The sequence below is a fragment of the Diadema antillarum genome, unplaced genomic scaffold (assembly GCF_040938485.1).
Source record: "Diadema antillarum isolate AM-2024a unplaced genomic scaffold, OU_Dant_1.0 seq00001153_RagTag, whole genome shotgun sequence".
NCBI lineage: Eukaryota > Metazoa > Echinodermata > Echinoidea > Diadematoida > Diadematidae > Diadema > Diadema antillarum.
Genome location: NW_027271964.1, coordinates 639864 through 711952, shown reverse-complemented (window position 1 = coordinate 711952; position 72089 = coordinate 639864). Strand labels below are relative to the sequence as shown.

Here is a 72089-nt window from a genome sequence, read left to right as displayed (position 1 = left end):
TTGTGTTCTTTTTTTGGCTGTAATGTCCTCAAGATTTTCTGCATCCTCTCGTTGAAGATTACACAGGCATGTATATCCCTGTTGTTAGAGTAAAATGAAATGTATCCACAAATTCATGGATGCACTGTACATAACATGTTTGACCATGTCATACTAGTAATGATAAGCCTTCATCTATTTCATTGTTTTTTTTTTTTTTTTGCAAGAGCTGTGTATTGTCCAATTGTATTTGATTTTTCTCCTCAAGAAAGTTGAAATATTTAAGAAATGATTGATCTTGCCATGTAGCTTAAGAGGAAATATGTGTCTAAGGAATGCGTATCTATTTTTTTCCCCATGTTTGCCGCATGTGGTATAAATGTGCTATTACGAAAATAATTGACATTTCCGTGTTCATTGCGAGTGTAGACTTATTTAAATCAAAAGTAGAAATTAGATTGTATTAGCTTCGAATCAGGTTGGAGTGAGAGCGAAATGAGATGTTATCTAAACTTGATCAACTGAAATATGCTGGTTTAGGGAACTTTGAAAAGTATCGTGTGGAAATCAAAGAAGGTGCAGAGGTGAAAAGCGCGGTAGTGGACGGTCTGTCGCAGAAATTTGTGTCGTATGTCTGGCAGGGCTTTCCAAAGGGGCGGCCGTCTTTGTAGCTGCATCCTCCGTTTGTCTATTTTCGCGGCCCGTACTCTGGGCTGTACGTTATTCTGTCAAGCGGTCATGGCTATCGTAAAATACATCAGTGTGTGCGGTGGAGAGGTAATGGAATTATCATGGGTCGGGGGGGGGGGGGGCGTTGTCAGTCACACTGTGAGATGAGAAAGAAAGAGAGGGAGAGATTAAAATGATATAAGAGGTGGATAAGATAAGTAAACACCACAAGTAGGGTACAAGAGAAATATAGAGAAGTTCGGATAAAAGGATATGTGACTGTCATACTTTGACAGTGTCCTATTGTCTTACAGATTTTTGTCACTAACAAAGAGAAGGTGAACATTCATTACCATACATTAGGTCAATGGGTGTGGTTAGGTTTTCTTTTTCTTCATTGGAGCACCAGCGCTGTTGTGTAAGGATGGAGGCGAAACAAGTTAAAGAATTGTACATGCATGCTTTTTCTTAAAGTTGATGACATATTCAGACACCGTATTACACATAGTATGCCATTTATCCAACACTGGACGTTTTTTAAAGTCGATGCGAACTGTACGCATGCATGCCTACTTGGTGAAAATGCTATTGTTGATGCCTGTTTTCTTTGTGATCACTTCTGTTCTGAGTTTTATGACTCGTGTATTTCTTTTTCCTATATTTCGTGAAGCAAATGTGAGAGATGGGTTTGTTTGCTAAGATGAAAGAAGAAGCATTATTTCATTCTTAAAAAGGTGGCAGATTGAGATGCCAAATCAATTTGTAATCCAATCATCACCAAATACATCGCTATGGCAGGGAACTTTCGTGTTGAGCCAGATTACTACTGGGGTGATAATGATAGAACACAAATCCTTGTGCATTTGTTGTGGAGCAATGATGAACAATTACAGGAATGAATGAAACCAGCCAATTCTGCTCCTCCCCCCCCCCCCCCAATTCAGCTTGATTGCAGTGTTCATTTTTCTCGCTCCCGTGAAATCAATGTTAGACGATTTGTTCAGATTGAAATAGGCAGACTTGGTACTTTGCTCGTGTACTGGTACCACTGTTGATACAGAGGGTGTTATTTTGATGAAGTGCTTATTTTGAATGATTATGTTTTCTTTTACGTGCAATGCCTAAGGTGAAGAGTATATATATTTTTGAGAGATCAAATGTTTTGTAAAGGGATATATTTGAAAGAGTGACTGATACAAGAGAGAAAATGGCAATTATTTATCATTTTTTTTTGTGATGTCAGCTAGTGAAAGTCTTTGATTTGTTGCACTTCATGTGGTCTGCGTAAAAAACTGACTATCATTTCAATCGTTGCCTAATTAAAAAACAAAAGCAAACATATTTAAATATCTGCTGTCTTGATGAAGTCAAAGCATTTATGTAATCTTTTCAAATCACAGACCCTTTAATAGCAAAATGTATCGTTCAAGTTGCTTTGCATGGAGTCATTTTGCATTCTCCACTGCTGTTGGCATCTGTTCATGTCTCTATTAGATGTTGGTGTACACATGATTGCAAGCAAGGGAAAGTTTTCGGTGACATCTCATATTATGCGCAACTTTTTCATCTACACAATATTTGCCGTCATTCATGGATTATCGAGTCAAAGAAGATGTATGTCGCTTTGTGTGGGGTTGGATTCTTTTTATTTTTTTTTTCTTTGTGTGTGTGTGTGTGTGTTTTCTAACTTTGTTTTCCCAACCCACCGGAAAGATTTCCTCGTGTGAGGAGAGAGAGTGAAAAAAAGAAGAAGAGAAAAACGATTAGCCGTCTGTTCCTTTCATTCGAGTCATCTTCCATACAGTGTCATGAAATGTGTGTAGCTTTAATCCACTGAGACTGCCCGAGATGGGGTCTCGTGTAAGTACGTTATCTTCAGCTACAATGTACTGTACAGTTTTTACACAAGAATTTTAATATGGGATATTAAAATTCATCATATTATACTACATTTTGTTGTGTGATGCCTCCATGATATTATGTCTTGCTCACTGATTTTCCCAGTCCTGTCTGCTACAGGTGGTGTGTCGACGTGTTTGTCAATAGTGATGGTGATGGCAGTGAGTGATGATGATGGTGATATTCTCAGTTGCTGATGTTGATAATGGCAATAATGTTGTATGCTGATGCTGATGATAATGATGATGATGATGATGATATATATATATTGTGTGTGTATATATATATATATGATCAGACGTGTTTTCATGTCTGTTTCAGAAACAGGTTTGATTAAGATCTTTTGTCACACCATGGGCACTGATGAAGAGTGTGACCTTGCCTTTCAGTATTTGAGAGCTATGCTCCGTTTTTAAGATCTTCAAGATATAGGATTTATTTATTTATTTATTTTTTTATTATTTTTATATATTTTTTTTTACGGCGTTCTTCTACTGATTCGTTAACTATATATATATATATATATATATATATATATATATTAGATAGGACCTTTTTTTAAAGGATGATGAGGATGATAGTGACAGCAATTATGTAGATGATAGTGACAGCAATTATGTAAAGAGGCAGTAAAATGCCGATGGCTTATTGGAGAGATGATGCGAGTTTACCAAACTGAAACATGGTGGACATATGGTGTTGGTAGAGGTGGTAGTGCTGGAGAGAAAGACAGTTACAAATGTATTGAATTACATGTGTGTGTGTGTGTGTGTGTGTGTGTGCGTGTGTGTGTGTGTATCTGGTTTATTGATTTATTATTCATATTTTTGTCGAGCCCACCAGAGGTGAGGGGAGACTAAGGGATCGCCTGCGGCGTCCGTCGTCTGTCCGTAACGCTATAAAAACTTGAATAACTCTACTCTGGGCTTCAATTTGAATCAAACTTGGAGGGAAGAGTGGTCATACAAAGTTTTACCTTTTACCAAGTATGAAGGTCACCTCAAGGTTAAAGGTCACAGGCAGAGGTCAATGAACTTTTAGGGCCCAATGTTAAGTTTTGGGGGCGCGTTTCAATTATGGGCCATAACTTTTGATCCATAAGTCCGTTTGTGACCAAACTTGGGTGGTAGATGTCCCTCGGGGAGTTGATGGTCACCACAAGGTCAAAGGTCACAGACCGGGGTCAATGAACTTTTAGAGCCCAATGTTAAGTTTTTAGGGCACGTTTCGATTATGGGTCATAACTTTTGATTCATAAGTCCGTTTGTGACTAAACTTGGATGGTAGATGTACCTTGGGGAGTTGATGGTCACTACAAGGTCAAAGGTCACAGGCAGGGGTCCAAGAGTGGTCATACAAAGTTTTACCTTTTACCAAGTATGAAGGTCACCTCAAGGTTAAAGGTCACAGGCAGGGGTCAATGAACTTTTAGGGCCCAATGTTAAGTTTTAAGGGCGCTTTTCGATTATGGACCATAACTTTTGATCCGTAAGTCTATTTGTGACCAAACTTGTATGGTAGATGTACCTTGGGGAATTTATGGTCACCACAAGGTCAAAGGTCACAGACCGGAGTCAATGAACTTTTAGGGCCCAATGTTAATTTTTTAGGGCACGTTTCGATTATGGGTCATAACTTTTGATCCATAAGTCCGTTTGTGACTAAACTTGGATGGTAGATGTCCCTCGGGGAGTTGATGGTCATTACAAGGTCAAAGGTCACAGGCAGGGTCAATGAACTTTTAGGGCCCAATGTTAAGTTTTTAGGGCGCATTTTGATTATGGACCATAACTTTTGATCCGTAAGTCTATTTGTGACAAAACGTGGATGGTAGATGTACCTTGGGGAGTTGATGGTCACCACAAGGTCAAAGGTCACAGACATGGTCAATGAACTTTTAGGGCCCAATGTTAAGTTTTTCGGGCACGTTTTGATTATGGGTCATAACTGTTGATCCGTAAGTCTATTTGTGACCAAACTTGGATGGTAGATGTACCTTGGGGAGTTGATGGTTACCACAAGGTCAAAGGTCACAGGCAGGGGTCAATGAACTTTTAGGGCCCAATGTACTGTGCATTTAATTATGACTCCTAACTTTTGATCCATAGGTCCATTTGTGAACAAAATGAAAAAAAAGAAGGTGTTGTACGTTTGTGGGCGAGACACATACGGCACTTGCCTTGTTATATTATACATACACATTCACACACATACTTTTATATACTTTTTAAGCCAATAGGACGGTTGTTAGGCGATAGCATTGTCACTTCATCTGATTTGCCAATGTTGGGACGAATTAATATCAGTTATGCGCAGGGTAATGAACGCTTTTACGACATCGTACAGGAAGTTATGGCATTGCTCACTATAACGCCAGTGATTTTCCCCACCAAACTGCACAGTTATCCCTGTTAAAAGAAACACACTATATATCAAACTTCATACCAAACGATTACACCTGAACAAGCCAAGTTTTCTGCGTCGACGATTAACAATGATAACCCCCCCCCCCCCGAAAAAAAAAGAAGAAAAATAATCCCAGAAAGTACAGGTATAGTGAGAAGTGCAAATATGCTTGTGAATTTTGATATAGAGCAGACCGTTCATAGTCCTCGTTAAAGCCTCTTGGAAATCTTTATGTGTGTTTTTCTAGCATAAATCACAAATACCCTACTAAGTACAGGCGAATATGCTTTTTTCCCCTCATGTTTACCTTGGTTAAACTGCTTGAATACACAGGTCTTTGGAAGACCACTATTTGGCTTGAGGAAGAGTGAAATAAAAGAACACTGTCTTTGATATGATTGAAAGCTTGTAGTTTTCCCCCTTTGTATCCCTTAAAAAATATAGTCATACAAAGATAGGGGTGGGGTTGCCCAACCATGCAGTTGCAATTGATTCAGAAGAATGCAAGTAGCGCAAAGAGGAAACAATTATAAACTACGTAATAGATACACATATATTGTAGTAGAAGTAATGAAGGAGGGAAAATCTGAATATGTTGAAAACCTGTGAAAAAGATGTAATATTTCGTGAAGAAGAAAGACTCGTTATGTGTGTACGTGTAATTCTCAGGTACCTTGTGTGAACTGCTATCTCGAGACGCGCCGAGACAAGCAGTTTAAAACATTCTTGCAACAAAATGACTGGTAGTTTCTTTCCTTTTATTCCTTCCTTCTTAACTTTGAGTCTGTCTGTCCGTCCGTCTGTCTGTCTGTCTGTCTGTCTGTCTGTCTGTCTGTCTGACTGGCTGGCTATCTTTCTTTCTTTCATAGGTGTTCACAAATGATTACACTGATATGAAAATCTAGACTTTATCCAGTGTGTATTATAGTTGTTTGTTTCTTTGTTTCCTTTTTTCTTTGTTTGGTTGTTTTTATTGTTTTTATTTATGTTAACTATCTTGCCTTTTGACTATCACTGGCTTGAAAGGCTGAACAGAATTCGATAACTGTGTCGACAGCAGGTGTTCGTACTAAACTTCTCCCTGCGAAGCTAGCGGTTTAACTCTGTCCCTGCCTGACTGAGGGATTTTACGTCGGCGTCCGATGCCCTCCTGCACCTATTCAACAACCGTGGATCCATCACAGAAACCCGGTTTGTGTGCGGTTTAAGAACAGGTGTGTATCCATTATGGTATAATAGTATTCAAGGCAAAGAGGTTAACATAATGAGGTTAGAACGAAGAGATACCTCTCTATAAAATTCAAAAGGAAGAACCTCACTGCATTCTTCTTTCATCTCCGTCTAATTGGTTGTCTATACGTAATAGGTAATAGGTAATACGTAATAGGTAATAGGTAATACGTAATAGGTAAGGTTGTCTATACGTCTCACTTAGACAACCTTTTTCTTCCCTTTGGCTGTTTATTTCGTGATCTTTTGCTCCGACGTGTCAGAGCATAAAGTGAAAATGTTGGACGCCCGTAGACAAAATAATTGTCAAGTTGATAACTATTATGCAAGCAACGTAAAGTAGAATTTACACATTCTTCAGGCCGATTAAATAAGAGCCCTTTATTCAGTGGAAAAAATGCATTAGGCTTACCTGCTGAAAAATAATAAATAAGTAACATAAATTTGCAGACTTGGAGAATCAGATACAATTTGTGTTTTTTTTTCTTCTAAAATACTTATTATAATACTTACTATAATCGTATACATTGTAAAAGGCCTACATGTGTGTGTGTGTGTGTGTGTGTGTGTGTGTGCGCGCGCATACATAGTAACAGTGAAAGGCAGTGAAATTTTTGAAAAAAAAAGCAAATGTGTGCAGTAAAGTCGAATCATTTTCAAACGTTCTATTTTTATACCAAGCTGACATCGATAACAAGGTCTGTTATGTATCGGAAATGAGACAAAGAGAGTGTGAAACCGGCTTTCCTTATCAATGTAGCCGTCGAGTTTTGATTTTGCTGAACATTAATGTTTTCGGTCATGTCTCATTCACTCCAAGATTGGCTACACGCCATCTTTTGAAAAACAAACACAGAGTCAACGTGGTAATGGATGCGATAACAATCAGAGTGACAACTCATTCGCACGGAAGTCGCGAGGACGTCGCCGCGACGGCTCCGAGACGCCTTCTCAGTGATGGAGACGTCCCCGAGACGTCTCCACATCGTCGCCGGTAGGTCGCAATGGGTCTCCGTAAGGTCGCGGGGACGTCGCGGACCAAACATTGTCTCCGAGACGTGGTAGTCGCGGAGACGTCGCGGAGTATCTCGGGCGTTCGTATATAGGCAAGCTTCTTGGTGTCAGGAACAAACAAACAGACAACTGATATGATTATGTTCCTCACAAAAGTACAAAATGTTTCAGCGAATGAAACAAACGAATGCAGAATATGCCCTGTGTGTTGTGGTTTGATAAGCAGGGGCGGATGCAAAATAGGGGAAAAAACACCCGCAATACAATCGGCTGCCAAGGATGGCTTCTTGAAAAAAAAGAAAGAAATGATAATAATAAGGGGGGGGGGGCACGCGCCCCTTTTAAATTCTTTTTTATTTCTTGTAATAAAAAATAAAAATAGTAATGATAAATGACAATAATAAAAAATTACAGGGGGGGGGTCCATGAATATACAACTTGAATGTTATTTCTTTATCATTTGTTCTTCCTATTTATTCAAATTGTGAAGCAATTAATCTCTTGCAAGTGGCATATGGTCGACAAAATATTATAGAAGAATATTCCAGAATTGATATTGAGGGAATTGATGACATACTCAGTGCTCAGGTGCTTGGCAGTCCTCCAAGTGCAATGTGTAGATATTTGAAAAAAAAAATCAAATCAAAGTGTAGTGATTTGTCAAAATGTTTCATTGTACAATAGCTGTCAATCTTCCTAGCTCATTCTTTCCAGATATCCACGCCCCCTTCGGATTATATCGACGCCTAGCACGTGTTTTCACAAGGATTCATAAACACAATCATTCTCGATACCACCCACTTTCATATGCGATTGAGCACAGTAATCTGAGCAGCAAAGTTTGGCAGCAATTGAATTTGAAGAATAAAGGAAAAGAAAGGGGAAAAGGATGCCAACTGCAGTGAGGGAAAGGACGATTGTGATATAAGACAAAAAGCGCGAAAGGAGCGCTGTATAATAGGTATACTTTGTGACCTTCGCTTAATTTTCCTACTCCAATATCTCGCTGTGTTGACTCTTAACACCTAAACCAAGAGCCGATCTGTTTTCACAAGAAAACGAAAACAAGAAAAACTTAACAATTCCACGCACAGTAAAAAGAGAGAGAGAATAAATACGATTGTCGAATCGCAGATGAATTGCTCTCACTGTTTATCTTTATTTCTTTTCTTTTTTGTCAAAATGCTTATATAAGCATTTTTCGGAGCAAATTGTTTAAAGAGTCTCGCTGTTCGGCAAAATAGCAAACTCACAGGTCTAGCGTGCAAGCGCCGTTTGAGTCCACCAAGTAAAAGAAAATCCAAAATAGTTGAAGTTTCTTCGATCTCCATCCCCTTGGCTCAGTTTGACAGGAGTTTTCATGGTTTAAACACCATTTGCTCATTATTCCATACCTGCTTTTTACTGTTCGTATCCCGACGTTTTGGAAGTGGATGTTACAATGGCTACTGTGATCAATTCGTTCGGTCAGGTAAGCGTCACAATATCAGACATTTTTAATAAAAAGATTATCATGTTTTTATCTTTCGGTGTTAAAATCGACTGCTCTATACACTTTATGAAAATCATCAACTCTGTCAATACTGTCGGAAAGTCAGAGAATAAGAAAGGGTATGGTGTATCTCCATAGATGGGTATCAAATAAGTTTTTTGTTTTGTTTTTTGATTAATTGGAAGATATCACTTCTGACTGACAAAATAGATCGATGATATAGAATAATCAAAACAGGTAAAATGGAAAGGGAAGATTCAAGTTAAAAGCATTGTCAAACATTGATCACATCGTCATCTTAGAATAATGACAAAACAGTGTATATGATATCTACGAAATATCATGGAATGAGATAAACTCCCCGAACATTTGAAATAAATGTAAGGGGAGTTGAAAGAAATGTTTCATCTTGCAGTGGTGATTACGAGGTTTATAAAGTTGAAGCTGACTCGCGATCCTACCTAATCTCGGTTAGTTTGTTTCATTTTTTTTTTCCATTTCCTATGGTTGTTGGGAAAACTCCTATCAAAATTAAGTAATAAACGGCCTATGATGGAAGAGTATTTCAGGTTGAGGTAGATTTCTTCATCATTTTATTGTGTGAGGCCATGAAGCAAACGATTGTGAGAATATACAAGCACCCAACCACTTACATTAAGATGTCCGCCTCTATTTTAGTACTTGACAATGAAGATAAAGTGTATTGCCAAGGGTGGAGCGCTACCACTGCTGCCATGGGTTTCGAACCCCGGGACTCAAGACCGAGAGTCCGCGGTTTAATCCACTGAGCCACAACGGCTTCACAAGTATCAACAACCGTATTGGGGGGGGGGGGGGGGGAGAAACTGTGGTATACTAGTGAATATAAGACTCCTGGCTTTCAAACTGCTCAGGTCCGAGCTCAAGTCCTGCCTCTAATTATGTCCCTGGACAACCTATTTTTACCCACCATGTCTCCACAAACTCAATTGTAAAAATGGGTGCCTGGTTAGCTGAGGTAATACAAGGCCCCGAAGAGAGGTTCTTACACTGAAGAGGCTACCCTGTTGAGTAGATAAGACCATGCGATTATTAGGGTGATGTTCGTTATACCGAAGGTTCGAGATGGTCCCAACATGATACACAGCCTGTTAATTCGAAAAAAAGGATGATTCCTAACGAACTTATGCAATTACAAACCTCATATCTCACCTTCGGAATAAAGAACCTTTAATCGTTTTCACATATATCTACGGAATGACGAACATTACTTCGAGGGGATGATCGTGCCTTCTCGCACGATCACGAACTTCAGGACAAACTTGAAACTGTTGTAAAGTGTGAGGTGAGCTCGTGTTTCTCGTGCGCGTAACGCTATTTCGCGAAATTCTTTCTTTTTTTTTTTTCTTTCTTTTTTTGCCTACGTAGCCTCTCCCACATTGGGAGTTTGTTTAGCCAGAAACAAGAGATCGGGATTTCTTGTCTCTGAGGCTACACCCTGTTGCGCCCACGTTCAAATCTGAAAGGGGGAAAAGGTGTTTGGGGCACAGTAACACGGCACTTTTCTACGGACGCTTCTCGTGTTCCGTACGTGAGTTCGCCTCGTCCGAGAGTTGACGTGACAATCGGTGTAACACCAGCAACGGCTCTTGTACTATCAAACAATGCCATTGCGCACGACGGAGTATGGCTTCGCGAGCCAAAGAGGGCATTTACAATATAGGGCTACATATAATATACGGAAAAAAACTGCCTCAGACGCCACATATTTATAGCGGCCAGCACCCTTTTCGTCTCCCTTGGGTAGCCGCTGATCAGCAGGTTTGACTGTGTATATATAAATATCATGAAAAAAAATCAACAACAACAAAATGGTTTAGAGATCGGCAAAATCGAACTCAATATAAAGTGAACGGAATAAAAAGTTTAAAATGATCTAAAACCTAGGACGCATATAATAGAAGGGAGGTTTCTTCTTTTGTTTTAGGGGCACGTCCGCATGAATGTTGTGCAGTGCACTTCCCCAGATCACGCCATAATGTTAGGCTAATTATACTAAGTAGGCCTAGTTTAAGATAACCTGACTTTCAAACTCCGCATTGATAGGCCCACATAAAATGTATAATAAAAGGAAATAAGAGAGGACTGAAAGTTTGCTCCTTAATTTTGTTCCATATACCCTACCTTGTCTTCTTCGAGCAATCACCGATAACACCAGCACTGGCATAAATGCAAACTTTGAACGAAAGAAAACATGCCCTCAAAAGAGAAGACAACTTTGTACTAAGAAGAAGGAGAAGAAGAAGCAGAGGAAGAAGCAAAAGAAGAAGGAGGAGCAGGAGAAGAAGAAGAGGAGGAGGAGGAAAAGGGGGAACAAAAATAGGAGAAGGAAAGATGTGGAAAAGACAAACGGAGGGGAGGAAGAGACCATAAAGCAAGAGTAGACTGATGAGGATGAAAAGAAATATTTCTTGTGGGGTTGGCTATATAGGAGCTTTGTGGGGTGAGCTTGGAGCTGTTATTCTCAGCGTCGGAAGGAAATTCATTATAGCGAATGCTCTCCCCTCCCGGTTACGTAATAGGCTTGAATAATATCGCCGCCAAGCTGTTACAAAACATTACGCATGTGCTTTCACCGGACTGGTCTAGCCTCTTCAAACAGGACCAAGACATTATACACACACAAAGCGATTTCGAACGTTCATAACTCTACGACAGCGTCCTGCGTATGAACGCGCCGTCGATTTATTCCGTCTTTCAGACACATTACATTCCAGCTTGCGTGATTTATCTTTTTTTTTTCCCCATAAAAGGAAGGTCACTTATGAAAGGTAAGTTTCATTGATATAGTCTCGTGTCGGCCTAACCCGCAGATTATTTTATGTTCACCTAGCTGGGACGTACCATCAGTGAGTCATGTGATTATGCGTGTGTGAATTTCTGTGTAGATACGCATGATTTTCTCAAGCTAAAAAGTTTGTATATTCATCTCATGCTATCTCAACTTTCTCTTTGTTATTTTCACAACAGCTCCATTATCATCATCACAAAAATGTGTCAGATGTCATATCTTTTAATACCCGCTGAGGGAAATATTAAGCAAAGGGAAGGAAACATACAGTATTTCGTGAAATGTTGCAATCCAATTGTCATATCCGTACACCCCAAATGTTGTCGAAATTATATGAATAGCGTGTAGATGATGACCAATAAAATACATTGTACCAAAAAGTCTTATCTGCATATGAATGTAAAAGTGCTATGACGCCAATGACCCAGCATTATTTTGTTTTTAGCGACTTGTTTCGGCGTGTTGACCGTTGTGTAAATAGGGGGTTACGAAACTCGCTGTCCATTTAAACCCACCAGTTGTCTGGTGCGGAGTGACGCCCTAGTGCCACACACACACACACGTATCACCCTGTATATGGAGTTACTTGTGTAGCGCTTGACTAACACCAATGTAAGATATGCTTGATTTCGGGAAGGATGCTCGGTGTTTTTATTTTGAGATCTTGTTCTGACAAGCTATCGTACTCGCTGCATGCATGCATGCTATGCCGCATACACAATTCTAAACGAAAGGAGTCATGTATGATGTGGACAACATTCAGACGTGCCGATCGAAATTTGTGCGTTTTTGCGAATGGATAGTCTGAAAAATAACAAAAGGACCCAGGTGAGAAAAGATGAGAGATTAATGTTTCTCATGCACTGAATCATTCATTGCAATTGCGAGCAGTCACGTAGCAGCGTCATGACCCATGTCGCATGTCGTATACGGGAGTCAATTTCCCCTTCTAGTGGTCCCATCCCTTGAATATGATGTGGGATGATAAGCTCGCTCGTCGACTGTTTGTATATCTGTCGTGTAAATTTATAAGTTATTTTACTGTAGATATGCAGGTCGGACTCGATCGTGTCGTAAACCAGTCAATCACCTGAATCCTGTCCCCAATACCTCTTTGTGAAATTTGAGTCTATTAGTGAATTCAAGTGAAAACCTTTTGGGGCTTTGGCTGGCTGGTAGTGGTGGAGAGCATGAGTAGCCTAGATCTACAGACCCACTGCACTAGCACTGAGAAAACCTGGCTCTATTTCACTGTTAAAGGGATGGTACAGTATTGGTGGAGATGAGAATTGGGCTTTTAACTTTTTGCGAGATACCAAGAAAACACTTAGTTATACCATTTTAAGAGGAATTCAAAGTTTATTTGATGAAAATCGGGATCGGGTTTGGAATGACTGAAACATCCAAATACGAAGTAAAATATTTCAAAACAAAGCGATCGTGTGGGTCCCACACTTTATTAGAATCGCTCTGTTTTTTATATCTCAGCCATTTCATAACCAATTTTCATCAAATAAACATTTAATTCCTCATGGAATTACATGCTCTTTCATATTTCATAAGAGGCTTCTCATTATCTTACCAAAAAATGTGAGAAACCTGAAATTAGGTCTCAGCCAAAACTATATAATCCCTTTAATGTTACATTTTAGCTACATGTGCATCACCAGATCATGATTTATCATTATTTACATGTATGATTAAAGAATCTACTAGCAATCTAACTACAGAGCTACATGTCAATGATGTAGGCAGAGAATTCTCGCTATCGCCAATGGCAATGACATAAAAAGTACCCAGATGTTGATTTTTAAGCGTCATTTACAGTGCATTATGGGATAGTCCGGTAGCAAAGTCACTTCCGTTCGTACGCGCGTGATACGTGACTAGAGTAAAATATCCCTTTTGCGGCATTGTTAAGGGTTTTTCCAGCTTGTAAACAAAACAGGCAAATTATTTTCAACCATTTCATATATCATAGACAAGATTATTCATTAACGCAATTGTTTTCATAAAAGAAATTTACCATTGACCAACGCAGTTTTCATGATTTACCAGGGCAAAACCCGGCACAATTTTTGCCGATAAGGGCGATATGTGACGTAGTATTTCTGCTTGCGGCACGATGTACAATCCCTATGCAATACGCGCGCGCTCCGCGATCTTTAGCTGAACGCCTTCACATGTCTCGCGAACATCGCGTGAGCGCCAATTCCCATTGCGAAAGCACGTGAAAATAGCGGGCGCACATGCATTGGCCGCAAACAAGATCGCAATTCTGGCGGTGTTGTTGATGTCTTTTTCGTGTTTTTCTGAATTTTTTCGATGGTAACATCCACTTTCCGAACAAAAATGGCGGCCCACATCGGCTCGCGAAAGTTCTATTTTATGTGAGGATATGTTTTCAAAATCCATGAGCATCGGGAAAACGACGAAAAATCAAGTTTCTGGGACCATTATTTCTTGATTGTTATGTTAAGAAGTACCGAAAATTTTATTTTGGATGCAATATGTTGTCATTTAGGTGAGAAAATTTCACTTTCGTCAGAGATCGTGCCCATTTTATCGGTTGGTTTTTGTTGATTGCTAGTGTGTTAGTATATGTGTAGTGTGCATGTAACAGTGCAATGCTGTGTTTAGCGGTATATTACCGTGTATGTTGTACCTGCCGCGAACGGCTGCACGGCCGCTTACTGCCGCATTTACTCTAATGCTATTTACACACACAACCGACTGTATTCTACGTGTACTTCCGGTTTTCTCGACTTGAATTACAGCTTTAATATGATTTGAAATTTCTCCATTCTTAAGAAATTGCTGTTAATATGACTATTGGTTGCTGCTGCGAAGCTGCCATGTGTTGTTCGCACGACAATAAATGAAAAAAAATCTGCAGAAATAGGACCCTTACTGGCATGCGAGACGTGACGAGGCCGCATGGGTGAAGTTTGCGGGTGACAACCACAGCGCAGTACGTGCACGCACAACTTACTAGTAGTGGTAGTAGCACTAGGTACAAGTTGTTGTAGTAGGCCTAGTGCCTACGTACATTTGTACATTGTACGTACTTACTTGGAAGAAGTTGCTTCGGAGACAGGATAAATTTGAGGTCACTGTTCGTTCCCGATTGTGTTCGCGACATTTCGACAGAGAACAAATTAAAAATAGATGGGCATTCTATGACGATATACTGTATTATCCAGGTGGGTGAATATTTTCCAGCATATTTTCAGCGTATGCAGAGATGACTGATCTGTGATGTGCACATCGATCGCATGATCAAGCAGTACGCTGTACCGGTATGTGTTAGCTTATGCGCTGCGTGCAGTAGTGGTGCATGCTAATGCAAGCCCGGCCGCCGGCGTGGACTACAGTGTACGAGTATGACAGGCCTGGCCACTCGCTGGCTCGGGCGGTACAGCGGCCTACTGTACTAGTACCCGTGGTTGGCGCGGCGCTATAGGTAAGGTACACGCACGCGCACGCTAGCGTTGTGCAAATTATGCCCCGCGCCGGAAGTGCCCTTGCTACCAAGTGCACTAAATCTTGACGAAAAAGCCACATCCGGGTACTTTTTACGTCATTGGCGATAGCGAGAATTCACTTTGCTTTCAATGGTTTTGACTTGTGCGCCGATTATTCCATGTAGTACCAATGTGCTGTAGCACTATCAGCAAAATACTTCCAGACCTTATCAAGGGAATAGAAATAGCGCATGGCATGATGTGTGGTATTGTAACTTGTACTATAAAGTGCAGTGAACATGAGGTTTCTTTAGATCAGTGATGCCTCTGCGTATGAGCTGCTACTGAGCATATGCTGCACTTACAAATGTACATTGTTGCACAATGGGACACAAGTGCACTATTGTGAGCTTTGATGAATAACAAATAAAAAGAAATGGCACTCTAATGTTAAATCAAATACACGATGAATGATAGACAAACTTCAATGCAATACCATGAGAGTGTTATATCACTTTTGTGCTACATTCTGTCTTATTTCAACAGGGTAGCCCCCATCAGGCAGGTACAAGTGTACTGTTCTTCCTGGGGGCCCTGCACAAGCATAACAGACGACAAAACAATGACATTTACATTGTACACTAAATACAGCATACTGTACGTGGACAGGTACTGTTCTTCCACTGAATTCCATACATACAATCACGCTATAACTATACACTGACATTTATACACATACTAATCAGTTACAGTTTGCATGGAGTAAGACAGCTGTTGGCACTCTGTGGCTGATGCAGTGAATCTTGCAATTCCATGAGTTGCAGCAGCTGATACAAGGAATATATTGACGAGGGAGTAATGGGGTTTACTGGTTTGGCCTTTCCTCCTGGTCTTGAATAATCACTTTCACAGGTCACAGACAGTCGAACAAAATCCCAGAAGATGTCATCCAATCACTGACACTCCTCGCATTATTGAATAAGAAACTGCCCAATTTGGGTTACTAATGGGCTACAAATCCGAATCCCCCTAAAATAACCCTGCCACACTTTGCAATCCCAAAAAGCTATTAGATATTATATACTTGGCTTCAGCCCGCTTCACCAATGATTGTCAGCATTACCAACAATGGTCTATTGAGGGCCCTTTCTTCTAAAATAAGGCTGGAGTGTGTGAGGATAATACAAAGAAGGCAAGGAAACATGGTGCGTCACCACGTTACTCGTATACATGTATACAAGTATGTTTCCTTGCCTTCTTTATATTATCCTCATCCACTACATGCATAGTCGGAAATCATAGAAGGAAGAAAGTGCGCGTAAGGCAATATAACCTTAACAGCTGTCTGACTTTGAATTTCTTCTTTGATATTATCCTTGTAATGAGGTAAGTTAATAGCAACCGCAGTGATATCAATTTAAAGCTTAGTGTCCGGTGAATTCATATCTTCTGTAGTACAAATTGTACCTCTGTCTTTCTTCTCCTCCTCCCTTAATTCCTCTCAAGTCCATATCCTGGTTAAATATGATGTGTTTATAGTGGAAATGTTTTTTTTTTTATTTTATAATTATTTTTCCGTATTGTTATATGTATTATATGTTATCGTAACATCATGCAATTCAGTCGCCTAGATTGCAATATGATTGAAATAAAACCATTATTGAATTGAATTGAATCTGCCCAGAGGCAAAGTAAGATTTTCCTGACATTACATGGCTTTTGTAATGACGCATCACATATTTCATTGCACCAAAAATCATTGTCCACAGCAAGACCCCAGTTTGATTATGGCTCTCTAGTGATCATGAATATACGGTCCACAACTGATTTCTCCTCGTTCAATTTTTGATTTTCTCTTATAGTTTTGCCAATTTGTTGTCCTTTGGTAACATGGTGGTACTGTTTTTGCAATTTCCTCCCTGGTTAAATCAATGTGCAGTAGATGTACAATGTACAAATGTATGTCTTATAGTCTGGCATTTTGAGTGGCAACAGGCTATCGGAAATTAATATTTTGTATTGTGGGACCACTGTTTGTATTAGTGATTGATATGTACTGTAAGTAAACTTTATTATTATTGTCATTTTTGCAGAGATATTACTGTAATTATTGTGATGATGATGGTGGTGATTATCACGATGATGAGAATTATTATTATCATCATCATCATCATCATCATCATCATCTTTATCATCATCATTCTCAACATACGTCTTACGATGATAATGCATTTGATTTACCAAGGAAGTATTACTCTTTAATCATCTTCTTACATGGGTCTTTACTCATTCTTTGTGCGGTTCTTGTAGCTAATGATTATTGTTGGGAGATGGGAGTCTTGGGTAGAATTTTCTCAGCTGAATGATCATTCTAAATGTGGCGGCCTCTCCAGTTGTTTTCACCCATCATTTTAATCTCGCTCTCTTGACAGCTTGTTATTGGGACTGTCGATCCAAGGAGCAAGCGATCCAAAGGAGAGATGCCGTCCCTGAATCCAAGCGGTGGAGGAGATGGCAGAGATGTGATGTGGATGGGAAACCATCACCATGGTATCCCTGATGGAGAGGAGGAGGAGGAGGATCACAACATGCTGTCGTCTCAGGAGCACATCATCCCCTCATCCCAGGTGTCCATGATGTCTGTCGACATGGTGCCCGACTCCCAGCTGAGCAGGCATGAGGAGAAGCCAGAGGAGGAGGGGAAAGCTGGAGAGAATGATTATGATGATGATGATGAGGAGGAGGAGGAGGAGGATGAGGAAGAAGCTGAAGAGGAGGCGGAAAGGTATCAAAGTAACGAGTTGCAAGTTGCCGGTAGTGGCGACAGTCATGACACTTGGGGCATTAAAGTTGGCCAGTCTGATGCAGTGTTGGCATGTAACCATGACGACGAGGAAGGGGAGGATGGAGTGTCAAGCACGTCAAAGGCCACGCCCACCCTGAAAGCATTTGACTCTTCCTTGACAGTTCTCCTTGATGATGACGACGATGAAGACGAGGCTGAAAATGGATCTGAGGCTGACATGCATCACTCGTCCACACGATCTATGCAGAGCATCCAGTCCGGTGTTTTTGCCGGCGTCCCGTCCACAACCAAAGCCGGAGGGTCACGGCACAGCCAGAGCCGTAGCATCGGGAACCATCTGCATCACAACTCCACCAACAGTGCAGGAGCAAGGACCAAAGGGGTGGGTACCAGAGGTCCCACAAACGACAAACTCGAGCCCATTCTCACAGAGAATCCACATCGCTTTGTCCTCTTCCCAATCAAGTACCCAGACGTATGGAAATTCTACAAACGTGCCCAAGGTGAGACATGAAATTTACGGTATTTAACGTGAGAAATAGAAAATTCATTTTGATTTTTTTCCCCCATATGGTATCATGCAAATTTGTTTTATTTTGTTTTGTTTCGTAAAATCATAATATTTGAAGAATGAGGGGTACACTTCTGAAAACCAGGGCAATATGGAAAGGTAACCATCATAATTTTTCAATAGCACATATTGAGACCCACCACAGAGCCCTCACAATGCTCCGTTCAGTACCCCGTTGAATTACAATTTCTTTTTTCTCATCTGTGTGCCATCACAGCATGAGCAGACAGCATGTGAGCTGCTAGTCTTGATTTTCAGACACCACGATCATCAGGATGCACACACACTGCATGCTCATATTCTTTCCAGATACACACACAAAAATAAGACTTGGATTGCTCAAGTAGTATAGTTCCTTATGCTTCAAATAAATATCTCTAGAAATTTTAATGTATACATTATGATAGTTTTTAGTGCATACATGAAATAACAATTGTGATAAATGTACAGGGGTCTACATACAGTTGATGTACATGTACAATGTGGATCAAAACTTATTATGACAGAACTTGTGTCAAATTTGTGGTGTGAAAAAAGGGACTACATGTGGAGTATAACCTTGAGTGTAGTACCACATGTTGCATAGCAATTGTGAGAATGAGGTAGAGAAGTGCACCAGCAGACAGAACATTGTGCACAAGGTATACCCAAAGTCTGGTGTCCAGACCTTTCTTTGAATAGCAACCAAAGATGTGTTTTCATATTGCTATACATTACATACGGTACGTACAAGTGTACGTAAGATTTTCAGGAAGGATCCTTGAATTATGTATACATTTTTGTAGGACTCTGCAATATCAGACTCATGTCTTCAGATGTTGAGGCCAGTGTGAGGAGACTCGCGACTCTTCACATTGTCACAATATATTCACAATTCAAATCTTGGAGATATAGTTACGAATGTAATAGTAGTACATTGTATACATATGTATGCTCACCTTGTCATGATTGTTGATTGAATTGACCACAGATACAAGCAGGTACAAAATATCTTGTAAGTGCTGTCTTGTCAATTAAACTGAACTAAGAGCAAATAGTGCACTGTGTTTTTCACTTCTTTAAAAATTTGTCACATAGATGTCCATGCATGATCTTCTCTGTGTAGACGATTTAGTATTCTCATGCATTTTGTGTTTCCTCATATCATCATCTGCAGCCTCATTCTGGACTTGTGAAGAGGTCGACCTTGGAGAGGACTGGAAAGACTGGAGGACTCTGAAAGTAAGCCGTCACCCCTGTTCCTGACCTTTGACCTCAGAATCAGTCTAATCAAAGCTCAAATGCAGTGCAGGAAGCACTCTCAAACAAACCAGTGTATATGCAGTGCATTGATGGATAGAGTTGATGCAAAATGTATAAAACTTTGTGCTATGTGTGTGTGTATGTGTGTGGGATACAAAGTGCCCTTCCTCTTAAATTTTGTAATGCCCCAAATTTTCCCAGTTGATTAGCAAGCACACATTAAAATGCATGTATGGGACCGAGTGGAAAATAACATCAAGATGCAGACATCCTTTATTGAATACAGTTTTTTTCCTCCTTTAAATTATATGTTAAACTGATGTACTCTTGTTACCAAAGATATGATTGCCACCAGTCACTGCAAGGCTCATTGAGACACCTATGTGTAACTTCAAAATGAAATAGAATCGTCTTTTATTGTCCTCTTCATCACTCTTCTGTGTGTTCATCTCTTCTTTTACATTCTCTTCTCCTCCTTTCTCTCTCTCTCTCTCTCTCTCTCTCTCTCTCTTTCACTCTCACAGCCTCAAGAGCAACATTTCATCACCCACGTGCTCGCTTTCTTCGCCGCCAGCGACGGCATCGTCAACGAGAACTTGGTGGAGCGATTCAGCCAGGAGGTTCAGATACCGGAGGCAAAATGTTTCTACGGCTTCCAGATTATGATGGAGGTAACTATACCCTGATAATGTCATTGTCAAACTGGGGAGATAGAGCTGGCTTCTTTCCACCTCCATGGTCCTGTTGACATGCATATATTAAAGGCACATAGACCCGGTGGTTTAGTTGAATGCGTACACGGGCGCACAGCGCAAGATTCCTATTGAGACCTATGCTATCCACTCTTCTTTAGCGCTTACGCTTTGACCCATTTCCATGAGTCCGAAGAAGTCCGATCCACTGTAGTCAGTGGTCTGATCACAGTTCGGCTCATGATTCAGCTGACGATGACAGCTTTAGCAAACTTCTTCTGTGACGCCGTACTAAGAAGCACGCACCCTGGCATCACTACAGACTGCGTGATGCGCAGAGAAGACAACGAAGGCAACGTTACCTAGCAACACCTACGCGCTTTTCTCTTGATGACAGCTCAACTTCGGCAATCTTGCAACTACTGGGTTTATGCACCTTTAAAGAAAGAAATATCTCCCTTATTGCTCTCGGGAACATTCCACTAATGATTGTTCATGTGGGAGTGTATGGGCCAGGCCAGCCCTGATGTTGTGAAGCATTCTAATGTCGTTCCTCTCCTTCTTTGTCCCAGAATGTCCATTCTGAGATGTACAGTCTTCTGATCGATGCCTACGTGAAGGACCCGGGAGAGAAGCACAGACTCTTCAATGCCATTCAGACAAGTATGTACACATGCATTGCACACAGTTGTATCGCTGGCTTATTTGTGTTGATTTGTGTATTTATCACCCAGACGTTCATTTTTATTCTTTCTTTTTTGCTGCATGTGCTCAAAAGAAACAACAAAAGGGAAGAAAAAAAAATCTAGAGATCACATTTCACTTTTGTTTAGGTGGGGGAAAGAGAATAGTTGCTAGATCTCATATATGGATCTTCAGCTGTGATTTTTCTGTGAATTGGAAGGAGACAGATGCCTATTCCTCTGTTACTTTTATGACTTTTCTCCTCTTTGTACGTTTTTTCCACATCTACCATGTGATTGGTTTTACCCTGCATGTGTCCAATAACCTCCTTTTGATGAATTTCGTTTCTTTCCTTTCTGTTTCCATTCTGATAATAAAAGTGATCCATTTTCAATGATGGTATGAGGTTACAACATATTCATGTGGTATTATCGATACTTCTGCCTTGTGAAATGTAAAAAACTGCAAGAGAAACATAGCATCTGGAGTTTAATATGCATCACCAATATTCTCCTCTGTGTCCAGTGCCCTTTGTGAAGAAGAAGGCAGACTGGGCGTTGAAGTGGATTGCCTCACAGGAGTCTCCGTTCTGCGAGAGACTCGTGGCGTTTGCCGCCGTGGAGGGCATCTTCTTCTCGGGCTCGTTTGCTGCCATATTCTGGCTCAAGAAGCGGTGAGGAACTGACACGTTCAAGGACATTAATGATGGTGGTGACGGTGGTGGTGGTGATGGTGGTGTTGGTGATGGTGAAGGTGGTGGTGATGGTGGTGATGGTGGTGTTGGTGATGGTGAAGGTGGTGGTGATGGTGGTGATGATGGTGATGGTGGTGGTGGTGATGGTGGTGGTGATGGTGGTGTTGGTGGTGGTGGTGGTGGTGATAGTGGTGATGGTGGTTATGGTGATGGTGGTGGTGATGGTGGTGGTAGTGATGGTGGTGGTGATGGTGGTGATGGTGGTGGTGATGGTGGTGGTGGTGGTAGTGGTGGTGGTAGTGGTGGTGGTGGTGGTGGTGATAGTGGTGATGGTGGTTATGGTGATGGTGGTGGTGGTGGTAATGGTGGTGATGGTGATGGTGGTGGTGGTGGTGGTGATGGTGGTGATGATGGTGATGGTGGTGGTGGTGATGGTGGTGGTGATGGTGGTGTTGGTGGTGGTGGTGGTGATAGTGGTGATGGTGGTTATGGTGATGGTGGTGGTGATGGTGGTGGTAGTGATGGTGGTGATGGTGGTGGTAGTGATGGTGGTGGTGATGGTGGTGGTGATGGTGGTGGTGATGGTGGTGTTGGTGATGGTGAAGGTGGTGGTGATGGTGGTGATGATGGTGATGGTGGTGGTGGTGATGGTGGTAGTGGTGGTAGTGGTGGTGGTAGTGGTGGTGGTGATGGTGATGGTGGTGATGGTGGTTATGGTGATGGTGGTGGTGGTGGTAATGGTGGTGATGGTGATGGTGGTGGTGGTGATGGTGGTGGTGATAGTGGTAGTGGTGGTGGTGGTGGTGGTGACAATGCTAGTGAAAGTCTGTGAAAGTGTGGATGATATCAAGATATGATATGGTGTTAGAGGTGTTGTCCTTATGGATGGAGGTTATGATTATGCTGATGATAAGTATGGCAATTGCAATATGAGGATTAGTGTTATGACTGTTATGAGTATGATGGTTAAATAATGGTGTTCATGATTAAAGCCCAAACAAAGTTCTGGTACGCCTGCAAAAGTTGTCAAATTTCGCTCCCAAATGTGAACGTATGCTTAGGAAATGTGCAGGATAACGATGTTATTACAAGATATTCGATGGGTAACGACGAAAATGCGAAATATTAACCAAAAAGGTTCAGTCTCAGTACTTACCGGAACAGGGTCAGGCTAAATTCGGACTCGGAGATAACTCGGCTTCGCTTTGACGGTGGGATGAGTTGTAATGGTTGCCCCTCTGATTGTACAGTTGTCCTATGGGAGCGGACTGTATAAACTAGCGCTTTGTGTTCTGGCTACTCGCAGTAATGGTTCGAGTTGTTACAACGCGCGCATCAAAAACCTCTTTTGCGCGCATGCAAAATTAATGTGCGCCTATCAAGCACCTCTAAAACAATCAAAGGCGCTTGATAAACAACAACAAAAACTCCAATGACCGCGCGTCTCATCAACTGAGGACTGCGCGCTGTCAGTTTTGTTTTCTTTTGTACAGGATTACGTTAGCATGCACTTTCCTCTCCATTTCCTTTCCTGTCCATTCAGTTAGGCCTCACTTGGTATTATGCAGTGGCCAGTAGAATGTGGCGATCACTTACTGCGCGTGAATTGTCTGAAGTAGGGTCGAATTTTCCCCGAGACCGAGTTAGTCTGGAGCCTTCTGGAATAAAAGTCGGTTTTCCTACTATTATTATTTTTCTAAAAATACTCCAAAACGATTCATCATTCCGGCAAACTGCGTCAGCCAGGTAAGTTTCTAAGTGGACTCTTTCGATATATTGCAAGCAAAAATGAAATGGTGCTAGACGGGTTCTCAAGCAATTACCGAAACTTAGTTTTCACTTTAACTGATGGCAATGAGAATATAGTAAGTACATAAGTACCCAAAGTCATGTTAAATCTACAGTCATATTGATTTAGTGAACAGCCTCACTAGTAGCCACTGAGAACTTCTCAAGAATTGGTGATGCTTGAAGTAGACCAAAATGAAAGAAATCATTATGATGATGTTGATAGTGAGTTTCATATTTTCGCTATGACAGAGAATTAAAACAATGGTACATGTATGTGTGACTTCAATCTGGTAATACACTAAGGTTTGAATATTTGGGCATGTTTCCTCTGCAGTGGACTGATGCCTGGTCTGACGTTCTCCAACGAGCTCATCAGTCGGGATGAGGGTCTCCACTGTGATTTCGCCTGTCTCCTCTTTTCCCATCTCATCCACCACCCCTCCCAGGCGCGCGTCCTGGAAATCGTCGGGCAGGCAGTCACGCTGGAGAAGGAGTTCCTCTTGGATGCTCTACCCGTTGCCCTCATCGGGATGAATTCGAAACTGATGTGCCAGTACATTGAGTTCGTCGCAGATCGCCTTCTGGCAGAATTGGACTGCCCAAAGGTAGTGTATTTGAAGAGAAATGAAAAAGAGCATCTTTTGTTTTTGTTTTGAGCTTTTTAAAGGGCTTTTGTAGGTAATTGGCTGTTGATTATAGAAAAATTTGCTCCAAATATTCTGCAGATAGTCTTTAAAAAAAGTAATTAATTTTACCAAAAGCTTAGTTATAAATTTTGTCAATCTCTTTTGCAGGAAGAGTAAAATGCCTACACAAAGAAATCAATCCTCTGATAAACAGTGGAAAAGGCCCCACTCCCCTCATTCCACCATCAAATCCCCCTTAAAACCACAACCACCACCACCACCACCACCACCACCACCACAACAACAACAACAACAATAACAACAACAACAACAATAACAACAACAATAATAACAACAACAACAATAACAACAACAACAATAACAAATCCAAAGCAAAACATCAAGAGATTTTAAGAAAAATATGGACATAGCTTGGATGTGATAATGAGCAAACTTTATTGTACAACATGCAATGCTTGGATTAAGTTTTGAGATCTGTGCAATCACACAACACAAGCTTTTGATATCATCATGCGGTTAAATGGATATCACCACAAAGACGTGGCTTGTCACTGTGCCACACAAGCTTCCCCTTAGAGCATGAATTAGTTTCATAGTACCCATTGAAATGTTTGTTAGTCATGATAGCCAGTGTGGAGATTTTACTCTTTTTTTTTTTGGGGGGGGGGGGGAATGAGTTCTGAAGAGAACTGGGCACAGTGCTCGGGAAGGAACGTCATCCTTGGAAAGAGCAACCAAGCAGTTCAGACAAGAACTAGTACCATACATTGTGCTCCATGAAATTGCTATCTGCAATTAATGTACACCCTGTTGTCATGCACGTTCCAACCTTCAAACAGCATTTGAAATACCATACATAATTATTTATGTCACCCTTTACATTCATGTATCTGAGTGCTATCTAATTCCTATCTCTTATCTTTGTTGTTGACCTTACCCCAGATCTACGGTGTTGAGAACCCGTTTGATTTCATGGAGAACATCTCTCTGGAGGGGAAGTCCAACTTCTTTGAGAAGCAGGTCGGTGAATACCAGAGGATGAACGTCATGGCTCCAGATGAGGTTCGTCACACCTTCACACTGGATGCAGACTTTTGAGGGGGGGTATTCTCCCCCCCCCCCCCCCCCCCCCTCCATGACACATCCAACAATGGTAAGGGATACCTAACTTCTAGTAATTGAATCAGCAAATTTGAAAGCAGTGGTTCCCTCTTGCATCAAACTGTCATGGCTGTCGTGAGTGGGAATCGGCTCATCGCAACTTGAAGTTGACTGCATCACTCTTTTCTCGACTTCAAGTGTGACACTTATGGAGATCCTCAGAGTGGAATTATAGAGTGAAACGTTGAGGATGTATCACAAGTGTCAACCCATCTTCCTTGCCAGACTTCAAGTCCTTCTTAGGAGTCTCGTCTTCAAGTTGTTTTCTTCTTATCTTCAGATGCAAAGCCAGGCATTGACTGCTTGATGAAAGAGGTCTGTAATCAGTGCTTGTATCTTATTGAGGAAAGCAAAGTTTCCGATCTCCAAATCTCACCAATTCATGGTGGGGGAAATGAGGTAGCGAGATGTATGAGATCATGGGAGATCTAGCATCTTATTCACCTCCATCAGAAGACATCTTCCTACATTGCTGAGTAGGAGAGGGAAAGCAGGGCAGACATGTGAGAGAGGGAGCTGTGCCAGTAAAGACGTAGTCCTTGATAATCACTCAATGATTAGAAGGACTCCAATGGAAAGGGGTCTGCAGGGTAGTTGATGGTGCTTCAGCCTATCTTATCTTAGAAACCACACTTCTGTGCATTTGTAATTGTATCTTTTTGATAGTAATTGCTAGCACTCATTGCCAGTCTTTCATGCAGTAGAATCTAAACTTCCTTTTTCCATTAGAGCCATGTATACTGTTATTCTGCTCACATGCCATCTCCATTCTTGGTTGCATAAGTTTCAGGGGGGAGAGGGGGGAATTTATAACCCAATCTTCCAGCAATGCATTTAAGAAGATTACAGTCTAGCTGTCTCAAATTGACACATTTTCTTTCATGTTTGTCTGATTTTGTGCAGATTTAATCAGTTTAACAAGTTCCATCTATTTTTTTTTTTTCCAGTATGAGATAAACAGTAAAATTCAGTGTTGCCATTCTGTGGCAAAATTATTCCAAGACTGGAAAGGTAACAAAAAAGAAAGAGAAGAAACAAAAATGAAACAAAAAAGATATATAATATATCTGCAGCAGTTCATCTATTGTATAGAGGTGATCTATTGTACACTGTAAAGGGTATGCAATGCAAGAGAAGGAGCTGCAACTGTTATTTCTGCTGATCTTACTGTGGGACATATTATGCAAATCTCTTTCAAACTATGTGAGTGTTGTAATGTTTATTGAGCCAGTCTCTTGGACACTTTGTCGCGTGTGGTAAAGTTTAAGGAAGGATTTAGCTTTCTAGAAGTTAAGCTGAAATTATTGAATACCAGTGAGATGCAATCTAGCTATTGGGGATCTGTATTTATCTTTGATACTTGAATTTGCTGATTTCTAGATTACTATAAAAAGAAAGAGGATGGTGGAGGATTCAGACATGTATTCAGCAATGGATAGAAAAATGATTTGCACAGCTCTTTGGCAGCTGTGTAAATTCTTCAGGATAATTGAAAGCACCAAATCAGTGGTTGCTGGCAGAAAGATGTTTTGTATCAAAGTAATTTAATGTATTTGTAGAGTGTCATAAAATACTTCTAAAACTTCTTAAAAAATTAAATGTTAGATCTCCACAGAATGAGAATTAAGGATCCATTAGAAATAATTATTCCTTTTGCAGAAGGATTAAATACCTGATGTTCTGTACAATGCTGCCAGTCACTGTTAACTCTAATGTAAGATGACCAACAAAAAAAAAAAAAAAGAAGAAGAAGAAAGAAACCCAACTCTTTCTAGTATTGTATATCATAGTAATTCTGTTTTTTCTCCATTATATACATTTTTCTGGTTTAGAGTATACATGCCCATGTTACCCCCCATGGTGGTGGTAACATTCTTCCCAAAGAGGCTAGAGATGAAGATGATAATTTCATTTATAATTTGGTAGAATAAACCCTGGCATAGTGGATAAGACTTCGGACTTAAAGTCAGAGATCACAAGTCGGAATCCCAGCCAATGCCTATGTCCTTGGACAAGATGTTTTTGTCCAACATGTCTCTCTTGACCCAGACGTATAAATGGGCATTCCAATAAAGCAGTGGCAACACTAAAGAGCCTACTCTGGATAAAAAAAGACCATTTTATTATTGCTATATTACTATATTCTCACCCCACACCCCTCCATCTTTAGTGGCTGAACTGAAATAGTAGAGGTAGGTAAGCTGAAATTGCAGGGGAGCTGAGCCAGTCCTTACTTCTAAATCCGGCTGAGGGGATGGGGAAAGTTTCCCGGTTGTGAAAGTAAATCCTTGTTAAGTGTTCACAATTTGTATGTATTCAATAGTGAGGTAAGGAAATTCTATTAGGCTTGTGCTTTGCTGTTCAAGCCATCAGCAGTTTATTCTAAGTCAAATGCATACCATTCGGATTCCACCATGGCTGCTCATTTAATAGACAAAATTTTGTTGGATCGGGTCTTGTGCGAGAGAGCTGCTTCATTTGATGGGGCGGACCAGTATGGACCGACGTACCTTTATCTCTCGTCATGCAGCCAGCTTCTGTTGTAGAATCATGGTGTACTTGCTTTTAATAGCGTAGTAGTAATGCGTATGTCACATTTTTGCCATGTTTTTTTGGTTGATTTAGATGTAAGTGATTCATACCAGCAGTGCAATAAGAAATGCCAAATGAGAGAGTAGTTTAGGTGTAGAATCAGAGCGAGGAGAAGTCAACTGCCTAGTGATTGCATTTGAAGACTTCTCTCCTGTATTATAAAGATTTTATCGTCCCTCTTAATGCATACTTAGATGAGGGAATAATACTCATTGTTGTCTGATATGACAAATGATTTCCTCTCATTAGAGCTCTAAGCAGTTATCAACTATTGTACCTGTTTTAACATAGAGAATTGTAACGTTTATCATTAATGGATTCTACTCTCCAAATTGCAACAAAAAAAAAAGATAGAAATAAACAAAAACAGGCCCATTGTATGTTTTTATAAGCAGTGACAATAATTGTTATCCACCACTTGACTGTGTTACGTTGCAGTACAGCATGGCTCTGAAAATCCATCATTAAAAAAACATGTTATTATCTAGACTTTTGCACAAACACTGCTGCTGTAGAAGAAAGTTGTAAAGTTACTGCCAAACAAACTACTAAAAAGTTACTGAAACAAACAAGCATATTGACCGCTGAGTGTATATTGGCACTCCAGAGGCCAGATTTGGGAAATTTGTTGTTGTTTTTTTCTCGTCTAAACGATTTGTTCGCCCAGAAAACTCTAGGAGGCTTGTATCAGCATCATTACTCATATCACACAAAAACCGCTGTGCATTCATATATCTGAGTTATTGTTTTCTCATTGGCTTATTTTGTTTGCATGAGTATTAGTTGCATCTCCTCTCAATAACAGTTAAAGTCATCATTACCAAACTGCCTCAACAAGCACTGATGTGAGAGTACTATGTATGGTGTTATATTGAGATGTATTACAATGAGAAAACAGGATTTTTTTGTCAAGAAATGTGAAGGAGGTGCATGTTTCTGTGCAGCTCACACCAGTTTTGTATGTACAGGAGAGTAAATGGCCAGTAATTTTGGTATAAACCATTTTTTGTGACTCTTGTTGTTTGTGTGCATTGCTGGAGAAACTTTCATCAACCAAATTAACTCTCTCCTTACCATGAAGAGCCTATCTATATGCCATGTCTGTGGCATTTTAGTGCGGGCAGTTGTAAGGGGGTTAAGGTGATGGTAACACCTAGACCAGTATGAATACTACACAGGTGCAGCAAAGACGATACTAGTACTGTTAACAGGGTTTGTTATTGGAATAGAGTACTACGGCACATCACCCATGTGTAAATCATTTCCACCATTGCAAAGCAGAGTACTTGAAGTTCAGTTTCTGTGCAAGCTGTTGTTCATAATGATTATTATATGTCTACCAAATAAATGAGGGAAAGGATAAAGCTATACATGCGACAAAATGTCTGGCCAGGGCGTTGACCCATCTTGGGATTCTACGGCGAGACAAAATAAAGGTATGTGAGAGTGCAGCAGGGAATGTAGTCATATTGAAACTTAAAGGTCTGAATTCACGAAGGTGTTACAATTGAAATGGCTGATTTCATAAGGAAATAGGCCATGCGGCACTTGGCGCTCCATACAAATTGTCCATGGTTTAAACCATGGTTTCAATTGTACCGCCCGTTTCTGATGTCTACATTCATGGGGGTAAAAATGAGTTTCGACGTGAATGCATTATTTTCCTCGTCTGCAGTATGAAAGAGTTCTGATGAGGATGTGAAACAGTCCTCCTGATCACTTTAGTGTGATTTTAAATGTCAAAAATAAGGCAGTGTGTATTTACATTTGCTGTCTTCCTGATTAGTACAAGCTGCTGTTTAGATGGCAGCCATGGTTACCGCAACATCATCATTCAGAAACAGACACTGCATTTATTTCTTCTTCTTTTTGTGACAGGTGTACAGCTAAATCTCAGGGACTGCAAGAGAATTTTGTACAGATGTGACTCTCACAATCCAAGAAACAGTAGCCTTTTTCTGTACACTGTAGATTTGCATGTTTGAGGATGGTTGTTGTAGCTGAAGCAGATGTGTTGGAAATTTTTCTGGTATTTTGTCACGTTAGTGCGAATAGGCCTTTCGTGCTAACACGTCACTCTTGAACTGTTCAAGAGCTAGAATTTTTTTAATACATCATTTTTTAAGCTATTCATGAACATTGTTTTAGCTAGATTAGACTTAAAGAAAAGTGTGTTTCTGTATGTTACCTGTGAATTTTCAGTAGGAAGATGATACAATGTTTGTAGTCATTCTTGAATTAAGTACTTTATATTGACAATCTTGTATCTTTTACCGGATGTGAAATGATATGCTATGGTGTAGAATGTTGTCAAAGATATGTACAGTAAATGTTGTCAGAAAGTAATAATTGTTACATGATCTTTTTAGTGAGGAAACAGTAAAAGTTGTATTGATGAGTTGTTGTATTCATGCCAAATGAATCTGGTATTGGAGCAAGCAAAGTTTGATTTTGTAGAAAAATGACAATTGTACAGACTGAGGTTAAAATACTTGTACATGTCATAATAAAAAAAAAAATCAAAGTTTACATACAATTTACCCACCTAGCTATGACTTGAATGCAAGAAATCTTAGGAGTAGGAATCAAAATCCATGATAGAAGATTGTAAATGGTCAGGAGAGGCAAACATTTTTTTAATGTTTGAAAATATCTTGCATAATGGAGAAGATGATATGACACTGGTTTCTTAGCACTGGATTCATAACAAAAGCTCATGTGGGACATGTGGGACTAAGCAACCTGCGCCACTTGTGACCTTGGATTACAAAACTTACAACAGTCATGAGATGGAGACTTTCAAATTACTTCTCATTTTGAATGATATTTTGAGCTGTAAAATGACATTTAAGGTATTGAAATTATGTGTTTGTAACATTTTGGAAGAAATCTGAACAACGAGATAGTAACTTCGAGCAAAAGAGCTTTGAAGCTTGAAACCTATTTAACCACACAAACTCACTATTTCTATTGCTTTGTGTGTGATATGAAAAGGGAGCTAAACCTTTAAAACCACTCTAGAGGGACTATACATGCATGATTAACCAAAAACTCCCCCCCCCCCATTTTTATTGTTTCTTGCAAAGCCAAAGAACATGATGTAAACACAAAACAGTACACTGTGTAGATGCCACAAACAACCTGAATATTTAATAACTCAGTTATGCACATTCTTTTCTTGATTATTCAAAATTATCGGTGCTACTGGTGTCTTGTTTTGAAAAAGTTTTTGTTGAGGATTTTGTGCTTCATTTTATGAGCACATTGGTCAGAAAGTTGAGAAGGATGTCAGATTGGGAAAAAGAAACACTGGTGAAAACAAATGGATCTTTGAAAAACTTTCACAAACTCTCCTAAAACTTACAATTCAAGTTTCAAAAATCTCTGATTTAGATGGAAAAGGGATGACTGAATAACAAACTACAGAAACAACATTTTGACCTAGCTGATCCTAGACGTGATTATAATTTGTTGTGGGGTCTACTTTGAAAATCAGCCTGAGTGAATGTCGATTTGTAGGTTTTGCAATGCTTAGTCATTGCTTAGTCATTTTACTGTGATGCTCTTAGATGCTATGAACTGGGCATTAAATAGTGATATGACATTGATACTGGTGTGATGTCAAAACAGATGTTGTGTTCCATGCAAACTACTGTTGCCTGATGAACGAAGTGAAAAAAAATGAAGATAAAGTGAATGTTTTTACAATGCCACTTAAACTTTAATAAAAATCATCTTATGAAAAACTGGAACTCCTGTTGCTGCACTGTGCTGTGTTTCTGTCGTATTGTGTTGATAAAATGACTGGTCATTTTGCCTCATTTCCCTTCTCCCATTTGTATTGCAGTGAATATCGATTTAAAATTACATTAAGGAACGTTACAGAGCTTTTATATATTTCAACAAAGACTGACTTGATAGATGAATGACTACAGTGGACTCCCGCTACAACAAAGTCCTCAGGACCAGCAGTTTTCTTTCACTATATAGAAATTTCATTATAACCAAACAAATAACAGTAAAAACCGCAGAGCAAATAATGTTCCGGCCTCAATTTTCACTTCATTTTAACCAGAATTTCGTTATAACTGTGTTCATTATAACAGGAATGCACTGCATAGACTTGTAAATTTATTGAAATACGCTTACTCATAACTACATACGTCTGAATAAATAAATACATAAATATATATGTATAGATATATATGTATATATATATATATATGAAGAGTTTGTTCGCAATAACCGATAAGTCCATTTTTGAAGATTTTGAAGTACGGTCTCTGTCATAAAGTACAAAATAATACCTTTTATATTGGTCACTACATATAAAGGTATTTTTTTGAAGTTACGGTCAAAAGAAGCAAAAATTTTCTTATTATTCTCTTTATTTTTCTTGACCTTTAATCGCAAATATCTCCACTTGGCAAATATGGACATCGGTTTTTGCGAACAAACTCTTCATAAATAAATATATATATATGATATATGGATACATAGATAAAGATATATACACACATGTATATGATTAGGACCTATGTGTGTGTGTTCACCAGCTAATGTTCCTGAAAATGACTCTCTTTTACATCATTCCACAGCAGCAAATCAGTAGATTATTACATAAGTATGTCACAGTGCAAAACCCTCAAATAAGAATGCATACATCATAGGTATGTTGCTAAAATACTTTGGCGTCAAAAGACACAATAATCGTACTCTAGCGGGTGGAGCACTGATTACAACACAATATTTCTATAATTCGAATACAAGACTGATAATCTGCCCATTGGTGAACAGAAAGCGTTTCGTTATTATTAAACGACTTATCCAGCCAGTGACGTACAATACTTCCGCGTAGAGTACTTGAAATATAGTCGGTAACTGACTTGCAGTTACTGTTAAAACCATCGATATGGTTGCGACGCGAAAAGTCATTTTGCACATTTGCTTCGTCACCCATAGCGCCATCTATCGACCAAGTTCCAACCTGTTACGTTCCAACCCATCCGCACTCTTGGATCTTCCACCGTCCCACTGTGTCCATCGCAAGCCCCAAACATTCTGGCACCAAAGTATACGCATGATGCAAGTGTGGAAAAAACAAAACCGATGCGGTCAGTGATGACATGAATCGTCAACTCATGAAAGGGGAAGAAGAACTTGTGAACGTGACTGTTCGGGCGCTCAACCCATTCATTAACTCTAAAGTTCAGATTTATTCATGGCATAGCACATGGAGAATTACATTTTAACGTTCGTATCACAGATTGAAAGATAGCAAAGATGAACTGCCCTAATGATATGCCAAACCTGTGTATGATATAGGGCCTATTATTAGAATTGAGGTCTATTAAAAAGCTGGACGTTTAGGTTGTCCAAACTTATTCAGTTTTACGTTACCGTACGTTGGATGTATTGTAACTCGGAATTGATGCTCTTCAGATCATAAAGCTTCACGGTCGCGTTTATTCGGACAGTGGTATATCGGCAATACTCTATCCATTTTTAGTTTCTTTTTTATTTTGTTGTTGTTCTTTTAATTCAAACTGAATCTTCATCTTATTCAGAAAATGTGTTGATGCTATAATGACAAAGGTTGACTTCTCACTTACTTATTCTGGTAAGGTAATAAAAGGGGTGGGGTGGTAGCGGAACCATCAGCAGAGCTGTTTATCGCGCAGAAGTGTGACAATAGTCTCTCTCTGAGTAACAAAACTTCATTCCATAGAGGAAAATGTTGTTATTCAAAACAAGCTGCTGCTTGGTTATTGTTGTTGTTCTGTCTCGTTGCTATATTGTTTTGATCATAGAGGTGCGATTATGTACCGGATGAACCTGTCTGGAAAAAAAGAAAAGAAGAGAGATTGGGAGTATGTTGCTTTCATGCTGTAACAGGAAGCAAGGGACCAGCTAAATTTTATTCAATACAGTTCAGAAGCAGTATATAAAAACCTAATTGCCATCTTGATTAAAGGGATTGTATAGTTTTGGTTTAGACCTAATTTCAGGTTTCTAATATTTTTTGGTGAGATAATGAGAAACCTCTTATGAAATATGAAAGAGCATGTAATTCCATGAGGAATTCAACGTTTACTTGATGAAAATTGGTTTTGAAATGGCTGAGATATCCAAAACAGCGATTCTAATAAAGTGTGGGACCCACATTTTATTATGATCGCTTTATTTTACTTTGTTTTTGGATGTTTCAGTCATTCTAAACCCGATTTTCATCAAATAAGATTTGAATTCCTCTTAAAATGGTATGCTCTGTACTATTCTATAAGTGTTTTCTTGGTATCTCGCAAAAAGTTAAAACCCAATTCTCATCTCCACCAATACTGTACCATCCCTTTAAATCATGACCTTATTGCGAATTGATGGAACGGTCTCTTCGCACAATGATGGATAATTATTTGCCTGTCTTTTGTATACTCCCTCGATATGAAGAATCTGATCACAAAAGGAAGTAAATCCATTTTTGGTAATTTATATATATTTGCAATTAAAGTTGCTAAAAACGAAGAAAATCATAAGAAAATGTTAGACTGTTGTTATCATGACTTTAAGAATATTCCTTGATATAAAACAAGTGATGTATCATTGGAAAAATTTTATTATACTGTCTATGATATGAACTGACTTTATATCGAATAATTAACGTGTTGAAAATGGCGCTTAACTTATTTTGCGACCAAGCTCTTCATATAAGATTAATTTTATATCGCAATTTGCTGTCGTCTCTTGCAAAATGTGTTCCTGCCAAAGGACATGTTTTCGTGTTGTTGTTGTTGTTTTTTTTTTTTTTTTGGGGGGGGGATTTTCATATCTTTCGTGAAATTTCACTATTAAGTTGCCGACAACAGCTCTGTATTCCTTTCTGAGATTTTCAGTAGACACAATGCTTCTATAACGACCGAAAAAAAGACCTCCAGACGATAATGTTTAGATGAAGCACGTTGTTTGCTGCACCAAGCCCTTCGGGAAGCCTCGGGGAGGACACTGAATGAACAAGAGCACCCCGACTTTAAAGAAGGAATGACGTGAATGATGACGATGTATAACAATCCGGAAGAATTTTCCACCAAATAATGCTCTATCTAGAGGCCGCGTGTTTTCCGCCCAAAGTACAAACTGTGTGGGATGGCGGATTGTTCATGATATATGCGAAACATGGTGATTTGCTGCGTCGTTGAGAATGCAACAAACGTCATTGTTCTCATTTGTTGGTAAAAATCTGATAAACATAACTTCATGTTCAAAATAAATGAGTAGACCAGACGTTACAACGTCTGGCAGTTAGGGGAGGGGAATAGTCTAATGGTGACAATTTGACGACGTGTTTACGAAAGACGCAACTGCCTGTGACCCTTCTTGTAAAAGGACGGTATAATTGCCAAAATTATTTGCGGCTCAAGGAAGGCGTTTTGCATCTGGGCAAGTGGACGCGGTGAAGAAAGAGGGAGAGGGTATAGTCTGACAAAGAGAAATACAGAGAGAATCGGGGAGGGGGCGGGGAGCGGGGGATAATAAGAGCTGTAATACGGCACAGATGGAATAGTTTGGTTGTTTATGGCAATGACGTACGTTGGCTATGATTTAGAACCTATCTTGTTTGTTTCAAGCGAATATTTGTGTTTACTGATTAGTTGGTGGTCATGCACCAGGGAAGAAGAAAAGATAATTATTTTCCACCAGGGCTTGAAATTCCATGAATTCTTTCGTGTATAAAAAAAGTAACAAAACAAACAATAAAGTGCATAAACATGGCTTATCTTGATTTCCGGTAAACACGGCAAGCAACAATTGTCGGCATTGACATCTTGCTGGGGTATGTCTTCTCTAACTCCCCTTCTCCACCCCTCCCTCTTTCCTATTCTCTGCTTATATCGTAACATCGGCAACAATCTGTAATTGATCGATTTTTTTTATCTTTCTTTATTTAAAGTACAGAACCACTTTGTTTTGTTTTGTTGTTGGATATCTCAACCATTTCAAAACCAATTTTCATCAAATAGACTTTTAATTCCTCTAGAATAACTATATATGATCTTTACTATCTAATAAACGCAAACAAAGGGAAACTGACGGGTGGTATGTGAAAAAAGTGATCAAAGAAAATGGAATCCTATTTTCTTTGCTTAAATTTTAACTCTTTAATATGTCATGTTAGTGGGTTCTGATTAAAAATTTAAAACCTGAATCCCCATCTCAATAAGGTAATGGGGCTACGGAGATTCAGATCGCTTTGGAAGCGCCTGCAGTTGTATAAATGCCTCTTAATTTTGAAAGTACATTATTTTTATTTTTCCTTGCGAGGGATTAGCACGATGAGATTCAGTACGAATCTCTGGTTCAGAATTATTGTTAGAGTTTTTCTCTCTTTACAAATGAGTCTTTACTGACAGTTGATGATATGACGCTCTTGTTTTATTTGGCATAACTTCTGAGGTGTTTGAAGAAGACACAAAAAACGAAAACAACACAAACAACTCACTTGACGACTGTACAAGTTTTTCAACAACGAATTAGTCTTTGCTCCTCCAAACGTTTTCTTTCTCAACTTTCCTCATGAATGATTTTGAATTATTCATGTTAATCATGGAGAGGATTATGGATTACACAGAGTTGCAACAGAAGTGCTTACCTCTCCTGTAGGCCCTATCTGTATATAAATCAGTGGTGAATTACACAGACTGCAGGAAAAGTTTGTTTTAAATACAAATATACCCCATGGTCATGTTGATTTTAATAAACAGAGTAAAAAAGGGGAAAAAGACAGAATGGCAGACGATTCATCAAAATCTGACATATAGATTGAGAATTATGTGGAATGTCAAATTTGCACAAGTTTCTCCATTATACATTTTTTTCATATTTTTTCAATATTTCCCTTTCCCATGAGACCTCTCGTTATTGCTGTTGCAGAGAAAAGTTTCCCTTGATTCTAAAATGCAAATTATTTCTATATTGTGAGTTGATAAAAACGTGTATCCGTATAAAGGGACTCTGATGATATAATTATATTTTAATGTATTTAGACGCAGGAAAATCTGACATCACTTTAAGAATATAACGTGTATTGATTTTGGCCAACGGGTGAACGACCGACATTCAAGGCCATATCTCTCCAGTTTGGAAACGAGAATGAATAAGGTAATTTCTGTAGAATATTATAGTGTTCCATTTTGTTTCGTTTTGATCCATATTATAACGACTCTTGTTTTGCTCCCTGTTTGGTCCGTGTGCGGATACATTCACGATCGAATTTCGAGTGTTTGTCGATATCATAAAGTATATAGTGTCATGGACATTTTGTGTGTGCAAACTTCTAAAGGAAGCCGTCGTTGTAATGTAAATTGCAGGCGTGCATTCAAAGGAAAATATGCAGTCTTGTGTTAAATTGTTGACGAGATAGATGTCTTTGCCTTCTATATTCATATTGGTTTCAATACAGACGCCAGGCTATATAGGAAACGTAACCTTGAGTCGACCGTTTTAAGTCTCGGTCGTTGTAGATTTTATCTTTATCATTTTTTCTTTTAACTTCAGTCAAAGCCTTCATTCATCCTATAATGGAATGGAAAATTGTTTATTTGGAACTTTTGAAAGCTGCACACATTATTTCTGTTTATGCATTCTTCAAGATCCCGGAGCTGTTTTCGTGTTTGCGAGTTGATGTCAAAAGTAATGATCGAAAAGGTGTGACTGTCGGAATGTCAAAAATGCGGAAATGCCGCCCCGCGCATGTGATCTTTTGTCAACAAGTCCTTGGTAGGTGTACAGAAAATATGAAAGGTAATCGGGTCAATCGAGTACGGGAAGAACGAGTAAACATCTTTTTATAATCACTAATTACGACGGCTAGCTTATAACGTCCCCGATCGCATTAAAAGAAAGGCGTACACCCCCCCCCCCCTTATCACATACTTTTTTACCACCTCTATTATCATAATCCCCGACCTCTCTCTCTCTCTCTTTCTCCTTTATTCTCCCTTCATTTTTCTATTTTTCTCTCAGTCTCCCTTGAATGCAGAAGTAACGAGTTATATTTTTACTAATGCAATGCATGGCAAAATATGTCCATGGTTATTCATGAAATATTTATTTATTTATTGGTTTTTGAATCTTTTTCGTAAATACAAATTTTACCCCCCCCCCCCCCAAAAAAAAAAAATACATATTCAAGATATGGAATAAGGGTATACATTTTGACATCGTATTATATCATAACATCAAAGATAAATTCACGTGTTGCTGATACCAATATAACTTTAAAGTTTATTGCATTACTCTCCACACGTTTCTCAAAAGGAATACAAATAGACTATTAATCGGTAAAGTCGAATGGAACAGGACTGGTACAGAATGTTATACCAATAAGTTGTAACATTTTTACACCTAGGTCAATTTGCCCAATCCAAGTAACAATTTGACTAAAGCTTTACACACAATATCATTGTCTCATTACAATAATTTTACACGACATTCATTAAGCGTCTCTGATCCGTGACCAATAGTCATTATCATATCTCAGTTCATCAACTTTTCTGTTTTGGTGAAGAAGAATAATGTTTCCCTGTTTATATACACATTCATTCATTCATTCATTCATTCTATACAATGTATTGGGACATTTATTTAAACACATAAATAGTTCAGAGAGTTTAGGAGTGGTTGCTTATCAATTTCCACCAAAATGTCACGATTTTTCTGAACATCGCGATTTTCTTTTTTGTTTCAAGCAAGGGTAAATGTCCCTACACATACATGTACCATACTGGTACATGTAAAAATATATCATAACGAAGAGAGAGAGAGAGAGAGAGAGAGAGAGAGAGAGAGAAAGGGGGGGGAGCTCGCTCGCTCATCATGACAAACAGTTTCGTCGATAATACTAGAATATCATTCAGCACAATATCATAACATAATAAGCTTGTCAATGCGGTATATCAAGAGTCTTGATAGACAATGAAAGTGAGCAATTAACAAACTGGGACATAGGCAAGAGAAGCTAAATGATGATGTTGATGTACGATTATAATATTGCTACACCAGTACAGTATGTTACTACTATTACTACTACTAGGCTAGCACAACTTCATATACTAAGTATATAAAACTAATTATAGTTTTAAATGACGAGAGCCCTTCATGGTACCGTACCCCTAGCACGTGAATGCGCAGTATAGAAAGAGTTCACAGATCAGCTCACTGATAGAAGCAAATTCTATGCCTCGATAGTTTAAAAAAAAAAAAAACCCTGTTTATTCTGGACGGTTGAATTCTTAGAAGCCTTGCAGAGAAGCAACAAGCAACAAACAAACAAACAAACAAGCGAGCAAACTAACTCACTAAACACTTTGCCATTTGAATAACCGAAATAATGTAATACAATGTAATATGTGGGACTTCGTTCATTATGTATGTTGTATTTCGTTTGTTTACACGTATCAAGTTTTTTTTTTCTAATACAACTCTCGTGGATGTGGCTTACATAAGTTATGACAAAAGGTCTGAGAGTGATTGTATAGTTTGAGCTTAATTTTCTTAATTATCTATCTTACACATCATTATTTTGCTCAGTTATAATGTCATTGGGAGGTGCAAACAAAACGTTGCAATTATTGTTCATTTTGTATGTTTGTTTGCTTGCATGTGAATTCTCTCATGGCTTTCACGAAACTCTCCATGAAATACAAGAACCCTAGAGTGGTGTAATGGTCACAATCCTATTTAGGTGTTTGTGTGTTTGTGTGTGTGTGTGTGTTTATATAGTGTCTTTATATAGTGTAAGATTGACATTATTTTGTACAATGTTGTTTATAATGCAGTTTGTCTTTGCATAATGTTTTGGGTTTTTTCTGTGAAATTGAACGAAATTCGAATAAAGAAAAAAGAGGCCAATAAAACCAACATTTTATGTGCTTGTAAAGTTAAAAGAAGACATAATTTATTCATACGTACTTCCTAGGTGTTACGAAACAATTTGAGCACACTTTATATCGGCCTATACTTCGAAACTGTGGTTACAATTCATTATTAATGGAGTTCGTAATTCCGGTGGTTCGTTGGTGCACACATTCTTTCATTTTCGGATTAAAAAACCTTCGGAATGAACAATTTTGTTTTAATTTCGGATGAAAGAACCATCGGAATAACGCAAAAAAAATATTCGAATCTAACCCTGTCTCTTTTTTTTTCAACACAGATTTTCGCTCTCTGGATGTTCATATATATATATTTTTTGGACGAAAATAAACTTATCATACCGTTTACGTCAACTTATACACAAATTTGATTCCACCCAGCTGCCCATTGTGTCCGCCATTGTGTAGCATAATGTTTGCGACGAATATCACAAATAGGTCTATCCATATTTTACCCTATAATAATCCTTGAAAATTCACGCCGAAATTAATATGTTTACAAGCAAAACTCTCACCATCATTTTACATGCGTCAATACGGCCTATATAAACCCTGTAATGATATTTACTCTATCAATGCAGCCAAAGGGAGATCAACAATTTATTACGTGTGAAGTAGAAAATTGAACTATATATTTAGGGTATTAGTTAGATGCAACAAAATAATAATATTCTGTGTATTCACATTTCAAGCCATTTCTGCTCAGTTGCTGACCTATTTTCCACTCTCTTCTTCTTCTTTGTACAATCATCTAGATTCTCGTGTACCGGTGAGCACCTTAAATACTACGTTCTTAGTAGTCTTCACTACCATAATGGTGACAATTTTTTATGTTCCCTTTCCCTTTCTATCTCTCTTAGATTTTTTGCTTGTTAGTCCAGGCTAGGCTCCATAGAAAGTGCACCTAACCTTGTTTTTTGATATATACAATGTTTTTTGATGGTTTCTTGTCAATTCGAGGGTGCTGATTCCAAATCCGATTGATGCCACTCGCGTAACCTTGAGCATTTTCGGCAAAACGCAAAAATCCAAAATGGCCGCCAGATACATACATGTATGCTAATTTGGCCATGATAATCCCAGTTATGTCAATTTTATGACAAATTATTCCATCAAAGTTTTTAAAATTTTTGTTCCTTGAGTAATTCTACTTGCACATGCAAGAAATTTTTCATTTGAAGAGGTACATTTAGTATTTTAAGCTTATTTTCAATTCAAAATGGCCGCCACTCCTATACTCATGTACTATATAAATGGCAAAAAATATGCATAGAAATAGAAGACGAATTTCCAGTCACATACCTACGCTTTTATCAAGTTTTGCATGTGCAATGCAAATCTGATGAGTGCCACTAGCAAAACAAGCAAACAAAAAAGCAAACAAACAGAAAGTTTATTGTTTTTAGGCTTATTATATTCTTCTTAATACAAAACTTCAAAATGGACGCCACTCATATACCCCTGCACAATATGAACGGCAGAGCTTGTGAAATAAACAAATTTTATTTTTTTTCTGTCACTCAGGTACACTGTTTACCAATTTGTGTGCTGATTATAAATCAGAAGGTTGTTACTAACAAAGGCTGTTTTATTTTTTTTATGCAAACATCCAAATTTGCTACCTCAACCTGAAATTTTCCCTAGGTATTAGGAAAAATCCACCAAAACTTGAATTGACGCCAACATCAAGATCGTTTATCAGGAATTATAAGATATGAACATTTGATACTTACTTGCCTTGAGATGTTCAACATCAAAATATTCATTCTGATTTACTGAATTAAAAGGCTGAATCCTAGATGATGACACAAATGAAATTTCCAATTAACTGTCCTGTTCTACACTATCTAAAAGTGATATTATACAAACTTTTCAGTCCCCTCATCCGAGAAAGAACATGAGGCAGGGGAAAGTGGAAAAAGGGACCACCTCACTTCCTGTTGTCAAATCTCTGAAATGAAGACAATGCCCCAAAGTTTTTGATGTTAACCCAGATGAACATGGCAGATGAATTTTACCACGGTTTTTTTTTTTCGGAGTGAATGTGTTTGAGTATAGGCCTATGATATCGAGGGAGACTCTGAGATCTGTACAGTGCTGCCTTATTCTGAAAGCAGTGTTATAACAACTTCACACTGCTTGTCTTTAATCCTCAGATTCAGGATTGCTCTCGGTAACCAGACCAGCTGTGTTAGGACTCTGAATGATGGCCTCCTTAATGGTGGATGTAAATTAACTCCACTAGAGGTCTTTTTAACATATATGTGGTGACATTACATTCACTTCACGTAGGAAGTTTGCAGATGATCTTGCCTTTACGTCTCAGGGTTAAAGTCCTTGGATGACATGAGCCGAATACTGACCCATCTCAAGACAATAGTGGAGTACTTCATCTTCTGGAGACTTTGCCCCAACCTTTATTAGATTATCATCAGATCCATGCCTTCCATCTTAGTAACCATCTTGCCAACGCCATGTTCAAGACAGCCCTCTGTGGCAAGCCTTCCAAGCATAGGCTAAGGAAGTCCACCCTCCTTCACTGGCACTCAATCACTCTCCCTCACACTGGAAGGAAAGGATGGCAAGTGTCACCAGTGCCGTCAACGCATACCTTGACCTTCCAAACACGATAGCATGGGGGGGGGGGGGCATTTCATGAAGCATTTTGTCGGACAAATTTGTCTGACAAATTTGCTCTCAGCCAATCAGATGCAAGGATTTAATAGCTTATAACAGTTTGTAAAAAAGAAAAGATCTGACAAAACACTTCATGAAATGCCCCCTTGAACAACCTGCCATCAATGCGCCTGAAATCCCACAAGCCTATAGATTTCCCTACTGTAACTTGAAAGCTTTGACCCCAAAACAGGTTGGTGCAGATGCTGGTCTGATGTCATCTCTGATACTACCCAAGTTACCGACAACACTATCTCTGGCCTGGCAACAAAAGCCACAGGGCTTCAACGGGTGGTGATCAAGCAAGTCTTCATGTCTTCATCCTGTTTCTATGGCAAATAATCTCCCTCTGACCCCTGAGGAAGTGCTGAACATCACCAGATGTGGTTGCAATTAAAACAATTGCAGGACTAATATGCATCTTTAGCCTGAGAATTCTGCAAACTTGGGGCTGATGTCGCCTGCTGCTAAACATACAATTAAATTAAGGGTTCTTTAAAGACAATAAAAATGACAGTTTTAGTTTTAAGACAACACTGAATGAGATCATGATGTCAAAGTGTATACATGTATTATCAACACCTGAGAACTGTGAGAGAACTGAAAGAGGTATCTCACATTGCTCCTTGGTTGATGTTTAATGAACAGTTTGTACGGTATTGCATTAGGACAGTTTCGTTTATGCCTTCAACAGTTTTTGTTGTTGTTTTAATTCAAGAAGAAAATCAGGTTTGCTCGATAATATCAAGGCGGCACTTCTAAATTAAATCATATCAAAGTGATGGAGATTATGATCCATTTCGAACTCGCCTCAGGACTGCTCCCACCCCCCAACTCCTTGCTGGAAAAAAAAAATCTACAATGTAAAGGGTTTTTAGTTGTGCCATTAATGTCCGATGTGTTTTTGTCTGCAACCATGTATCTCTGCACTTACTGTATAGGATTTTTCTGTACTTTGTTAATATGGTTTTAGGGGAATGCATATTACAAGCTTTGCTTTCTAGCTTCCCCTCCATTTTCAACATTATTTGATAAATACCATGTATCTAGGCTCCTTGATATATTGTGTTAGTATTACATGTTTATATTCAACCGGCATGTAGACTATGATGGTATATTCATTCTTTGCGAGACGGTAGTGAATATATATTGTTGAGACTTTTGTTGAGACAAAATGAAATATATAAGAAATTGTGTTCAACATCGTAAGGCTTATGAATATTAAATGCTCATAATGTAGCCCCCCTATATATTGTAAGTGACACCCAACATATTGCACATACAAAACTTTATGATAGCGTAGGTAAGGGACTGGAAATACAGTAAATTTGTTCTATATTTCCATGCATATGTTTTGCCATTCATATAGTACATAAGCATAGGAATGGCGGCCATTTTGAATACAAAAATGAGCTTTAAATGCTAAATGAACCTATATGAAATGAAAATTCGCTTGCAAATGCATATGGAGTAACTCTAGGAACAATAATGTACGAAGTTTGGTGGAATAATTGGTCATATAATGCACATTATTGTGTTTATCACGGCCGAATTAGCATTTCTGGCGGCCATTTTGGATTTTTGCATTTTGCCGAAAATGCTCAAGGTTACGCGAGTGGCATCAATCGGATTTGGAATCAGCACCCTCGAATTGACAAGAAACCATCAAAAAACATTGTATATATCAAAAAACAAGGTTGGGTGCCTTCTAGCCTGGACTATGTTTGATAAATCTTTTATTATTATTATCTTAATATTATTATTATAATTATAATCATTATTATAATAACTATTATAACCATTTTTATTATCATTATCATTACCATTCATGCTTTATTCAAATTTGGCTTCAGACCTTTGTTATTGTGTAGGTCTTTTTTTAAAGACCTTAAGTACACAAGCGTGCCTTTTAATTAGATTCTAGCATGTTTTTTTTTCTCCAGATATTGCAAAATAGTTGAAAATAATAATTATTAAGAAGAATTTAATCTCAAGAATTTGGTTTGTTTTTCATGCTGAAGACAATGTTGTGCATCCCATTTGTGTTTTTGACATATTTTAGTGATTCTGTATTTCACTATGAAAAACACAAAGTATTGGCCCTACTAATATGAACATGAGAATATCTTGTGTGGTATGATAACAAAACAACAGACGACTAGATAATCTGAAAACTTCTCCCCGGCTACCATTGTGGTTACAGTATACAAATACTTTGCCTTGAGAGTTTACTACCGGCAGAGGTGAGTCCGAAAGAACTATTCACTGAGGGGCGCAGCCCCTCAGTGAATAGTTCTTTTGCAGGCACCGATGCCTATAGTTTTAACAAGAAACTCGAAATTAGCAAAGTATATTTGTTTTATATATTGTATCAAAAATTCAAACTAGAGAAGCACTCTGAGAGCGCAGACCTCCGCCAAGTAGCTATTATTTCCACCAATGATCATGTTTTTCCATAGAGATCAGTGATTTCCATCCATACATATGCATGCTGAAAATCGCCCGATTTCCCAATAAAGAAGCCTTTGTTACGTCATAAACCCTCAGCTGCGCGGCGCGCCTCGCCATAGCAGAAACTAGAGCACGCACTTTAGTGCGCGTATTAAAACCTCAAAAATGCGCAGCTTGACCTCCCAAGTTCATTGACTCTACCTGCCAAAATATCGAAAATCCTTTATAAAATCCATAAAAATTGCCAGATCACTACCCAAATTTAGTGATCTGTTCCTTGTATTATTCTCGACCTTTCCTGCTGACTTCATCCAAATCCGTTCATAACTTTTTGAGTTATTTTGCATTTTCCTTTTTGGCGGAGGTAAAAATGTTACATTTTACAAGACAGACGGTGCGCAGCAATGCGCGATGTCAGAATTGCTTTTTATGACGTCACAATTGTTTTGCTAGAAACTGATACATTTCACAGAGTGACGTCGACGGTACGAGCAGCTCGCAATGTCAAATTTGCTTTGTTGCGTCACAATTGTTTTGTTAGAAATTGTTACATTTCACAGAGGGACCAATACGGCGCAGTGCGTTATATCAGAATTGCTTTGTGATGTCACAGTTGTTTAAAAAAATTACATTTTCACAAAGTGACGGGTACAAAGCTGCGCACAATTTCAGAATTGCTTTGTGACATAATTTTCCAAATAGTATACTATTTGCAAAATGTCGTCTTAGAAGTGACGTCATTTTGCAAATAGTATTTTATGGAGTGTCAAATTTGCCAACTTTCTGAAATAGCTGAAAATACCTATAATCACGTTAAACTCTTTCAACCAATCACTAAAGGATAAAATTTTGGTCCAAAATATGAAATTTGTTAGTTTCACGTTGCCTTGAAGGAGGAGGGGTGTATCTGTATGTACTTGCTTCGCATTAGGTCAGTATGGAGACGTGACATGTGTAATTTCATGGTAAAAATTTGACTTACATTGTGGTAACTATTATACCAATTGAAGCGTTATTATGTTATCATGTACTTTTATAGTTTCACCATAGTAGCTCATGATTTCATTTTCTAAAAATCAAGGCAGCAGTATAAGACAATCGTGTTGAAGTTCTTGCAAATCTTTCTAAGTCTACACTTTCGTCTTCACCAGCAGAAACGTTCCATGTACAGATTATTTCTGATAATTTGTGGATGAAAATTATTTGATTATTAACCCCGGAATACCTTACACACAATTCCTGGGCAATTTTATTACTCACGAACTTGTTTACTGCGTACTGGCGATAATTGTCAATCGTCTGCGCATTATTTGCATGTCAAAGGACAGCAAATTTCACACCTTTTACCTTCGCGGTTAGCGTAGTCCATTTCATTGATGGAAATGATGGGAACTCAATGCAGAAAACAAAACTTTTTGAACAATATACTTCATATTCAAAGTAACTTTTTAAAGAAAAATAATGAATTAGAATTTTAAATGAGTAGAAAAGATAGAAAGTATGTTCCAATTTACATTATATCGACATAGAAAATTTTTGCTCCCCTATTTTCTAGTGGAACAAGCCAAACCTGTTTACGAGCCATAGTGTGTTAATAAGTCGCCATATTGCTGATATGCTGTGACAAAATAGCTGTTTTTCGTGGAGATTTGGTGTTGCTAGCGGGCTAGCTTCACCGACAATATGTATGATGTGGCGGTTATACGTCGTAGCTGTACCACTTCTGTGGCTCTATTTGATTACCATCACATACGGTAACACAAATGGTAAGAAATTTTGATTCTCTCTGATATTTTCATATTTTTTTCGGAAGCCTCGCATTCTGTTGTGTACATTATGTACAGCCAGAGCCAAGACGTGCGTGTGGTACTGTGGAGGTGCCTGCACTGTGTACCCGACTCGCGCGGGACGGTGCGCGGTGGGGCCAATGTACACCTGTCGTGCCCATGTTGAGTGCCAGCTGTAACGTTAGTTGGTAGGAAAATGCGAGATGTGTGTTTCCGTTGCATAGTGATTTAATTTTCATGTTCTATTTTCCGATCCAGCTCATATTTTTGTAAGCATTTATTACCACTGTGCAAGTGATTGAATAGGGTATGGGTAAAGCGTTTTGAACCAACAAGCTTTCTCTGTGTCCTCCGCCAGCACCATGAATACCAATCATTTATGAATCAATAAACGCAATACTATAGTCTGTAAAGGGTGTGTTTCTATCTCAGATCTCCTCTGTATTCTGTAACAGTTAGACCAGTGTAACGTTAGTATTTAGTCAGCAAAATGTCCAAGAAGACACATCCACGCTATTATAAACTTGTGTAGTCTCAAGGAAGTTCAAGACAAGACAAGCATAATCAACGACAAGAGATGAAGTTCCAACTGGCTGTAATTCAAACAGTTGTCAGTTTTTCATTAAATAGATGTTTGGTCTACAGACAGTCACAGTGTACAGAAGAATCCCACTGGGCCACAGCACAGGTGCACTTGTGCCATTTTGTTGATGACCCCGGTTCGATACCGCCGTCTTCCTGAGCAATCTATAGTTGGCTATATTTTGCTTGTCTGTTTTTAAAATGAAATGAAATCTTAAAGCATGTAAAAAAGGCAGTGTACTGGTATAAAACCACGAATGTTTGTCTTTTATACCATCCAGCCACAACTTACAAGTGTGTGTGGTTGTACCCACAGCCCGAGTCACTGGATACAGCCAAGCGTTAGTAAAATGCAATGCGGTATAGACTACAGGTGGTCTATGTACAATCACTGCATATACTCCCATTTGCGGCAGCGTGCCTATTTGTGGCAGGGGCAGTTTCATTCATCAATAAAACAGCTAATGAACATCATGTGTGCTTTAGTCCAACTTAAGAACACAAACAGGAGTTACAGCTGTACTTGCAAGTGTTGGGAACATCACTACGGTGGAAATAACATTTTTTCTGAGATTACATTCTAGACAACTTTATTTTTTTGTAAATAAATGGTCTCTGATTCATTCTCATCGTCTGTTCTCCTCACTATTTTTTCTTGTCACAAACGTTTGTCTGTTTAAATGCAAGTTTTCTCTTGAAGATCTTACTTTCTAACCCGAGGCCTTGGGTTTGGTGCATTCCTGATGTGAGTGTGGTTTGTTGTATACACTGCCAAAACAAAAGTCAGTCCCTTCCAAAAATATGTGCAAAAGTGTATCAGGGCTGTATCATGTGAAAGTGTTCAAAACTGTACCCTCCTGGAAAGCTAGTTTTATCACTTTTCCACACAATTCTGACGATTAAAAATGACATGGAATAATCTTCGAATATAATTACTACCCGAACATGCCCAGTCAAATGATTTTCATTTCATCATTTTGCTCAATTTCTGTTAGTGCATCCCCATGTTTTACCATTATATTTCACCTACATGTATCTTTTAAATAGGGATGGTGAAAAGACAAGTGATTACCATCACAAAAATGCATCTTCCTTAGAAAGTGGCTGATGATTATGCAATGAGACATGAGTCAGTTGTCTTCCTATCTGAGCGGCAGATCCAGTTTGGCACATGCTTCAAATATTTTTGAGTTGGGGCATTGAACATGGGTTCAAAGGAAATAAGACAGTTGTGACCAGCTGGTTATGACTCCATTCTCTTGAACCTCCTTGGTGGTCTAAAGTCTTGAGTTTACAACAATAACATTGAACAACCAGTGCAATGAGTGTCTCCATCTTTGTGTGGTCATTAATTAATAATGGTAGAAATTGACCAAGTCTAGGGCTCCATGCACCATATTGTCCATAGCATAGTCTATGATCCCGTTTACTCCAGTGAGTGAAAAGGCCTGGCTCGGCCACGGCAGAGCCTGGCCTTCATTTCACTGTAAATGCGCAAAAGGCCAAATGCGGTACCAAAATCGGCCTTTTCTCACTGTAAACGCAAACTGGGCCAAATGCGGTACCAAATTTCAACCGACGCGCTCCCAATAATACTAGTCGTTTATTTACAAGCGGAGCGCCACTACGACAAAATATTGAGAGGTTTGAATTTAAAGCCCCGCATTGTGAAAGGGGGTCTATAAAAAGAAATGCACGAACAGACAAAACAAAACAGTGAAAACATATTGGCAGGCATTAGAAATAAAATAAATTTAAAGCGATGTGAAGATGTGGGGGGGGGGGGGGGGGTAACTACCTGAGAAGCAAACAATGACCTCCAGAAGTTTGAGTATGCAGTCACACTACAACCAACAAAACTATGCTTAGTTTCTGTGTTAATGGCCCCTCCCCCATGAAAAATGCATATGTGTGACAGTGCAAATGTGCGTAAACAGCATGTTTTATTTTTCAGTCACAAACTTCTGGAAATTTCAGCCATGTGGCGTCACACAATGCCAAACTTCTCAAGTGTATGCAGGAATTTTCGCTGCTAACTTTTCAAGAAATTTGTGGTCACATTGCCCGAACTATGCGAAGCAAAATACAGTACAGGTTAAAATCATGCATACATTGTAGTTTTGCATAATGTGACTGCGCCCAAGGAAACAGATTGGTGAACGTCCTGGAACTATAGATTCTATTTTCTTGGTCACATGTCCTACATTGTATATTCATACTGGTCCTAATTAAAACTACTGTTTTTTGGCATCGTTTTGATATCATTCAATTCATTGAGTTTGAAAAGTGACTTGAATGATGGCAGAGGTCATGTCGGTGGATAGAACAGACTTTCACAATTACAATGATGATTCTTGATTAAGATTAACATTCATTTTATTCACTTTGATATGTCTTGGGGCAAGTCCAAGATAACGCGCACGTTACGTATGGGACATTCAGAGACTTTTATGACCTGAAAAATAGTGTTAATGGCCTTTGATCATATTGAACTTCATCATGGTGATTGATATCTAGAAGAAGTATAATCAGGTAAAAAATTGAGAAAAATGACCTTCTCAATTATATTTTAGAAGCGAAAATATGTGCCGTTACGTATGGGACCAGAAAACTTTTGTTTTTTTGAACATTTTTTTCAACCTCAAAACTCTCTGAAAGTATATCATTCTACAACTTGTAACTCACTGTGATGGAAGTCACAACACTCAAGATTGTTAATAGGTAAGTTTCATGTCATTAGGCAAAAAGCTCTAATTACAGGTTCTAATTAAAGACAGACATGACGTGTTACGTATGGGACAGTTACGTATGGGACAGTTTGTCCCCCATTCATTTAGTGTGTGAAGAACCATGTTTATGGGTATTTTGCATAATTATTGAAGTAGAATCAGCTGAAACTACTCAAATAGTGATCCAGATTGTCAAGGAAACAATATTCCCCAAATATTCACCATCATAATCATATTCAATCATATTTTTCTATTTTTATGACCAACCTGGGTATGCATGCCCCTTGTCCCCCATTCTTTTAGTGTGTGGAGAAGCATGTTTATGGGTATTTTGCAAAATAATTTTGCAAAATACCCATAAACAAATTTTTGCATAATCATTTAGGTGGAATCAGTTGAAATTACTCAAATACTGATCCAGATTGACAAGGGAACAATATTCCCCAGATATTTACCATCATAATCACATTCAATCATATTCTATATTTTTTACGACCAACCTCAGTATCTATGCCCTATTTTTATCAGGATAGTTACTACTGAAAAATTGAATACCTGGTAGTTTAAAGTGTTTACTTCCATTGATGACAGGCAGTTTGCCATTTAGTTTCAATAAAAAACAACTTGACACAAGAAATATTAAGTTTAATAGATAAGCAATACCTGCTGCGTGGAACCCCAGTGATCGAGTAGATATATGTCTGTCTAGTAGTCAGGTCATTGATTCGTGTCACACTTCAGTATGTATACCCATGAATTTTGTTGTGGCTACTAGTGAAAACTGAATAAGGACAATTTGTGTATCACTTGCAATTAAAAAAAAAATCATTTTACTTTTTTTTTTCTAATATATCACAACCATTTCAAATTGGGTCTCCATCACATAAACTTTGAATTCCTCTAGTCTTAGGATTTTATGCTCTTAAGTAATTCATATAATTGGTTTCCAATCACCTCTTTAAATGTTGAAAACTGAATCCCCATTTCTACAAAAAAAAAACTATACCATCCCTTTAATCCTGATTTTTCATTGTGTATTTTGCCATTTTCCCCTCCCCCTTTCTGAAAATTGTTCAGTCAAGTTCATGTTTTGTTTCAAGTGTCTATAACTCAAAAAGTAGCTACAATGTTGGGATGCTTTCTTCAGGATGATTGACCATTTGTGTACTGAGAGACCTTCCCAGCTAGCTACATGCATTCACATGCAATATGTATGAGGATGTCCCATACGTAACGCATTTGTCCCATACGTAACATTATTTCAATGCCTAATAAAAAATATTTGTTTTACTTTTTTTTCTTTTTTCTCTGGTATTTAATTTCTCTAAACAATAAATTAGAACTTTCCAAAAGGGCATTAAAATAACCTTAGCAATTTCAGAAAAAACCTAAAAAAACGACCTCATTTTGTTACGTATGGGACATCTCATGATAGGACACGAGCTAATTTGCATAATCATTTGCATAATCCCTAAATTTTCATACCAAGTTAAACTATGTAATGAACTTCTTATGTCCACATATTAATCAAATATTATTTGCTTTCCTTTGAATTAATATGAATTTTTATAAATGTCCCATACGTAACGCTGTGTTTCACATATATGCAAATGAAGCCCTTGAAATTTGCATAAATTTACATAATATCATTTTTTCCTCCACGGAAATCAAAACTTCAACTCATAAGCTTCAAAATGATACCAAACATGTCAATATTGACCAAAGATGAAATTTTGCCTTCTGAGGGGACCTTATCTTGGACTTGCCCCTTGGGTTACCTTGATGTTGGGCATAAAGAATACCGTAGAACTTGTGTATACATTTGCCCTTCTGCATCCTCTTGAAAAAAGAAAAAATGGATGCTGCTAATTGCATGCTAAGGGTAAATGTTGGAATAAAGAGAAAATGTATGGCTGTGGGTCATAAAAATTGAATAAATGTGCCCATGCCTTTTGTAGGTTAGATTTTAAGGAGTTCACACTGTTGCTGTTTCTTTTGTATCTACCTTTCTGTGCAAAAGAAAAAAAAAGAAGGATATGAAAAGCTTGTTGACAGTTTGTAATGGTAGACTAGAAAAAGTTGTTGACATGTGTACCATTGCAGTGCTGAAGATTGAGTCTTGTTGTTCTGGAAAATATTAAAATATGCCCAGTTGGCTGTTAGAATGGTTGAGGATTCGCTGCTGAGTCGTCGGGTTCCGTTTCCAGATTTCTCAACTACATGTATACAGGAGCGTTTTGATGCCACCACTACTGGATGAAAAGCCTACTACAGATCATGATGTCATATATTGAAAACAATAAACTAGAAAGAAAATTCCACAAAATATTATTTTATATGAAAAGTACACATTTCCTCAAGTTGTTACTGACATAAGGGGTTCTGTAAAACAAGGAATGTTCGCATGCATTTTGATTTCGTGAATTTCGCGAGAGCCAAGATTCGCGATATTAAAATGCATGTGCAAATTTTTGTCTGCACTATACTGTACATCATAATACACATTGAATATTGGAAGCAATTTGCGAAAATTTCATGCTGTGAAAAAGGCTGTCGGCTCCAATTCGTTAAAATTTCATGTTGCGAAAATATCGTGTTTTGCAGTAATGTTATTCCCCCTGCATATGAAAGAGGTAAGTCTATTGTTATTTCAGTACTTGAGAAAGGTGAAAATATGTTGAATTTTCTTTATTTTGTTTTCCATACGTAACATTATGATCAGTAGTAGTCTTCTCATCTGGCGGTGGCAGCACCAAAACTTCAAAAATTCATAGCTTTTGAACGGATTGCATGATTTTCCTCAAACTTTCACTGATGTGTTCTGATATTTGTGCATTCTTCAGTCCACATGTACAGTGTACAGTGTAGGGGTTTCATTCCCCTGTAAAGTGATTTGCACATTTTGCTACTCTTTGGAGAGAATGGGGAATCCACCAACAGGTGCAAATTTGTAACTACATGTGTATGTGTATTGTACGGACATCTAGATAACCCTTGTGCTTGTTTGCTTCTTAATAATGAATAATTAATTAATTTCAAGCAAAACAATAACAGAACTCAGATTTTTTACCTGGGAGAGGTGAGCCAGTATCTGCAATTTGAAAAAAAAAGAAAAAGTAGCTACAGCACTGCAGAGATGGGCGGTTTGCATTCTTTAGACAAAAGTCTGTGTTTCTGAGAAAAACCCAGGTGTTATTGGTGCCCAAGAATGTCCCTCTGATTTGATAAAAAGTTTGATTGCCATGAAATAAGCCCTCAAGATTCAGAACGTACATCGTATGGCATACAAATTATTATGCAATGCGAAGTACAAGCACAACTGAACCTTGAGTTTTATACCCCTTTCAGTAACTCATGCATTTTCGGCCAGCTCCTGGCCCGAGCTAATTTGGCCCGCACTAAGTAGTAAAAATTGCGTTGAGTAACTGTAGCGGAGCCGCGCTAATTTTACGATGACCCATTCACAAACTCGGCCATGTAAGGGATAACTACCATGGTAACTGAACGTAATTGTGACCTTTGACCGTGCAAGGAATTTTGGCCCGAGCCTGGCACTGCTATCGTTCATAAACTCTTCAATCGGCATGAGGCCCGAGCCTGGCGCGGGCCACTTTGTCCCGACCCATTCATAAACTCAAAATTTTACGACTTGGCTCAGGTGTGACCCGAGCCAGAGGAGTTACTGAAAGGGGTATGAAAGGGGAAATCAGGTCCAAATATAAGTTAGTGTGATAAGAAAGAGTAAAATATAACAAATTCAACAGTATTAATTTGATCGAAATCGGATGAAAAATAAGGAAGTTATGACATTTTGACGTTTCGCTATTTGTGGGGGAAACAGTTCTTGGGATGCGTTTATCAACTCTCTTTCTCGGCAGAAACAGGTTTTCCAAACGACTTTCAGGGAATTTTTATGAGATGATGAACACAAAGCTGTTTTGATTATGGGGTTCGGAAAGCCTTTTTGAAAACCGCAAATTTGTGCTTTCTTCCGAAACAGGTTTCCAGAAACCTGTTTCTAGAAGCCCTTTGAAGCGAGATAAACGCAAAGCTGTTTTGAAACAGCTTTGTACTGCGGTTACGAACCATGCGGGTCAAAATGCGCAATGCAGCTGCACAGTGACAAGGCCAGTTTTTGTGTTCGCGATGAGTTGATAAACGCAACTATTTTGGAAGCGGCTTTTGAAAGCCGTTTCAAACACAGGAAAGATGATAAACGCAGCCTTGAACAGTCAATATGAATATGCAAATAATGGCAAAGTGAGCATGTCATTCCCTCACAACTTATCATGTATAGTTTGTACACTCGTATTTCTAGTTTGTCATTCAAACCTAATTACAGTGTATGCCCAAGGCTCAAATCCTCGTATGATATCTAACTGGTCACTATTCCGAAGTTATTCAACTAGGAATAACGTCATGTTTCAGACTTCCAACGACAGAAACATTGAATTTTCTTCATTTTTTTTTTTTTTTTTTTTTGTACACGATCAATGGAAAATTGTGAGGGTGTGACATGGTTACCTCACTCATTTGCATATTCATATCTACTGTACAAGAACTGTTTTGCAGAAATTAGCAAAACTTCAAAATGTCATAACTTCCTTATTTTTCATCCGATTTCAGTCAAATTTTTACTGGTTGAACTCATAAGATTTTACTCTTTTTTTATCAGGTTAACTTATATAGCTGTACTGTATGTATTTGGACCTGATTTCCTCTAGGCTGCAGTATACGCTGAAATATCAAGCACAGGCAACACCATGAGTTGGCAGCTGGCCACTGTTAGACAGGTGGCCATTATATGCAGGGTCTTTAAAATAAACTCTACCATCCAGATTCTGTCCAGATTCTGTTCCAAATCATATTGTGAGAGAAGTATTTTCATGTATCAGGGCAGTGATGTAGCATGCACAGAGGCAGCCCAAAAATGTACAGTTAGTTTGCCCGTGTGCAAAATAACTCAAAAAGTAGTTCACGGATTGGGATGAAACTTGCAGGAAAGGTTGAGAATGACACTAGTAACAAACAATTAACTTTTGGTAGTGATCCGAGAATTTTTGGGGAATTTATGAAGGATTTCTCATATTTTGGCAGGTAGGGTCAATGAACTTGGGACTTCAGGCTGCGCGTATTTAAGGTTTGCATGTGCACACTGAAGTGCATGCTCTAGTTTCTGTTTGATAGGGCAAGGCGCGCCGTGCAGCTGAGGGTTTATGACGTAACAAAGGCTTCTATATTGGGATATCGGACAATTTTTCAGCATGTAGACCTATGGGTGGAAATCACTGATCTCTATGGAAGAGCCCAAAGAGCTTTTCTCCAGTGGTAGAAGAGGAGAAAAAAATCTCTTTGGGAAGAGCAAGATCATGGGTGGAAAGTAACTGCTTGGTGGAGGTCTGCGCTCTCAGAGTGCTTTCCTACATGTACAGTAGTACAATGTATATACATGTATACAAGTAGCATTATTCTTCTTGGATGATGGTAATCATCTTCTGTCCCAACAGAATAGAGACTAGATTCTCTGGTTGCTATTCTGGCAATAAACCTACAGTGTGTACATTTTGCACATATCCCTTGCTGCGGTGTTGTACATGAATGGCTTGCTGTTTGCCTGGACAGTACTAAAATTCTTATCTTGCTCCTCATAATTTGTCATACAGTGTAGGTCTTTGCTCCTTGCTATACAATGTATAACATGTCCCATCGCAGTAATATCTATTCCTGTACGCACAGAGGGGAAAAAAAAATCAAGTGTACATTCCTTGGAAAATAATTTTGTTTATCCAGTTTGTAACAATAGTTTCACATATTTCTCATCAAAGAAAAAAAAAATCCTTGTTTACCGGCAGCCAAACAAAAGTGGCTCTGTGAGGAGTGGTGGTAATGTTGAATGTGTGGCCTTTGCTGCGTTATTGTGTGTGTTTTTCTGGTCTTGTGCCAATCACTAGGCCTCGTCAAAGCCCTTTGGTTTCGCTAACCAGACATTTGACACACCTCGTCGGATGACAGTGGCATTAGAATTGCCCCTTTCATCCCCCTGGTCAGGAGAGAGTGTGGACCTGCCATGAACTTGGATTACAGCGGCCGATTATCGGCTAGAAAAACAAACAGATTATTTCCACTCGCATCTTCCAAACTGCTCTTTGTTCTCTCCATGCATGGAGTGAGGATGGAAAGAAGGATGGAGGGAGGGAATGACAGGAAAAAAAGATGAGGGCATTGGTGAAGATTTCTCTGTAATAGACATGAAAGGGATCGTACAGTGTTGGTTGAGACCTAATTTCAGGTTTCTAACATTCTTTGGTGAAATAATGAGAAACCTCTTATAGAATATATGAAAGAGCATGTAATTCTATGAAGAATTCAATGTTTATTTGATGAAAATTGGTTTTGAAATGGCTGAGATATCCAAAAAGGAGCGATTCTAATAAAGTGTGGGACCCACCCTTTATTACGATCGCTTTGCTTTACTTTGTTTTTGGATGTTTCTGCCATTCCAAACCCGATTTTCATCAAATAAACTTTGAATTCCTCTTAAAATGGTATGACTTGTACTATTGCGTTTACTTGATATCTCGCAAAAAGTTAAAAGCCTAATTCTCATCTCCACCAATACTGTGCTATCCCTTTAATTATTTTGTATGCATATCATGTCCCTGTAAAATATTTGACCCCCTTGTGTGCTGATAACTTAAAATTTTTTTTTTGTATGTATTACAGTGTAAATCTATAGGGATTGTGATAATTTTCAGAGGTAGTGGGCTATCCCACCAAATATAAGAAGGCATTTACATTTACAGAGCTGCCATGTCTTTTTAGTCTCTCTGCAGAAGGCTCCCTGAAACTATTAATTTTTTCTTCTGAGTGCTGACGAATTATAAATCTATAATTCTTTGATTTGGGAATTGTTGCATAACTTGCTTAATACATGTACATGGCTAGGTGTAACACACAAGTATCGTTATGGTTTAAATGGGTTGATACTGGCAGGACTGCATTCATGCAGTTGAAATAAACAAAAAAGAAAATAAATAAAATATGCATTGTATAGGGAACACAACTATGCATGTAAAAGGTGTTTAACCTGCACCTTTGAATGTTTCTATAACATAACAAATATATGGCGCCATACAAATGCTGTGGATCATCATCATCATCATCATCATCATCATCATCATCATCATCATCATCAACTCATCAACTATCCTTCAGTCTTGTCCAAAGCAGCTTCACATGCTCTTGTGACACTGGTGTGTGTTAAAGTGAGCATAGTACAGTGTACATGTGCTTTAGACCTAACATGTATGCTAGTACAGTTGTACCTACAGTATATTGTAGGTCCATGGTTGTTTGTACGTGTTCACTGTACAATGTACATGTACATTGTACATGTACATGTTGTATGTCAATATTGAACATCCTCCTGACATTACGATTAGGGGAAAACAGAGAATGACTAATATGAACAAAATTCAATGTATTTTTTAAGCATGTACAATTGTAGGTAGAGTATATGTTAGAATTTACACTATGAATGATTATGATTCAGAATTGTAGTTGTAGTGGTAACTCCAGTGTACATAAACAGTGTATGATGCATTGTACATGAATTTTTTTCCTTCAGAAACCAGTGTGTACAGTTGTTGTCTTGCATTAGACTCAGAGAGGAGTGATATTTCTGTTCCTTGTTATGAAGAGAATAAGTTTTGACACCCGACAGCTTGTTAACTGCAGTGTATGCTTACATTTGATATTGTTTTAATCGTGCTAGAAACTCCCTTTATCATGCTGCAAAATGAACAGTAGTAAATGTTATTTTGTGAAATTTGACAAATACAGTGTAGGAATGAAAAGCAGATGGATATAATGGGGTCAGTTTTACAGAACTGGCAACATTAAACTAATTTTTACCGTAAAAGGGAAAATTTTAACTCATCCGCACGACCAGAAACTGGCACAAAAATAAAACACGCAAACATTTTTGCTTGTCATACATTGTATGTTCCACTGATTAATGTCTTGATTCTGCGTACATACGACTGTATGTAATTAAAAACATGCAGAATTCATCTTATCCTGCCAAGCGTGAAAATATCCACATTTACAGTAGTACAGGCTCATTCTTTATAGTATACCAATACAGCTGTAAATATGATTTCAAATGCAGAGGGGATATCATCGCTGCTTTCATATGACTCATGAGCTACTATTATTCACTTGTCATGAGAGGTTATGCTTTTAGAGCATATCTTTTATATTGCCATCGTGATGGATATTGCAAGTGGTGTATGGAACATAGTACCCAAAAATAGTTAGGCACTTTGTATTTTAATGGTGTTGAAATTGTCGGCGAAGGTGGTGGCAATGTGCAGAACTGAAATTGAATAGATGATGTAGCAGAAACTACCCTGCCTTGCCCAGGTGGGTATTTCCTATGAAGCATCGTGCACAATAAATACAATGCATGCGATTACAGGGAATAATTTTCCTGGTATCGCATCGCAATTCGCTATGCATTTTTACACCACTGCTACACAAACTAACTGTTGTGTAGCAGTTTTCTTACATAGAAGTGTACAGAATATCATTGAAGATATATTTCATCAGCTGAAATTGCTATTAAATCAAATTTGAGTTTGAAACTTATTCCCTGGATTAGGGGATGCAACCATGTCTTACAAGGCTTTGGCAAATTACAGCAGTTTAGTGTCTACAAATACAGTACATCAATCAAGGTTTCCTACTTACCCTACCTCATTCTTTTTCCTTTCTTTCTCTTTTCTTCTTTGTGCATACAACAAGCACACTCCCCAGCAGACTGCACAAAGTATTTTACCACGTTTTGTCAAAACATCCCACTTAAGTGTTTTGCCAGTGGTTGAGTGTTTATTTTCTTGACATGTTATTTTCTTCCGCAGATCCAGCCATTGCTCTTTCCTTCCCAAACCATTTAAATAGTTCATTTGCTTTGTGCGAGCAGCTACATGTAGCTGGATGGTGAGACTTGTGAAATTTTCTCTGGAATGCTGGCTTATGTAATTGAGCACACACTCACACCCACACCCACACATAAACTTTAAACTACAAAACATGGTAGACAGTACAACAAGTCTCATTCCCTGTGGCTATGGATTGTAGGACAGGCTGTATGATGTACATGTACTACATGTACATTGTATATGCGTGGCTGAAGGGAAGGAAGCTGCTTCCATTGTTTAAAGGGAACCCAAACCCAAAGAGCAATATGGATTGAGTGAAAGCAGCAACATTTAGTAGAACACATCAGTGAAAGTTGGAGGTAAATCGGACAATCAATGCAAAAGTTATGAATTTTTAAAGTTATGGTATTGGAACCACTGGATGAGGAGACTACTAGAGGTTATGACATATGTGTGGACAACAATATAAAGAAAATATGAAGAAAATTCCACGAAAAATTCACTTTTCTAGCATAATAAAAGAGCACTTGACTAACTGCTTTCAGAAAGCAGCGATTGTTACCCTTAACATGTCAGTATGAAGTTAATGAAATGTGTAATTTTCATGCAAAATAAAATTTTTAAATTGATTAATTAATCAATTGATTTATTATTTATTTATTTATTTATTTATGTACTTATTTTTATTACTTTATTTTTTACATACTGGTAATACAAATGTAAATGCAATAAGACAAATTTCTCAGAGCTAATCATTTTCCCCTAACCCATTAAGGACGGACTGATTTTGCTATAACATGCATTTCCCATAGATACCTACTCAAGTATACTCGGGACTCGTCCTCAACTGGTTAACTTGCCATTGAACATGTCTCATTCTTTATTCGGTCCTCCTGTGACAGACACTGTTGTGGATCCCAGCCAGGAATCTCGACAACCCATTTCTGGGACACCTCTGCAAGACACATCCACAGGATCAACTCAAAATGGGACCAACAACAGCTTCACAACAGTTGCCGCGACGGTTGCAGCAACGGAGCCTGCCTCAGTCAGCGCCGGCAAAGTGCCAGAGGATGCCATGGACACAAAAACAACCACAATTGTGCCAGACGTCGCAGCTAATGCGACGAGAACTACACTGTTGTCCACCATGTCACAGACAATGTTGCAATCTGACGCGCCACAGAGGACTACAATGTTGAATGAGAGCGTTCCCACAACCTCTGCAGGAAGTGGAAATGGCAATCATGGAACAACTAGATTTGTAGAAACGTCCAGCATCTGGAATGTAGGAAATACAACTATGAAAGGAATAGATTATTTATCAAATGTGTCATCAACAACAACAACAACAGCAGCAGCAACAACAACAACAGCGACGAAGACTCCACTGTCGGATGCTAAAACAACGCCAGCAGTTAGACCGCCGGGCGTGATAATCCGTGAACCACGTATGTACAGTTGAACTTTGACGAATATAAATACAAGCTTTGTAGAGTAAAATCGCACAAACAGAGCAGTCTTCATTATATTAAGATGATAAAGATATGGCAAAGAGTAAAATATAAATTTTGTGTTTTGCCAGGGCAGTGATTTTGGTCACAGTTATACACATACAATTTGTAAATAGGATGAGAGAACATCATGATTTAATTTTCTCACATATCTCCCATCTTACTTGCTCACAAATCTTCACTAAAATTCCCTTTCTTTAATACAAATTCATTAAGAAATTCTACAGTGTAGCTTGTATCTGTCACATGTTTTATTTTTCTAAAGAGGTAGTAATTCAATAATATTAAGTTTTGTAAAGAGGAGTGAGTTACAAACTATAGTCATTGCTGTACAGGCCAAGAGATAGTTTCATATCTTTTACTTCATAGAAATTAATGGGAGAGCTGTGACGTGATATCATCATTGCCTTGTCACATACATTTGTGACTGTCATCACTTGCTCAAAAAAACTATTTCTAAACTTTTTTTTTTTCATTGTGGCAGACCTCACAGTTTTCTGTTTGTCTTTTTATTTGTTTCTTTTATTTGTCTGACTGTGTTCTTTGTGATAGTCAATTTGAAATCAATTGCATTTATTCAAACTTCCAGTGAAAACAAATAACCCCAACCCCCGCCACAAAAAAAAGAAAAAAAAAGAGAGGAATGGTGCTCTTAGAATTCCAGACTTGAGTGTGATTTTTGAACTTTGCTTTGAAATTTGCTATGACATTTTGCATTGAGTATGCTAACTTCAGAGAAAGCCACAGTATAGTTAAATAATGGCTACACCCTGTAGGCCAAGCAATATGTGCAGCTAGTGGGCTGAGATTAGTATGTAATTGTATAGAGCAGACCCTTACGACAATCACGCACCCCTCCCCCCCCCCCCCCCCCCCAAAAAAAAAAAAGAAAAAAAAAAAGAAAAAAAAAAAGAATTTGCTTTCCTGATAACTTCTGAATTTTTAAAAGCTCAAGGAGCGGGATTTTTAGAACATACAGTGTACGTGTACTTCTTTTGGATTTCCAAGAATGAAAATCGAGTGAATATTTCTTTGCGGGTCTATAGGAGACTGCAATTCATAACAGCCTCACTTCATCTGATTTGTATAATGCATGATAATGAGCAATATTCACTGTGTTTTGCAAAAACATGTGAAAGTTAAAAAAAAAAACTGTAACATGTCCCAAGCTTGATTTTGACAAAATATTTGTTCTGTCAACTTGATAATGTCCCATTTGTTACATTTAACTTTAAAAAGGAGTTACATTTCATATTTTTCTCTTGCGCTTGTGATACTCTATTTAATAGAGGCATGATTTGCATGATGTTGATTACTGTACATGTTGTGTGTTCACATAATGCATCCCAAAAAGCAGCACCGATTGTGCTGCAGGACCCGCGGAACAGGACGGTGGAATTCGGCAGTGAGGTGATGCTGCGATGCAAAATTGAGAGCATCTCGACGCCCGAGATCTGGTGGGAGGTGAACGGGAAGCGCATCAATAGAGGTTTCGGGTGGCAGGTGCGCACCCAGCCACTGGACGCCCAGTCAGTGAAAAGCATCATTAAGGTGAAGGGGGTCAGTCTGGAGCACGCTGGCCGCTACCAGTGCTTTGCCCGGAATGAAGGCGGCACTGTGGCATCCAGGCCAGCCTACCTCATTGTGGAGAGTAAGTTTACAGTGATGGCAACTGAACTCAGATTATTTGCTGTGCATGGACTCACTAGTGGTAGCCCAGGAGTAATAACTGCTGCACTTTATATGTGCAGCAATATTTCATACATGTATGTACCAAATGTAAGGTGTAGCAGAGCGGTGTGCGGCACTAGGTAATACCATTCAATATTAACTCATTTATATGGGTTGCCACCGAATGAATATGCAGAGAGGTACATGCTTTAATGCGTGATTGCTGGTATTAAGTACTTGAGTTACATATACAGGTACACCCTGCATGTATTGACTGATGCTCTGCGTACTCCATACTGTAGATTGCTCATTGGGATTTATCAAACTGTAGGTGGCCAGGGAGTGACACCATGTCCCCAGTGACTACAGCTTTTGGGAGACTGTGGAGCTACCAAATCTCCCGATCCTTGAGATGGGCCCTGATACTTGAAATTCCTTCATGTTATGACAAGAAAATTCAAAAATTTTTCCCGATGTAGAAATAAATTTTGCCCATTGAGATTCATGTGATACATGACTCATTTTCTGATTGCTAATTGTTAAGTCCTTTATTTGTGTGTATTTTGGCCACCCAGAGATTGGCACAGGAACCTGCATTCTTGTGATTGTCGGATGCAAGCAAGCTTTATTGCAAAAACTGGCATTTCTTAAGCTAGGTGCAGTGAGTTACGATGTTTGATAGATTGTGTGCATAAGTTTCAGTGTGAAGTTTCCTTGGTGTATGTGATTGCATGTAAATTGTGAAGACTTATACAACAACAAAAAAAGTAAAGGAAAAGTGATTTCATGATGAAAGAAGCACAGATGTGAGCAGTTTAAAGAGCGTGATGTATGTATCGTTTGGATTGCAGTGGCTCCAGATATAATTGAGGGACCAGGGAATCACAGTGTGCAGTACGGCACTGAACTGAACCTGACGTGTAAGGTTCAGGCCTTCCCACCACCCAAGATAGCCTGGTTTCGGAATCTAGAACCTTTGTCGGTAAGTCAACTGTGTCACTTTCCCCCCCGAACAGGATATGCAGTGAAACTCCAGAGTTGCTAATTTCATGATGACAAGATGGTAATTTTTGCAGCAAAATTGTTCCAAGGACTTGATTGCTTTTAAGGACAAGTTTACGTTCATGAATAATGTGGTTTGAGTGAATGCAGCAATAGTAGTAAAACACTTCAGTGAGAGTTTGAGGAAAATTGGACAATCTTTTCAAAAGTTGTGAATTTTTTAAAGTTTTGGTGCTGTCATTGCTGGATGAGAAGACTGAGCACTGCAGTTTGTTATTTTACATGTGTAAAACAATATAACGAAGATATAAAGAAAATGTAACATATTTTCACTTTTCTCACATAGAGCTCTCGCCTCTTTCAGAAGGCAGGGGATTAATATTACCCTTAATATACATCAGAAACAAGTCGAGGAAATGTGTACCTTTTTTGAAAAATAACATTTTGCGAAATTCTCTTTATATTTTCCTTATATTGTCTAAGCATGTGACATCATAAACTGTAGTAGTCTCCTCATCCAGCAGTTGACTGCACAGAAACTTTTAAAAATTCATTACTTTTGAATGCAATGACCAATTTTCCTCAAACTTTCACTGACATGTTCTACTGACATTACTGCATTCACTCAATCCACATGTATGTAAAGGTGAACTTGTCCTTTAAGGACCTCAAGGTCAAATTACTTCACCTCCTTCTTGAGGACGGGCTGTGGACTTTAACCCATGACATCATGGGCAAGGTAGTCTTGAGTCCAGCCCCAGCCCTTATGCAGAAGAAAATAAAGGAAAAGTGTTCATAGAACAAAGAGACAGTAAGTGATACAGCCATAATAGGGAACACAGAGTGTCTGACCTTGTCACCAGAATAAGATAATACAGACGTACGCTGTATACATGTACATCCCCTTTTGTGACTAGTTGCTTTGTATGCACAACACTGTGCCTGATTCTTTTTCAGGTTTAGGCAAATTTAAATCCACTGTCCAGGAAATAAGGAGAGAACATATTTTTCTTGGTCAGTCTTTGAGCAGTGATTGGGGAGGAAATGGCACAAATTAGACAGAATCATTGATATGCTCAGAAAAATAGTACCAAACCATGTTTCACTACTCTGTTCACAGAAGTCTCGAGAAAAATTTCATGCATTAGTTTTAAATGTAAAAGAGATAATTTTCAAAATGTGATGCATATTGGATCTTATGCATATCTTTCTTTTGTCTTCAGGAGTGGACCAACTCGAAATTCATCATCATCAACGCAACACAGACAGCCAACTACACCTGTTTCTACAGAAACGAGGTCAGCGGGGAAGACAAGTTGGCTGCAAAGGCAGGCTTGGTCACCATTGTTGGTGCGCGTCCAAAGTGAGTACAGCATGTCCCTTCTCATATTAAAGCGCAGGTCTTGGGAATTCACAAACTGCACATCTTCAGCAATAGGAAGTATGAATGTGTGGGAGGGGTCTATTTAAACAAATGAGGACGTTTAAAAATGTGATTGCTGATGAGGATGCCTTTTAGTTTGTCAACTTTGGAATGTGGCGATGCTGAAAAAATTTGGTAACCAAACGTATGGTTCCAGTGAGCAGTGCATTGCATGTTTTTCTGTTACACTAAATTTGTTGTGTGTCACAGTAAGTTTGTATTTTGACTTTAACCCCAAAAAGGCCGGGGGAAGGGGGTTCCGCCCCCCTCAACGTTTCATGCAATAATTCTGCAACGCAAGAAGACCTCGCTGCAAGGCTTCTTGACTTTTTTATTTCAAGTCTCGCAACTTTTGAGACCAAATTTGCAATGTCCACACATACTGTTATGAAGCCATACCCATTTAACAGCATGTCTCCCCATAATGGGCACAATTTGGGGATTTTGTGTACTTTTCCTAGAGAAAACAGTGTTCTGTCATAAAACTCATAAGAACCTGTTTATTTTTACTATTTATAACTTTGATTAATTTTATGCTAATAATGGCAGGAAAGTGGTCCATGACAATTTCCATTGAAAAAACAAAACAAAAGTCAAATAAGAAAGAAATACATAAAATTTCCAAAAACAATGAAATATGTACAAATTTAAATGTCTTTAGGAAGTTTTTTGATTTACAATTGCTAAATATGTATAAGCAGGGGAGCATTTCATGAAGCATTTTGTCCGACAACTTGTCGGACAAAATTGCTCTCAGCCAATCAGACGCAAGGATTTCAGTAGTTTCTAACAGTTTGTCAGAAAAATATCCGACCAAATCGCTTCATGAAATGCCCCCCCAAAATACAAACCCCAAAATAAACACTCTATACTTTTAATTAGTGTTTAACAAGCTAAAGTAAGATGTTGGACTGAATTTGCATAATTAATTGATTAGAATTAGAAAATGAAGATTCAAAAAAATTTATAAAACTTAATCTTGTAGGTTATGACGTGGGTGTCGTGCGTGCCAAATTTTGTTGCAATTTTGCCACTAATAGCCGACATCTAACCCCCTCCCCTTGATTTAGCATAGCCAAAAAAGCCTGGCCTATTTAGGGTTAAAGGGTGTGTACAGTTCTGGTCGAGGTGTAGATTTAGCTTTTAACATTTTGCGAGATATTCAGAAACCACTCTATGAGATGTCAAAGAGCATGCAGTTCTAAGGGGTATCAAAAGTTTATTCGATGAAAATCGGTTTTGAAATGGCTGAGATATCCAAAAACAAGGTGAAACAAAGAGATCCTAATAAAGTTGGGGCATGTCGCCTTTTATTATTAGCACCTTTTTGGATATCTCAGCCATTTGAAAACCAATTTTCATCAAATAAACGTTGAATCCTTCTTAAGTAACAAAAGTTGATGTAAAAGATGAGATGTAGAAAGACAAGCTGTCCTCACAAAGCTTAACTCTGGAACCTGTTTTCTCTCCCCTCCCTACCCACCCCACACCCCCACCTTTCCTCCAGTTACTGTGCGAGGTACAATGGTGCAACGTGCCGTGGCCGCTCAATAGGCAACCCTCACATGTTTGTCTATGGGAAGGGTGAGGAGATGCGGGAAGTTGACCAGCGACTTCAAAGGGTGCTGTCCAGCGATTCGTTGCTGACCACCTCGGCGCTGTGCCAAGACGGTATCCAGGAGCTGCTGTGCCATGCCACGTACCCAGACTGTGCCAGCTCTGGCACGCAGCTGCTTGGACTGCCCGTCTGCAGGTAGAGTGTTCGAGAATCACCACGAATGTGGATGTTACTGGTGTCCTTGTGGGATTGTTACTGTTTTGTTAGTGTACTTGTTGAGTGTTATCACCTATAACAAAATGAATGCTGGAACTGCTGATATGTATGTTTTATAATTTTTCATAAAGATCAGCACCATATGGCATATCATTTATAAAGTTGATAATTTCTTTTCTATTTTGTTCAATGGCAATGTCAATCATTATTGTGGAAATGGTACAGGATATCATCTTTACTATATTACATATTATATGTATAGACTAAATATCTATTTTTATTATGCCAGAAGGGGTGATTGCTTACCTTACTCCGTGGAAAGAGATGATACTTATTTCATTATTCTGTCACTGTGGTTCCCGATCACAAATTCAACCACTCATCGAATATCTTACCTGTCCCAATATGCAGATTATTGTGCTGACAAAATATGTACACTGTATGCAATACACAGTATTTGCATTTTAACTTCTGATGATGTCACGTAGGGCGGACTGTCTGAAGGTGCACAACGCCTGCGGACGAGACTGGGGGAATCTCGCGAATAGAAACTTTGACGACTTGGCGTTGAGCATCCGACGGCTCAAGGTGTCCTCGTGTGAGAATCTTCCTGACACGGGCTGCACGAAGCTCTGGGAGGGTGAGGTTTTGTCTGTTGCCTTTCCTCTAACTTTATCTATGTCTATCTGTCTGTCTGTCTGTCAGACTGTCTGTTTATCTGTTTGACTGTCGCTTTGTCTGATGAAGTCTTTCGTTATCTCTCTAGCTCACTGTAATGGCAATGGCTCCTAGCTGTAGACTCACTTTTTGCCAATGCTACTTCGTCTTCTGATGAAATACCCTGTAAAGAAGCCAGCTGTGACCAGACTATAGATAAAATGACATTAAATCTAAAACATAGTCCTCAGAAGGACTCAACGTCCATCTTCCACCATTTGGAATTTGTTTACATTATATCATCAAGCGGGTCTACCAAGAAACTTGTCTGGCTGACAGGATTTCCCAGGATTATGAGTTGTTTGGGGTATTTTGAGATCAAAAGGGATCGTAATTTCAATTTGTAGTACACAACTTCTATTCCTGAAGCGCCCTCTCTGTTCAGCAGTGGGTTTGGAAGAGTGTCACTAGTATGTGATGATCGAATCACGCCCTAGCTGCAATATTGAATCACAGGCAGCAAACAAGCTGAATTCAATCCACTCATGTGTGACTGCTTCTGCTTTGACCCAATCGAATATGAAAGATCACGTAGCAGCCACAATCGGGTATGCTCCCGGCATACCTTTCTTGGTAATATTTCCATTTTCTTCATAAACCAACTGAAATTATGCCATCACAACGTAATATCACACATTACACATTTTTTATGCATATAAAAACGTCTCCATTTTAGAGTAAAATTCAACAGTTTCTTCGGGGCCCCGTTTCATAAAACTTGTTATCAGTGACAAGTTGTCATAGATGTGACAAGCTACTGAAATCCTTGCATCTGATTGGCTGAGAGCAAATTTGTCATAGAAATGTGGCAGTTGTCACTGATAACAAGTCTTATGAAACGGGCCCCAGGTGTGTGAGAACTCTTGTTTTGCCTCAAACCGCTATTCCTCTCTTTCAATTTTGGGAAAGTATTGCTTGAAAAATATTGAGGGGCTTGTAAATTTCGAGAGAAAGAATATGCTCCCACCAGCACAAAACTTGGAGCAGCTTTATTCCTTGATGTTTCATTATCCCTTTGGGGGATTTAGAGTTGGGTTTGGTCCGAGCTGCCAAGTCTCCCTGATTCTGCAGGAGTCTCCCTGAAAATGTCAAAATCTGTTCATGTCTAAATAAGAGAATATTAAAATCTCCCTGATTTGGGAATTATTTTCGCCCCTTTGAAATGCATGCAACACACAGATATCTCCCTGATTGCTGTGTGGAATCTTCCGGATTTGGATGTGGGAATATTGGCAGACCTCCTAGGCCCCGTTTTATCAAAAGATAAAATTGATTTTAGATTTCCTTACTATGCAGGTTGCCATAGACTTATAGTTGAAATCAACTACATAATCAATTCTAACTCTTCATAAAACAGGGCCCCAGTTGGAATCATTGAAAATGTTGCTGTGACTTGTCTTTCTCTTTCCCTTTGGTTTCCAGATGTTCTACATCCTTCCACAACATCAAGTAAGTATTGCTTAGAGTATTTTATTTGAGAGAGAATGAGATGGATAGACAAGAATGTGAAACAAACATGATAAAACACATACCTACTGCTGGTTTATACATGTACTTGTTCAGCATGACTGTGTGAAATCCTTGTGTGTGGCTTGGATTTTTCCTCCTGTTTTTCATTGAAATGTTCAATTTTATGGCTAAGTGTGTAGCATTTCAACATTTTTGGTCGAAGTGATTTCAGCTTGTGTGATGCAAAGATCAAAAGAAATGGCAAGAAGGAATTGTAAACTTTCACTAGACAGGAAATTGCAAGAAAGAACGAGTTACTTCAAAGAAAACTGCAATATCTGTTTATAGTTGCCCCAGTCTACCTAGACTTCCTTCCGCTGCATAGAATTTGCAGATGAGCTGTCTTTGGAATTAAGTCTTTATTGCACTGAATGTTGTTTGATAACGTCCTTTCGATGTCAGCATTCATTTACATGTTCTAAATGATATTGTGAGAGACAGCTTTATTAGATGATTATCTGCTTATGTTACTGAAATTCAGCATTCTTTGAAAGCTTGAGGCTGGTTCTGGTTATGTTACTTAAAATTTCTTTTGAGGGCGGCATTGTACTTGTAGTTGGATTTGTCGTATGTGGGAATGGCAACTTTTCGATTTGAAGATTGTTGTTTAATTCTTAGCCATTTTAGACTCCTAGGTCCTACTATGCAAAGGTAATGGCAGTTTGTGTAAGTGAATGCCTTATTCATTGTTGCCTATGCAGGTCCATCGCCCATTTCAACAAGCGGTGGTGACATTTCCACCTTTAGACTCCCAACCAAGATGCCGCGCTTACCGACTGACCTCCAGGAGCCAGCTATCCATTCAGTTCCCGAAAATTCCCCAATGTTTCTCATCCTTGTCATCACGGTACCAACAGGTGCTGTTGTTTTTGTGGCTGTAGCTATCATCACAATAATCCTCGTGAAGCGGCACCACTACCCACCAGAGTTCAACTTGCCCAAGAACATTGACCTGAGCGGGCTAGTGGACAACCCAATGTACGGTAAAAGCTTCAATCCCAGCTTCAACCCCCAACTTGCGTATCTGGAGTACAATCGCAACAGCGTCATCTACGAGAAAGACATCGGGGAGGGGGCGTTTGGGCGCGTGTTCAAGGCTACCGCACCCAGCCTGGTCAAGGGTGATGCAGAGACGTCAGTGGCTGTGAAGATGCTGAAGAGCACAGCAGACAGGGCGGTGACGGAATACTTCAATCGGGAAGCGGAGATGATTGCCCGATTCAGCCACCAGAACATAATTCGGCTCCTGGGCGTATGCTTTGTGGGTAAGCCCCTGTGTCTGCTGCTGGAGTACATGGCTGAGGGGGATCTGGAGGACTTCCTGCACTCCCGCAGCCCTCATCCCAACCAGGGCAACTCCCGGGCCTCTAGCAGGCCCGCAGAGGGCCTCAAGACATATCAGAAACTGAACATGGCCAGGCAGGTTGCCAACGGGCTGGTGTACCTCCGCGAGCGCAGGTTTGTGCACCGGGACATTGCCACGCGGAACTGCCTTGTGAGCAGCAACCTGGACGTGAAGATATCGGACTTTGGCCTAGCCCGCTATCTGGGGCCCAAGGACAAGTTCATCGGACACAAAGAGGAACACATCCCAATCCGATGGACAGCCCCCGAGGCACTCTGGTTCTACCAGTTCACATTTGCCTCGGATGTGTGGTCCTTTGGGGTGCTCCTGTGGGAACTGTTCACCTACGCGCAGCAACCGTACTCTACCCTGTCGCACGAGGACGTCTTCCTCCACACAAGGCAGGGCTATCGGCTGGAATGCCCAGAGAACACCCCGCAGCAAGTGTACAAGATCATGGGACAGTGCTGGGAAGTGGAGCCGGCCGACCGGCTCCCATTCAAGCTGGTACGGGACAAGTTGGCCAGCATGGAGTTTGAATGGCTTGCCAATGGGGAGGAGTCCCCTCCTGACCCCATGGATTCATAGTGGAACGCTGTTTTATTGTGAAAGTACAGTATTCTTTTCTGTTTTGATATTGAATTTCAAAAGAGGAAATGAAACAAGTTATGGTGCAAAAAAAGTAGAAGCTTGATGCTGGAGATCATTCTTACATTACTCGGAGATGATATGTGGGAATGAATGGTGCTTGCATTACGGGAGAGACTGGGAACTATGTTAAATCGAAGCTTCCATTTCAACATGTGCTTCAGACGACGTCTGAACCAAAAGTGTATTTTGTGTGACATGTGCAGTGCAGGCTCAAAGAATGAGTTTGGTCTAGCACGGCTGCATGGAGTAGCCATTATTGAGATGTCGGGGGGGGGGGGGGGGGGGGGGGGGGAGGGGGGGAAGAGCGTCAAACTGTCCAAATGCCCTCATGCAGTGCACCCTTTGATTGAAGAAAAGACAGCTTTTGTCCGTCACCATACAACGTTAGGAATGATACAAGAGCTAGCAATGGCTGAGTATATCTTTTTGCTTCAGTTTCTTGAGCAGTGCAGTCTGTATTCTTTTTCTAGTCCTTCTAAAAGGAATTGTGCCTAATCCACATAGCATTGTAGGCTTTCCTTGCTAGGTTAGTCTTGTAAGCTTGAAAGCTGTAGTATGGATTTGGCAAACCCAACTGAAGAAGCATTGCCAAGGCATCCATTTGTTTCATATCACAAATATAAATGTGTTTCTGGAAAGATTATGCTTCAATTGCAGGACTAAATTCATGCAAATGCAAAACTGAAATACTATTTATTGTTGATGAAAGGTAAAATGAATCACCAACTGCACTTGCGATTTGGCTCTTTACAAATTCCCTCATTACCAGATACTGATTTTTGGAGTAAGTGAACATCAGATGGGCTTGTTGGAACATGCCTTGTCCATCAAATCCTGCTGTCTTACCCCTGATATCTATTGGAAATGCATGCTATAGCAAAAGTAACTCATCCCCAGTGGGCTAACTTAAGGGTGTCTACTCACTGCTCAATCAAATCATGCTTTGCATGTTTGTGATGATTTTCTTGGATTACACATTCTTTACGAAGGCTATGCTTACAATTTCAAAATGATTGTCCAGCTCTTTAGGCATGTATGTAACTTCAGATGACTATGTATTGTAGTGCCGATTTAATACGTGAACAGTTTAATGCTCTTGATCTATGTTGAGTGGAAGAAAGCCTGTACAAATAATGGAAATACTTTGAAAGACATCCAAAGGTCCTATATTTTTTCCTGTCTTCAAGAAGGGAGAGGCTTTGAATTCAAAATATTTCAATCACTTTTCCTGTACCATTTCCATCCTTGTAGGAAAAAGTACATGCTTAAAAGGGCTCTACTTTTACTCTCAAATTCCAGTCTCTCACCCATGGATTGTTCTTGTGTAGTTGTATTGACATTAATATGTCAAATCAAAGGCACTCCCTGAAGCAGCGTGACTGACATGCTTTACAATATGTGGGGCTTTGACTTGAGTTGCTGTTAATGTGCACATAGTTTTCCATTGGTTACAGACCGAGCCTCACATGTTGAAGAATCACAAAAGTGAGCACTTCTAGGCGACCCTCTTCCGTTGAAGTGTAGCG

General features: G+C 39.0%; 2 protein-coding genes across 2 annotated transcripts; both read left to right on the top strand.

The window, feature by feature from the left end:
• Positions 1-12240: 12240 nt before the first annotated feature.
• On the top strand, positions 12241-25208 carry LOC139744288 (ribonucleoside-diphosphate reductase subunit M2 B-like). The gene is made up of 8 exons (XM_071654733.1): positions 12241-12347; positions 17416-18292; positions 19517-19581; positions 20127-20273; positions 20867-20957; positions 21504-21651; positions 23798-24068; positions 25053-25208. The coding sequence occupies exons 1-8, from the start codon at positions 12315-12317 to the stop codon at positions 25206-25208; spliced, it is 1788 nt and encodes a 595-aa protein (XP_071510834.1). The 5' UTR covers positions 12241-12314.
• Positions 25209-46540: 21332 nt separating this feature from the next.
• Positions 46541-70809, top strand: LOC139744289 (muscle, skeletal receptor tyrosine protein kinase-like). The gene is made up of 9 exons (XM_071654735.1): positions 46541-46683; positions 59860-60408; positions 61829-62122; positions 62994-63124; positions 64368-64507; positions 66075-66320; positions 66830-66981; positions 68481-68507; positions 69269-70809. The coding sequence occupies exons 1-9, from the start codon at positions 46605-46607 to the stop codon at positions 70498-70500; spliced, it is 2850 nt and encodes a 949-aa protein (XP_071510836.1). The 5' UTR covers positions 46541-46604; the 3' UTR covers positions 70501-70809.
• Positions 70810-72089: the final 1280 nt, after the last annotated feature.

Bases quoted from the DNA above. Each gene is read 5' to 3' on its own strand.
- LOC139744288 (XM_071654733.1), top strand. From the start codon at position 12,315: ATGGATAGTCTGAAAAATAACAAAAGGACCCAG. The intron at 20,958-21,503 runs GTATGTACACAT...CTCTGTGTCCAG, and splicing joins CTTCAATGCCATTCAGACAA to TGCCCTTTGTGAAGAAGAAG. The intron at 21,652-23,797 runs GTGAGGAACTGA...TTTCCTCTGCAG, and splicing joins ATATTCTGGCTCAAGAAGCG to TGGACTGATGCCTGGTCTGA.
- LOC139744289 (XM_071654735.1), top strand. From the start codon at position 46,605: ATGATGTGGCGGTTATACGTCGTAGCTGTACCACTTCTGTGGCTCTAT. The intron at 60,409-61,828 runs GTATGTACAGTT...CCCAAAAAGCAG, and splicing joins CGTGATAATCCGTGAACCAC to CACCGATTGTGCTGCAGGAC. The intron at 66,321-66,829 runs GTAGAGTGTTCG...GATGTCACGTAG, and splicing joins CTTGGACTGCCCGTCTGCAG to GGCGGACTGTCTGAAGGTGC.